At 39.3% G+C, this 61964-nt stretch overlaps 4 protein-coding genes and 1 long non-coding RNA gene across 5 annotated transcripts; 1 reads left to right on the top strand and 4 right to left on the bottom strand.

The window, feature by feature from the left end:
• Positions 1-11813: 11813 nt before the first annotated feature.
• Positions 11814-13982, bottom strand: LOC136665123 (GTPase IMAP family member 7-like). Its single transcript, XM_066642701.1, has 2 exons — positions 13874-13982; positions 11814-13282 (listed from the first exon to the last, which is right to left on the bottom strand). The coding sequence occupies exon 2, from the start codon at positions 13273-13275 to the stop codon at positions 12160-12162; it is 1116 nt and encodes a 371-aa protein (XP_066498798.1). The 5' UTR covers positions 13276-13282; positions 13874-13982; the 3' UTR covers positions 11814-12159.
• A 7403-nt stretch (positions 13983-21385) lies between these two features.
• Positions 21386-22199, bottom strand: LOC136664470 (GTPase IMAP family member 7-like). Its single transcript, XM_066641650.1, has 2 exons — positions 21571-22199; positions 21386-21392 (listed from the first exon to the last, which is right to left on the bottom strand). Exons 1-2 carry the CDS (start codon positions 22197-22199, stop codon positions 21386-21388), a joined length of 636 nt encoding a protein of 211 aa, XP_066497747.1.
• Positions 22200-30632: 8433 nt separating this feature from the next.
• Positions 30633-33096, bottom strand: LOC136664311 (GTPase IMAP family member 9-like). Its single transcript, XM_066641447.1, has 2 exons — positions 32994-33096; positions 30633-32125 (listed from the first exon to the last, which is right to left on the bottom strand). Exon 2 carries the CDS (start codon positions 32116-32118, stop codon positions 30844-30846), a length of 1275 nt encoding a protein of 424 aa, XP_066497544.1. The 5' UTR covers positions 32119-32125; positions 32994-33096; the 3' UTR covers positions 30633-30843.
• Positions 33097-33741: 645 nt separating this feature from the next.
• Positions 33742-37216, bottom strand: prl (prolactin). Its single transcript, XM_066641921.1, has 5 exons — positions 37095-37216; positions 36768-36889; positions 36174-36278; positions 35383-35565; positions 33742-34226 (listed from the first exon to the last, which is right to left on the bottom strand). The coding sequence occupies exons 1-5, from the start codon at positions 37132-37134 to the stop codon at positions 34038-34040; spliced, it is 639 nt and encodes a 212-aa protein (XP_066498018.1). The 5' UTR covers positions 37135-37216; the 3' UTR covers positions 33742-34037.
• Positions 37217-46006: 8790 nt separating this feature from the next.
• LOC136665324 (uncharacterized) lies at positions 46007-59053 on the top strand. The gene is made up of 3 exons (XR_010795226.1): positions 46007-46156; positions 57245-57350; positions 58607-59053. It is a non-coding gene; the product is annotated as an uncharacterized lncRNA (long non-coding RNA).
• The last annotated feature ends 2911 nt before the right edge of the window (positions 59054-61964 follow it).

The raw sequence follows: 61964 nt of genomic DNA on the forward strand, positions 1-61964 counted from the left end.
CCCTCCTCTCTCATGCCACAGACCTTCGTCCCAATCCCATAGCTTTGCGGCCATACTGCCCACCTCCAACTTCTCAGCTTGCACTCTCTCCTCAGAAACTGCTGTGGATGCTCATCCCTATGCCTTCCCCTCACAAAAAAATGGCACCCTGCGTCAACTGTACAAAGTTTGTTCACCTCCCCACAAGAGGCTGAAGTGTTCCTCAGTTAACTACTTGCAAAGAACTCTAAGGAAGATCCCTGAATTGTCACACTGTTACAGCTGGGCAGGACAGACAAGGGAGGTGGACGTACACACAAGGAATTTATTAACAAAATGAAAACAAAATAAACATGGGTAATACAGGGTGAATAGAGACAGGACTAACCTGAACAGAACGAATCAAAAACAGACAGCAAACAACCATGAACCAGGGTAGATACATGTAAACAGAAAGACACAGCAGCACAGAAACACACATCTACACACACACAACACCAGACAAAGGAGCACTCAAAACACAGGGGTATATAAGAACAGGACAAATGAGGAACACCTGGAGACAATGATTGGGCAGAGGCAGGACTAGGGCGGAGACAGGAACAACAACAAACAGAGCCATGTGTTACATAAGCACATGGTGGGGAAAACAGATAGGACAGGGCCAGGGTGTGACACACGCTGTAACTGTAAAATAATGGCCTTATATAGGTAGGGAATCACTATTTGTCCCTCCGATAATTTTTCTTTTTCTGATTACTCTATATTTCATCTTTGTGGTTCCCTAACCCCCTGATATTATTCCACCGCAGATTATTTAGATATTGACATTTCATTCTTTAATTTAATTTGGAGGGGTTGTTGAGTTGCTTCATTTAACCTTACTGCAGATAAGTTTGGTATTGTTTAGTATAGTCACTATTTTGGATACAGTTTCCCCAGAGTTTATGCAGGGAGAGTGGGTTTTTGGGAGGGGTAGGGGGAGTTTATTCTTGTTTGTAAACTTTATTTCTGTTTTATGTTGTGTTAATCTTTGGACACTCTATACAGGTCTCATTGTTTTTATATTTTTTAAAAGCGTCACTGGCACAAACAGCTAGGTTATCACTGTAGTGGATATGATGAATGTGTATTAATTTCTAATAAGAAATTGTGACTTTCCGAGAGTATTTGATATACCCAAACTTTAGTTCGCTTCGGAGACACACCAAACAAGATTGGAATTTGAAGATAAGCTTTTCAGAAAGAACTGACCCCAAATTGGTGCCTGGCTGTCTGTGTCAGATTCATAAAACTGACACTGTAGGTCCTTTCAAGGAAAGTTTATGACAGAGTCTTGGAAAGTTGAAGTTTAACAGATTTAAACAAAAAATTTAAAAAATGGTTAAAAAATTAGTTACATATGTGTACAACTGTTTGAAATTAATCCTGTTTTAACAATCAAAATAGGTGGAACTAATTTACATGTGTTTAAAGTCATTTTTGTTTTATATGAATTTATGCAGAACCAAGGTAGCCACATACTATGTGTTTAGTTGGTTAATAATTATACAGAACATGGTTGTCTTTTTCTTAATGATATTACTTTGTGTTAATATATAATCTTTTATATTGCAAAGTATGATTCAGAATCCTGGGATATTCACTCACCAGGGATGGTCAAGTCTTTGTCTTGTCAACTGTCATAAATTCTATGTGATGCCACTACCAAGGTACAGGAAACAGCCAATCAGGAGCAAGAAAAGCTCCAATTCTCCCTCATTGAGGACGAATCATGTATTCAGGGTGGGTTTTCTAAACTCTGGTTAAAAACCTGTGGCGCCAAATGACACAGGCTTCTTCCCCTTTTTCTCCGCTGTTCGACTCTTCACTTCAAGGCTCCAGACACTTGGGGCGTTATCTCTTTTAGCCTTTTTCAAGGCTAAAGAATAAAATGACCTGAGTTTTTGAAATGACTCTGCAGGCATCAGACTCATGGCTTTCTTAAACAGCTTGGGCCTCTAAAGCGTGGTCCAGATAGAAACTACAGATTAAGAAAAGCTATAGTTTAACCCTAACGAAATTTCAACGCCACACTCAGAGCCTGAAGAAAACCTTAGACCTCTGACCCTCAAAAGGATGACAACGCCACAAAGAGGACGGCCACAAGCCCCCTCAGAATGACCTTCTGAGATGAGGCCCCAGGGGAGACCTGCTTAGACTGTCTCTCACAAGGTGGCAGGTCAGAGACGAAGAATCCCCACAGAGACCTTCAGAACGCCACCAGCCCCGACGGCTGTGTCAACCTACAAGGCCCGCGTCTGCAATACTCCAGGAAGTTGTGCCGGAAGGCACCATCAGCGACATGCTCCCTGTCCATCTCCGGATATGTAAGGTCACATGTCATGTCTCTCATGGCTCATGGGTTGGTACTGAAAGTTTGCTGCAGGTGACTGTCTGTGAGGAGTTGGTGTGTTCTCCTCGTGTCCGTGTGGGTTTCCTCCAGGTGCTCCGGTTTCCTCCCACAGTCCAAAACCCACGTTGGTAGGTGGATTGGCAACTCAAAAGTGTCCGTAGGTGTGAGTGTGTGAGTCAATGTGTGTGAGTGTCTGTGTTGCCCTGTGAAGGACTGGCGCCCCCTCCAGGGTGTATTTCTGCCTTGTGCCCAATGATTCCAGGTAGGCTCTGGGCCCACCGCGACCCTGAATTGGATAAGCGGTTACAGATAATGAATGAACTGAATGCAATGATGTGGAGGTGCCAACATCTAATATTTTATTCAGAATAGAACACAAGTCACAGATCAAAAGTTTAAACTGAGAGAATGTATCATTTTAAAGGAAAATATGTTGTTTCAAAATTTCATGGCATCAACAAATCCCAAAAAAGTTGGGACAAAGCCATTTTTTACCACTGTGTGGCATCCCCCCTTCTTCTTACAACACTAAACAGACGTCTGGGGACAGAGGAGACCAGTTTCTCAAGTTTAGAAATAGGAATGCTCTCCCATTCATGTCTAATACAGGCTTCTAACTGTTCAAACTTCTAAATGTTCAACTGTCACCTTCCTCTTCCTTGTCCTCTCTGGTCTGATTTGTTGACACTGTGAAACATTTCCTTTAAAATGTTACATTTACTCAGATTAAACTTTTGATCTGTCATCTATGTTCTATTACGAATAAAATATTGACATTTGCCATCTCCACATCATTGCATTCAGTTTTTATTCACAATTTGTCTAGTGTCCCAACTTAACCCGACGCCCACGCTACATTCATCGCTCCTCCAGACCTCGACTTACGGCGTATCGTTCTTCGGACTCTGCTATTCCTGTCATATGGTCTAGTGGGCGGAATCAGCGCTTCGCATCTCTGTACAGCTCTCGAGGAATCAACGCTGACGTTCTCCGGTCTTTCCAACGAGCCACCCCACTGCCATCGTTGCACTGCTCCAACACGTCACACAGACTTAAACTTGGACTACTTAACTCCCGCTCTATCACAGATAAAGCTCCTTTACTTAATGATCTCATGGTTGTGAACCACATCAGTGTATTTTTCCTCACAGAGACATGGCAAAAACCTGGTGATCATTTCCATCTTAATTTGTTGACTCCTAGTGGTTTTAGGTATTTAGCCAAGCCCAGGCCACAGGGGAAGGGGGGTGGTCTCCCTGTAATTCTTGATGATTCACTTAATGTATGTCTCTGTGAGTTTCATGAGGTAAAATCATTTGAATACATAGCTCTGAAACTGGTCAGCTCAACCCCTGTGCTGTTTCTGTTAATCTATCGCCCACCAAAGACATCCTCTGACTTCTTCACAGAACTCTGTGAGATACTCACCTTGGCCAGTTCTGCATGTCCAGCTCATGCTAGGGGATTTTAACATCCATGTTGATACTATCTGTTCATTGACAACTGAATTTGAGTCTCTGTTGGACTGCTTTAGCTTGACACAACATGTTGATTTTCCCACACACTCACATGGCCATACATTGGATTTAATTTGTTCTTCTGGTCTACCTGTTACCTCTGTCTCTGGCTCTATTGTTGGTGTTTCTGACCACAAGCTTGTTGAAGCATCTGTTAACATCTCTGTTTCACGCCTGTGCAGTAAATATACCGTTTCCTTCCGTAATATCAAAGCTATCGAACCTCAATCTTTTTCCGCCCTTCTTCAGTCTTCTGCACTTTCTTCTATTTCCCGGCTGTCCTGTCCCGATGAAATTCTGACTCTCTTTAATGACACTGTTTCTGATGTACTAGACCAATTGGCTCCCTTAAAGACTAGACAGGTCCCTGCTGGTCGCTCCTCCCCTTGGTTCACTCCTGAACTCTGTGCTTTAAAAACCACTGGTAGGCGTCTGGAGCGCCGCTTCAAGAATTCTGGTCTTACTGTGCACTTAATGGCATATACTGACCACATGATTTCTTATAATACTGCTTTAAAATCTGCCCGTTCGGCACACATTCCATCTCTTATTAATAATTCTGGTAACAAGCCCAAAACACTTTTCGCTACTGTTAGTGAACTCATTCTGTCACGGATCACGGGGCGGACTGACAGAGGCGGATGCACTTGCTAGAACTCGGAGAGTTTTAATATAACAAAATATATAACAACACACAGACAAGCTATAAAGGAAACAACAAGACGGGGATTATAAACTACTTGAGACAGGTAATACACTAAAAGACAAAACTAGGGAACAGACAATACAAAACAAAGAAACAACATGACATGACTAGAAAGGACAACAAAACGACTTGACTGGGTAATAACACAATACAATATGAAATGAACGACAACAGGAAGTGATGGAAGGGGACTTAAATACACAACATAGACGAGACGCATCTGGACAGATAACGAGGAGGACGGGTTAACACATGACACAGACGAGAAGGTGGAACATAGGCGGGTCAAGGGCGGAGATAAGAACATAAACAAAACATAGCCATGTGCTAAAAGAGCACATGACCGGGGAAAACAGAGGTGACGAGACGAAGGCGTGACACATTCAGCCACAAACAATCAAGAACTTTAACACTGCTGACCAATGTGAAGTTTTCCATAGATTTTTTACTGACAAGATTGCTAAAATCTACCATCAGCTCCTCTCATCTCCTTCTTCACCTGAGCATTGTTTCCATTTGAGCCCAGCTCATAAACCCCTGGCTAATTTCTCTCCCATTGATCCAGAGCTTATATCAGAGCTTATAGTTAATTCCAACGCTTGTACCTGTCTCCTTGATGCTGCTCCTACCCCACTTCTTAAAAAATATTCCGCCATCATATACAGCCCCATTTCCCATCTCGTTAATATGTCTCTTGCCTCAGTTTATGTCCCCATAGGCCTTAAAACATCTGCCATCACACCCATTCTCAAAAAACCTGGTCTGAACACAGACAACCTTGATAATTTTCGACCTATTTCTAACCTCCCCTTTTTAGCTAAGCTGTTAGAAAGGGTGGTGGCCATTCAGTTAGAGTGATTCCTGATGGACAATAATCTTTTTGAGCCTTTTCAGTCTGGCTTCCGCACAAAACACAGTACTGAGACAGCCCTTTTGCGGGTTTTAAACGATATCCTACTCGCTACTGATTCTGGTGCACACAGTATCCTTCTTCTCTTAGATTTGAGTGCAGCATTCGACACTGTTAATCACAGCATACTCATCACTCGTCTCTCAGCTATTGGCATAACTGACACAGCACTTTCCTGGTTCATCTCTTACTTTACCAATAGATCTCACTTTGTTGCTCTTGGTACACACAGATCTTCCCCTAGTACTGTTACACAAGGTGTTCCCCAAGGTTCAGTCCTAGGCCCTATACTATTCATCATATACATGCTGCCACTTGGTCAGATCATCCACAGCCATGGTCTTAAATATCATTGTTATGCAGATGACGCTCAAATATATGTGAGCACCAAAAATACCTCCACTCTGCCCCCCTCTGCCATTATTTCCTGTGTTCAGGATCTGAGACACTGGTTGCACGCCAACTTTTTGAAACTCAACACAGAAAAAACTGAAGTCTTGCTCACTGGCCCCAAGTTCACTCTTTCAAAAATCTCTGATATCACACTTAACTTTGATGGTGAGGCTATAAAAACCTCTCCAGTTGTTCAAAATTTAGGTGTACTTCTTGACTCCCCCCTGTCCTTCAAACCTCATATTAAGGCCCTAACCAAAACATCCTTCTTCCATCTACGTAATATTGCTCGCCTTCGTCCCCTGCTTTCTGTTAAGGACGCTGAAATTCTGGTCCATGCTTTCATTTCCTGCCGTTTAGACTACTGTAATTCTCTCTTCATTGGCCTTCCTTCTACGACCATACACTCCCTTCAATGTGTTCAGAACTCTGCTGCTCGGGTCCTCTCTTATTCTAAAAAATCAGCTCATTTCACCCCTGTTCTTCATCAGCTCCACTGGTTACCTGTCTCACTCTGTATTCAGTTTAAAGTTCTTCTGCTCACATACAAAGCTCTGCACGGTCTGGTGCCAGCCTACCTTTCTGAACTTTTACACTCCTACTGTCCTACAAGATCACTGAGGTCCTCTGAGAGCAGTCTTTTGTCAGTACCAAAATTTAAATTGGTTACCGCTGGTGGTAGATCATTCAACGTGATGGCACCCAAGCTCTGGAATTCATTACCACAAAGTCTTCGTCTCTGCTCTTCATTTTCTGCCTTTAAAACCCAGCTAAAGACCTATCTCTTCTCTCAGTACTTCTGCACTCTGCAGGCATAAGTGTATTCCTCTATATTTTTATTTTTATTATTATAATTATTATTATCTTTTTTTTTTCCTCCCCCTCCTCTTTGTGTAAAGCGACATTGGGTATTAGAAAAGCGCTATATAAATCTAACTTATTATTATTTGGAATCCGGTTTGTACATATTCTAACAAAGCCTGGGGAGTTGCCATTATAATTAAAAAGTCTCTACAATTTGACCACATTTCTTCTATAACTGACCCTCACGGTTGATATATTATAGTAACTGGATATATTCATAAGAGGCATGTCACTCTGTTCAATTTCTATGGTCCTAACTTTGATAGTGTAGAATGTTTTTGGAAGGCTTTTGATGTTTTGCCAGATTTAACTGAGGCTTATTTGATTGTAGATTGGGACTTCAATACTGTGATGGATAAGCATTTAGATAGATCATCATCTAAATTGTGGAGCCTTTCCAATTTATCAATTGTTTTACATTTTAATTTGATAATTTCTAATAATTTAGTAGATATTTGGAGCAACCTCCATCCATCTGACAGATATTATTCTTTCTTTTCACAAATGCATAAAACGTATTCTCATATTGATTTTTTTTCTGCTGAATGCAAGATTATTATCGAATGTTATTCATTGTAAATATCATAGCATTTTGTTTTCAGATCATGATCCAGTGTCAATGACGCTTGATTTTGGAATGCCACAAAGGTAATATGTTTGCCGGCTTCATCAAAGCTTACTGTCAGATGATGCTTTCTGCCAGTTTATTTCCACTAAAATATCAGAATTTCTGGAACTCAATGATACGCCTAAAGTCTCAAATTCAATTTTATGGGAAATATTTATAGTACTTATACGAGAGCACATTGTCTCTTATGAGGTGTCTTTAAAAAAGTTCCAGCAATGTCATCTGAGAGAGATTGAATCTGAGATAACAAAATTGAAAATATCATATAGAAACTCAGAGAGCAAACAAACTTTAGAAAAAATACTTAATTAAATATATGAATATAATACAATTCTTTCAAGGCAGGAATGTGATCAGATCCTAAAAGTTAAACAGAACAACTTTGAATTGGTGGCCTCCTGGACGGCTTCCTGGTGAGGTGTTTCGGGCATGTCCAATGGGAGGAGGCCTCAGGGAAGACCCAGAACATGTTGGAGAGACTACATGTCTGGACCGGCCTGGGAACGCATAGGTATACCCCCGGAGGAGCTGGAAACAGTGGCTGGGGAGAGGGAGGTCTGGGTTTCTTTACTCTGACTGCTTCCTCCGTGACCCGAACTTGAATAAGCGGTGGATAATGGATGGATACTTTGAATTTGGAGATAAACCACAATGATTATTAGCTTGTCAGCTTAGAAATTCATTCAAACAAAGTCATTCATCATATTAAATCTTCTTCAGGAAGATAAATCTCAGATCCAACAGCAATAAATAATTGTTTTAGAGAATATTATGAGAAATTGTACCAATCAAAAGCAAAAAAAAAATTACTGGAACTAGATGAAGTAGCAAAAAAAAAAGCTTTGTATTCTGAGCTGACCCCTGAAGAAATCGTTGACTCAATTAAATCCTTTCCTAGTTCTAGGGCGTGTGGGCCAGACAGGTTTGGAATTGAGCTCTATAAGACGTTTGCTAATCAGATTACCCTGTGTTTACTAAGAATGTATATCCATTCTACAGAAATTGGAACACTTCCCCAAACTCTATATGAAGCGCATATTTCACTCTTGTTAAAATCTGGAAGAGGTAAAGTAGAACTTTCCTCACACAGGCCAATCATATTATTCAACACTGATATGAAGATTAAAGTAAAGTATTAGCAAATAGATGGAATCGATATATTACTTCTATTAGTCATCCTGATCAGACTGGCTTTGTCCCTAATAGGTTTTACTTTTTTAATGTTAGGCGACTTATGAATTTCATATACCATAATTTTCATAAAATCTCCTCACAGGCTGTTATGAAAGGCAAATGCTGAAAAGGCAGTTGACCAAGTTGAATGGAACTATATCATTACACTACAGCTATCAGCCCATTTTCCTCTTTATAGAGGAAAACGTCAAGAGTGCCCTCTTTCACCCCTCTGTCGCCATAGAACCTTTAGCGATTAGCATTAGAGAAAATAAGAATATTAAGCCTATAACTTTAGGGGATGTTGAACATAAAATTTCCCTATACGCAGATGATATAGTTTACGCTCGATTCCTCCTCTGCTCAGCCTCATTAACACTTTTAGTGAAATATCTGGTATTCCATCAATTAGGGAAAGAGTGAATTCATGGCTCTCTCAGCTACTTTAAACCCCAGGATTTTAAATTACCTCCAATTTAAGATTTCCACTGTTAAAATAAAATATCTTGGTATTGAAGTTACAAAGGACCCCAAAGTTCTATTTAAGCATAATTTTTTGGAAATAATTAATAAACTTAAGCAGGACATTGATAGATGGAGAATACTGTATCTTTCAATTATTGGACGTGTGAATGCAATCTAAATGGTTTCTCTTTTGTTTCATAATGTTCCTATTTTTATCCCCAAATATTTTTTTCAGATCATTGGACTCAATCATTATGCCTTTTATATGGGGGGTTAAGATTTCAAAAACCCATTTACAGAAACCTAGGACATTGGGTGGACTAGGGCTGCCCTGTTTTTTACATTATTACTGGGCAGCTAATGTCAGGGCTCTGACTTATTGACAGTTTGGTTATAAGGAAGGATCTTCTTTAAATAAACCTTCTTGGGTGGTCATTGAAAAGGATTTGGTCAAAGATTCCTCTCTCCCTGTTCTTCTTTTTTACACACCTAGGGCTTCTTTGACAATGAAGAAAGATAATTGTATAATTCATACAGTTCATTTCATTCAGTTATGCAAATCTTGGCTGGTCCCCCAGAGGCTAGAAAATTAGTTTCATGCCTGGTTAATATTTTCTCAAAACAACTAAATCACACTACAGATTACCTGAGGGCTTCATGGGAGAAAGAATTGCTTATTTAAATAGATTGTACTGTAATAGATTGTAGATAGTACTGACTGGGAAGAAAGTCTTCTTCAATTAATGCAAGGCATCAACTTCTTCAATTTAATGTTGTACATAGACTGTATTATTCTAAAACAAAATTAATCCGCATATTCCCATCCATATCACCATTATGTGATAGATGTAAGGGTGCTGAAGGTTCCCTGGCTCACCATTTTTGGATATGTCCTAAACTTGATAGCTATTGGCAAGATATATTTGGTTGATATTCAAAGATATATCATCTAATATTATCTCCTGATCCTGAAATATCTTTGTTTGGTTTTTCAAAAGCATTTGAAGATCTTGATAACAGTACACAAACTGCTGTTAAATTTGGTATAATTGCTAAGAAGATTATTTTAAAATTGTGGAAACAGTATACCATACTCATTTAAAATGTGGCTTACAAAAGTTACAAAAATGTTACATATAGAGAGACTTAGATTTATGCTGTCTGGTAGTCTGGAAAATATTTTGAAATTTGGAAGCCATTTTAGAATATCTAGCCAATATTCAGGACCATTAGTTACGACTCTGTAGCTGTTTATTTTCCCTTTTTTAAATTATTGGTTTATTATGTATTTATTTTATTCATTGTTAGAATTATTGTTATGTGAATGTGTAATCTGAAAATTCTATAAATAAACGCATTAAAAAGAATTGCTGGATTTTTTTTAAATAGTAGTAAATGTATAAGTATAAGCATAAGCCTATAGGCTATATATTTATTTGTAATTATTTAATAATAAAATAATGTCCACTTGCAGTGATATAGCCCCAACAGGTCCAAGCCCCTACAGAATTCACAAATTCAGAATTCAGGCTGTGCAATTGCATTACATTGTGTGTCTAATTCATTTCTTCAAGTTTACACAGGTTTACATTTGAAGAGTTTTGGTAGTGTAAAGATCTGTATGTTTTCCACCAAAATTGACAATTATTATTGTATAAAATGCTTTTCTTTTTCAAAAAAATAAAAAATGATTTTCTCTGACACTTATAACACTTAATGTTATATTTGTGCAGATCTGTGCCACATTTCACAGAACTACAAACATCAACTTGAAGAACCAATTCTTTGCTGTGTTGGACTGATATGCCTACAGCCCACCTACTGTGTATTTGCCAGTGTTGTTTAACACCGCAGGAGATAAACAAGAGATAAAAGGGTACATTTACAGATAAACAATACATTTTCCTGCAGTTTATTAAACTGCCCCTTACTCCTTAAACAAAGGTAAATGTTATAATATTTATATCATTAATAATTTGATATTAAGGACAGTAAGTTTAAAACCCTGTTCACTCCTCTACTGAGGCTACAACATCATGAAATCCTCACGGCACACAATGAACCATGGGAACCATCTCGGCTGGTGAAGGATAGTCCTGTTGCATCCTTTGTTTCTCGGGAAAAGAAGGACACATTTGTTGGCCGCGTATGAAGGAACCTCAGAAATGGAACAGCCTAGTCGTGCCGCCATGACATAATCGGCCTACAAAAGCATCCTTCGAAGGATGCAGCCCCTGAATTGAGACACACCCAATATTGTGTTCCTGTTTTAGTCAAGTGATGGTGTGTTTGCACTGAATGGATATGTTTTAACAAATTACAGACATGATGCCATTCTGTGTACATTACTGAACATTCACAAACATCACACTCATCCATCTATTCATTCATTATTTGTAACCGCTTATTCAGTTCATGGTGGCAGTGAGTCAAGACCCTATCTGGAATCATTGGGTGCAAGGCAGGAATACACCCTGAAGGGGGCACCCGGAGGAAACCCATGCGGACACGGGGAGAACACACCAAACTCCTCACAGACAGTCACCCGGAGCAAGACTCAAACCCACAACCTCCAGGTCCCTTAATTCATTAAGTAATTTATTGTTTTATACCTTATGACTGTAATACAACACATTTAAAAAATCTTTAAACAGACATTTCTTTTTCTCAAGCGTGCAATTATACCACCAATATAATCAAAGAAGCTATTAAGTACAGAAATACACATGCAGGTGCTGGTCATAAAATTAGAATATCATGAAAAAGTTGATTTATTTCAGTAATTCCATTCAAAAAGTGAAACTTGCATATTATACTAGATTGATATATTTCAGGTGTTTATTTCTTTTAATTTGATGATTATAACTGACAACTAATGAAAACCCCAAATTCAATATCTCTGAAATAAATCAACTTTTTCATGATATTGTAATTTCTAATTTTATGACCTGCACCTGTGTATATATATAAAAAACATTCCCTACACCAGAATTGAACTAATGCTTCTTAGTTTTTTTCTTTAGTTCACATCAGTTGATTCTCCAGACTCGTATTTTCCTGTAATATAAAATTTGCCTCTTTAATTCATGACTTATAATCTTGATTCTGTCTCTCCTGCTTCCCCCTTTATCACTGAGCTTCTTGCATCTGCTTCTCAGAAGTTTCTACTTTAAGCTTTAAATATTCAATTTCTATTTTCTGTTCTAGGTCTGCTTTTTCCAGCTTGTAGATTTTTATATTCATTTCATGTTTTTGTTTTAAAACAATCTTCCTAGATCCCTGCAGCTCTCTCACAGTCTCGTGCAATTTAAGCTCCATCCTTTGCAGCTCCTTGCGAAGGTTTTCTAATTTTTCCGTTTGACTTGTGGATTGTTCTCCATGTTCTAAGTATGTGTGTTCTTGTTTTGAATTGTTTATGGCCTGATTCAGATACACTGCTGATGTCCCCTCACCATCTCCATCTAGATAAGGTCTGTGCTCAATCTCTTCCTCACTCTCTGACTCTATTCTAAGTATATCTTCATGATATTTTCCTTCCTCTCTCTCTCTGCATTTACTTCGTCCTTTAACACAAACGTCTGTATCTCTCATTTCAATATTCCATTCCTCATTTATAATTGTTGTGGGAATGTTTAGTTGTGTTTGTTTTTCTACCATCTCCTGAGTTTTTGTGAAAAATATTCCTTTATTTCTTTCCACCATGTCTTTGATCTTCTTCAGCAAAATGGAGACTTGCTCATGATTGTCTTTGTCTCTGTTATTAAAGACATGGTATCTTCCTCCACACATTCTAATGATATTCTTCAATCCTAGATGGGCATCTTCCAAGTATTCCTCAATTGTCTTTCCCTCCAGATCGTCTCCTTTGGTAAATAACACCATTGTGTGCTTGATAGCTTCTTCTCCAAAGACCTCCAAGATCTGCTTGGCTGTATCATCCTCTTCTTTGGTGAAGCGACCAATGGGCAGTACAAAGAGGAGCACATGGGGCCCGGGGTCTGAGATTTCAATGCATTTGTAAATCTTCTGTATGGTTTCACTGTCAGTCTGACTGAAATCTGTCCACCCTGGAGTGTCCACAACAAAGATTCTGTGTCCATCTATAGTGCTGGAGCTCATGGAACAAGCCTGGGTCACTCCCTCTGAGCCGGGCTCTGTGTGGAAAGGTTTCCCGCCCAGGAGAGTGTTCCCTGAGGAACTCTTTCCAGCACCCCTCTTCCCCAGCAGAACTATTCCGATCTCCATAACTTATCTAATAGAGAGAGGAGAAAAGTAGAGGGAACCTAATGAGAGGACAAAATAAGAAAGCAAACACACGAAAAAACAAAACTAACACAAAATTACAAGCTAAAATGTGAAATGACAGCTAACACAAATTGCAAGCAATAAACTGAACAACAATAAAGCACAAATTATACTGACAAAATAAAAAAAGCTAGGAATTAACAATGTGTTTGGACTAGATCAACTACACTCACTCATCCATTCTAAATAGGTTCATCCATTTTGTAAAATATTCATCAATATTTATGTACAACGGAGTAAAACAAATTAGTTATTACCATCTGTGGACCACTACTAGATTTGGAGTAAAGACGGGCTGACAAAGAGTGCTGCAGCCTTGAGCCATGTGCACACGATAAGCATCCCTAACAAATGGCAGCCAAGGGTTAATTGAAAAAAATTAATTAATCAATGTAACCCAATGAAATGGTTAAATTAAATAAAGGCTTAATTTATGTAGTAATGTAGGGCAAGTTAATATAAAAGTCCATAAAGTAAAACGTAGCTCATTATATCTGTCAGTTTCTAAAAATCTCACAACTGAATTGTGTTCCAGTACCTGATGTTTTTCTGGGTCGATCCTCTGCTTCTCTTTAGACGTTGTGAGCTGGTAAATGTGTGTGTTATTAATGAATCCTGAGGATTTGTTACTGCCTTTCACAGCCCTAAAGACAGGCTCTACCTCCTCTGTGACGTCACATGGAGAGCAGTGTTAGTTTATAGCTCCACACTCTGGCGATCATCAGAAGGAGACACTAGACACTCTTAGAGTTACATCAACAGACATGAGAAGTCTTGATCTGAATTATAATAGCAGACGGGATCATAGCAATATACAATCATGGCCACCCCTGAAGCATATCTCCCAGAAAATTATTGCAATTACACATGTTTATTTCCTTTGTGTGTATTGGGAAAAAGTTCATATAATTTCATTCAAAACTCCAAAAGTGGGCTGGACAAAATTATTGGCACCCTCATCTTAATATAGTGTTGCACACACTTTGGAAAAAAAAACTGAAGTCAGTTGTTTCCTATAACAATCAGCAAGCTTCTTACACCTCTCAACTGGAATTTTGGACCACTCTTAATTTTCAAACTGCTCCAGGTCTCTCATATTTGAAGGTGCCTTTTCCCGACAGCAATTTTAAGATTTTTCCACAGGTGTTCAATGGGATTTAGATTTGGTCATTGCTAGCCACTTCAGAACTCTCCAGTTCTTTGTTTCTATGCATTTCTGGGTGCTTTCTAAGGCAGGTTTGGGGTCATTGTCCTGCAGGAAGACCCATGACCCAGCTTTCTGACAATGGGCCCTACATTTTGACTCAAAATCCTTTGGCAATCTTCAGATTACATCTGGCACCCAATGCCAGAGACAGTAGAACAACCTCAAAACCTCAACAATATTTGACTGTAGGTACTGTGTTTTTTTCTTTGTAGGCCTCATTCCATTTTCAGTAAACAGTAGAATGGTGTGCTTTACCAAAAAGCTCTTATCTGTTAAGTGATTTGCATCAGTGACACTGTTTGACCAGAAGTCCCTCTAGTTGTAGGCTGCACAAAACACTTATAAACAAGAAGCATTTATGTGTTTTCAGAAGCATGATCAATATTTATTAAGATTCTTGTTGTGACAGCTGTTTGAAAGTTACATTCATGATGAGCATAAAAGGTGTACACCAGAAAGTGGGAGGTTATGGTTAGGGTAGTGTTACACAGAGTATAGAAAAGAGTTGTGTCAATGTAAGTTGAAAATACTTGGTGGTCATGTGATTCATGCAGGCTTCAGGCTCTAGGTGGCCAGTTTAAATCAACTCCCCAGGACTTGCCTTTAAATGTGTGCCGCAGAAAGTAAGCGGAAACGCTATCTCAAATTATACCACGTTTATTTGTAAAAGCCCCCAAAAAACCCCATAAGAAACATGCTAAATGCATTGAGAATGAAGAAAATGCCATTGCTGGTATAACCCAGAAATATGAAGAGAGTTATTATTTATGATTTTAATTGAAGTTATTTAATAACATAATTTTGGGAGTAAGACCATGCCCAAACTCCTCGTCAGCCCTATATATACCCCGCAAATTCACGTCATTTCCGCTTAATTTAGTTCAGGAGACGGATCTCGACTGGACTGCTTCACTACGTCAGCTCACTCCCCCGCGCTGGGTTATTCCTGCTGATCCCCATATTCTGAGCCGTGTTTGGCCATTATCAAGTCCAACGGCTTTATACGCATTCATAAGCCACCCTGAACTCTCCCCCAAAGATTTCTGAGTTCCCCTCTCCATTTCAGCCTCTACGGGCATGGTCCGTACTAGCAAATTATAACTTACATTATCACACATTTTAGAATATATATTTTAATATTGTGGGATTTAACAGCACAGCTCCTACAGAGCTTGTGCTGCCTTTCAGTTTCCCAGTATTGACTGCAAGAGAAGCAGATAAGGAAGTGACAGGATTGGCCTCGGGTTTCCCCACTGAATATGGCAGGAGAGAAAAGGGAATTCCCAGTGGCCTGACCTGTCATCTAGTTACAAATATGATGAGCAATACAGAAATATCAGCAGAAAAAAAGAGAAATGAATTGTGTTTCCATCCACTTCACTTTGTGAATAAACATCAGATGGGAGATGAGGAGACTTGAGTTAGGTTTTCCTTTGATCAGAATTTTTACAGAAGTCTATATCAAAAACAAACTTTTTATCAAAAAGTCTGATTTATTGTTTATATTTTGGGCGTTTTTTTTGTCCTTTACAATTTGTTCTTAATGTTTTGCCAGGAAATAAATGTTGTGTAGTCTCTGACCTTTGCACAGTGTTGTTCATATGCACTAAAATATGAATCTCAGGTGGTGTTGGTATGAAAACAATGATTCTAAAGTGTGAAGAGAAGAGAAAGGGTAGGAGAGTCTGGGAGTCTATTTAAAGTCTATTTAAATCTGCAGTCCCAGGGACAGTGGCTCATTCCAGTCATGTCCAACCAGTTGATATGTTATTGTTAATTTAGAACCCACACCCCCATTTCCATCACTCTTTCACATTTCGTCATTTTGATAATCTAACTTTTCCACTTGTCTGATGGTAAAAATTGTGATTTTTTTTTTCCATTTCCATTCAGGTTTTTTGCCCATTTTCATAATTTGAAAAAACTCAGTGAATGGAAAACACATAGTGCCTTTCTGTAGTGACATAGCACGTAATACATCAATAACCTACATAAAAATATTCCACTGTCACACACTCAATAAAGCTGGCGAGTTTCTGTTTAAATAGGCTTAAATAGACAGAGGAAAGATGGTCCCTGGAGCTGTGTGTCAGTGACACTACCTGTTGCACCACCATGCCACCCGTATATAAATATACGCCGGAATGTGCGAGTGTGTGTCACCCTGTGAAGGACTGACGCCCCTCCAGGGTGTGTTCCCGCATTGCGCCCAGTGATTCCGGGTAGGCTCCAGACCCACCACCACCCTGAACTGGGTAAGTGCTTGCAAACAATGAATGAATGAACGATCTTTGTTTAATTCATTTTGGAGTTGTTGAATGTGACTGAATATTAAAAACAAAGTACATTTCCTGTGGTTTTGTATGTCTTGTGAGGCTTATTTCTGTGGTGCTTATTTTACTTATGGAAATCTTGTTTCTCCACTGATAATTACTTGAGAAGTTGATTGTGTTGGAAATCAGGACATACTTTAAAACTTTCCTACACATGATTTGACATAAGATCGTGGAACAAGAGCTCTGTACATGCGGGTGAAGTGTGACTAGAAATAATCAGGCTTATACAACTAGGCCTGATATTAACTTTGGTTAAGATGATGTTATGTATGTTTAAATGTATATGTATTACTCTTTCTAAATTTCTTCATCTATGTTTGTTACTTTTGGCTAATACCTAATCTTTCCAGATCCACTTGTGATTTTATTTCCAATTTTATTCCTTAGACTTACACTAAGTTACCAAAACCTTCTGGACTCTTCAATATTTCTAGACTCTCAAATTGGGGGATGAAAATGCCACCTGAAATGCTTGTTAAAACAATATATTCTGTAATGGATCTGCAAGTGACAGTGTTTATGCTTATTCATCAACCAGAGAACAAAATGTTAATCAGTTCATTTATAAAGCCCATTTAAACAAAGTGTTCACAAGTGTCCAAAGTGCTGTCCAACAAAATACCATAAAAGCAAAAGAAGATATAGATAACAACAACAAAAAAAACAGTATGAATAACATGACAAAGACATTAGTAACTCTCATACAGAATCAAAAGCCAAAGAATAAAAAAAATAAGATTTAAGGTAAAATTTAAAAACAGACTGAGGACAGGCTAAAATGCAGCAAGAAACCATTTCACAGTTTGAGGGGTTTAACTGCAAATACCCTCTCTCCAATGCCTTAACTTAGATTTAGGGACAATCAGAAGAAGCTGATCAGCAAATCTGAGAGACCTTGATGGAACATAAGGTTGTAACAGGTTAGAGAGGTAGATAGGAGCTTGCCCATTCAAAAACTTAGAAAGAAACATAAGATCTTAAAATCAATCCTAAAGTCTACAGAAAGTTAATGAAGGGAAACCAATATGGAAAAAGTATGTTTTCTATTATGTGTTCTTGTTAAGAGACGAGCTGCAGCATTTGGGACAAGCTGTATTTAGATGGAGGCTTGAATGACATCAGAAAAAAAATAATTATTATATATATATATATATATATATATATATGTCCAACAAATAAGGTCAGAGGTGAAAGTCTGAGGTTGTGCCCCACCAAAAAAAAAAGCAAGTGAAGCAAATAAAAACACATACCGAAATGGGCCTCATCATTGTCTCTCCGCTTTACACTAAATTATGCTATATCAAATAAATTGTTTTAGCTATGCCTTTCTAAACAAAAACAGACCAATTAAATGAAGAAATATAAGATTAGATGCCTTTTGTCACGACCGGACAGAAGGCAGACACTTGCGGTTAACAGTATAAAGAGTTTATTGACAACAATCCACAAGGGGTTAACAAAAACAAGCACGGGTCGAATACCAGAAACAAACAGTACCTCAGAGATAATCCAACAGAATAATCGAAAAGCCAGGCAGAGTTCATGAACCGGAAAGCAAACAAATCCAAAGGGGCAGGACAAGGACGAAAACCGAAAGACAAGCATAAGGTGTGTAACTGGAATTCAAGACAGACAGGTAAGTAGAGACCGCTTTGTATTAGAAAATAAATCACGCAATACTCGGCAATGACTGGTGAGTGAGTGAAGCTTAAATAGAGAGAGAAACAGGTGTTCCTGAACAGAATTCTGGTGAGAACGGTGCGGTGTCATGTGATTGTCTGATGAATTCTGGGATCTGGAGTTCAGAGAGGCCTGCGTGACACCTTTGTTGTCAATGCAACGAACATGTCCAATGAAATTGAGCAGCAAACCAAATGGCACTTACACAAACAATAAGTAAATACACACAGTAAATAAACATAGCTAAATGTAAAATAAAGACCTTAAATATAGACAGTACACAAACACACACACACACACACACACACACATATATATATATATATATATATATATATATATATATATGTGTGTGTGTGTGTGTGTGTGTGTGTTTGTGTACTGTCTATATTTAAGGTCTTTATTTTACATTTAGCTACTGATATATATATCAGTGGCGGATGCTTGTCTTTCAAGGAGGGGAAGCTTAATTTCGGCCTACATCATAAAATGTGTCGGTTTATTTATACGTAAATTCTACCCTCTGTTCCTTTTCAAGAAAATGATCTGTGACCCTGTCGTACCAACAAGGTGTCTTTTCCAACTTGACTAGTGTCCTCTCAATGGCCAGCAGAGCTAGGCTGCTTAAACGGCCTTGGCCCATGTGAAGTGTGTCCGCCTGTGAGTGCTTTGTGACGGTGGAGGGGCTCAGCAGCACCCGCTGGACAGAAACTGCGATAGAAGTCAGAAAGAGTGATAGAAGTCAGTCTCCAGACACAAGCAGCTACAAAAAAACCCACCAGAAATAGAAGCTAGATTTGTCGCTACTCGTTTTTAACAAAGAAAATGCCGCTAAAAGGATTAAGAAATTCTCCGGTTCAACTCAGAACAGAATGAAAATGTAATGCTCCCACGGATCTTTACACCAAAGGATCACTGATTCGCTCATTTCACTGTTAATCAAAAAGGGATTCAGCCTCAGACAGATCATCCAATCATCATGCAGAAGCTGAGCGTCCAGGCCAGCCGAGGCCCGCCCACTGCCCCATAGACCCCCAGAGACGCTGAGCATCCGATGGGCGGGACAAAGCCCAGCATTTATCCAATGACTCGTCTCGTTTCGCTGCGCTTCGCTTTTGAACTCTGTGGACGCTCAGCGCATAGTGCATATTTATTCAATGACATGTACACGAAACAGTATATATTTGATCACAAAATGTTTTGACATTTTAGGGGAACCTGAGCTTCCCTTATATATATATATATATACTGCTACCTGCTGCGCCACCGTGCCGGACCTGGAGGTTGTGGGTTCGAATCCTGCTCCCACAACCTGTGGGAGTGACTGTCTGTGAGTTTGGTGTGTTCTCCCCGTGTACACGTGGGTTTCCTTCGGGTGCTCTGGTTTCCTCCCACTGTCCAAAAACACACGTTGGTAGGTGGATGGCGACTCAAAAGTGTCCATAGGTGTGAGTGTGTGTGTGAATGTATGCGTGTGTGTGTTGCCTTGTGAAGGACTGGCACCCCTTCCAGGGTGTATTCCCGCCTTGCGCCCAATGATTCCGTGTAGGCTCTGGACCCACCATGACCCTGAACTGGATAAGGGTAACAGATAATGAATGAAAAAAAAAATTAAAAATAAATAAATAAATATATTCTGTGTGTGTGTCTATGACTGATGTTTGTTCTAAGTGTTTGTGGCAGATTATAATGCCTTTATGACCGATATTGGGGTCTCCCATTTAAAGCATGGGTTATGTTTGCTGCGCACGTGTACTTGTAGCTGACACCTATTTCAGACCTCACCCGGCAAAAACAAATCCTGTTTTCTGATTGGCCAATATGTCGCTACTTCATGAAAGCCGTAGGAGTGCAACGTAATCTGCTTTTGACTCGTTTGTAGGATTAATTTCTGTGAAGTGAAGTTAATAATTTCTCAGCATGAGAAATGTCATGTGTGGCATTTTAACTTGTTAAAACGCGTGTGTCTCATGCTCAACACGTGAGATTTCAGAGCCCTGGCATTGACTCATTGCAGAAGTATAAATTGGCCTTTAACCTGATCTTACCTTCCAGACAATGTAATTTCTACATCTATGGAGGACAGGAATTCCAAATTGGAATATTCATTTCTATCTAAAATATTGCAGTTGTATCAATATAACTTTCTCCAAAAAGTTTTGAAAGAAATGGAAACAGAAAATGGTCTACAATTTGACAGTACTGAGGGTTCTAAATTAGGTCAATAAAAGGTTGCCCTACTGAATGCTTAAATTTAGAGGGTAAGATTGCTGAGACAAGACAAGACAAGACATGCTTGGCCCAATAGACTCCAGGATATCTTTAAGAAAACAGGGCAGGGGATGACATTTTTAGGACAAGCTGAAGGTTTCAATTCACCTTTTTTTTTTTAAAACAGAACGAGACACAGTCTCAAACTGGTTAAAAACAGCAGGTGACTGATATGGATGGGTTGTAAGGATGTGGTGCAATGGAAGATCTTGCACAACCAAATCTGTCTACAAAAAAGTGTAAAAACATTTCAGAAGTGTCAGAGGCCACATCAGAACAGATACATTTGGAAGTGCACATTATTTATGATAAGCAAGAGCAAGTTGCTTGAAGCCCCCAGAAGTATCCATAGTTCATATTACATAATTGAAGTCTAAATACCTTCCATTTTAATTGGATATTCACAATCATCCAATCTGTAATTAAACATTTCAGTTTAAGATGCATTTCTGTGTTTCTAACCTTTATTAATGTACAGGTATTATTTAAGAGTAACTTAATTGTATAAAGCTTTTTTAATTTGTTAAAGCTGTGACCAAATATGATAAATAATGTTTTATGGACTTCACACAACACAAAATATACAATTGATTAGAGTTGTTGAAGTAAGGTATAGAGTAAAGAGAAAGAATTTGAACTGTAATTAAATACTTTGTTCTATTAATGTTTGTGTTTTTTCTCCTTTTCCGTTTTCTCATTATGCAACAACTGAAAATCCTGCTTGCATGTTTCTTTTCATACATATCAGCTGCTTTTTCAGACTCTCCCTGTTTTTCCTGGGGTTCATTACTTGACACTTTGTCTTTGCCTTTATTTGTTTCCACCATGTCTTTGATCTTCTTCAGCAAAATGGAGACTTGCTCATGATTGACTCTGGCTTTGTTATTAAAGACATGGTGTCTTCCTCCACACATTCTAATGATATTCTTCAATCCTAGATGGGCATCTTCTAAGTATTCCTCAATTGTCTTTCCCTCCAGATCGTCTCCTTTGGTAAATAACACCATTGTGTGCTTGATAGCTTCTTTTCCAAAGACCTCCAGGATCTGCTTGGCTGTATCATCCTCTTCTTTGGTGAAGCGACCAATGGGCAGTACAAAGAGGGGCACATGGGGCCCGGGGTCTGAGATTTCAATGCATTTGTAAATCTTCTGTATGGTTTCATTCTCAGTCTGACTGAAATCTGTCCACCCTGGAGTGTCCACAACAAAGATTTTGTGTCCATCTACAGTGCTGGAGCTCATGGAACAAGCCTGGGTCACACCTTGTGAGGTGGGCGCTGTGTGGAAAGGTTTTCTGCCCAGGAGAGTGTTCCCTGAGGAACTCATTCCAGCACCCCTCTTCCCCAGCAGAACTATTCGGATTCCCATCACTGATCTAATGGAGAGAGGAGAAAAGTAAAGGGAACCTAATGAGAGGACAAAATAAGAAAGCAAAAAAAAAAAAAAAAAAAAAAGCCAATAAAACTAGCACAAAATTACTGCTAACACAACCCCCCTAAAGCTTATGTTACACAAAGCTAGCCCACAAAATAACAGTAGCCCAAAATAGCTAAGCTAACAAAATAAAGCTAACGTAAAATTAAAAAACTAAATGTAACAAAGCTAGCACAAAAAAATCTAACACAGAAAATAACAAAACTAATAAACAACAAAGCTAATACAGAAATTTACAAATCTAGCACTCACAGATCATTTGTTTACACTCAATTAACTACATTTGCTTATCCATTCTAAAGAGGTGCATGTAAAAATTCATCAATTTTTGTACAATTTTCATCAATATTCAAGTAAAACAGGGTAAATCTAATCAGTTAATTTCCTCTGCTAGATTTCAAGTAAACATGGGCTGACAGAGACAAAGCTGAATTTGACTTCTTATTCACCAGCTTATTCGGATTCTCTGTTTCACCTTAAATTGTGCAGAAATTGCATTTAGTTGTCACTATGTGGCATATGAACATAACTTTCATACTATTTATATATTTAACATAACTGCAAATTTCTGTGCATTTGTGAATAATGAAAGTAACCCAACAACAGTTAAAGTAAATAAATTTTTTTTAAGTAATGAAGAGTGGAGGTTAAAAAAACTTAACTAACACTAATTACTATTATTTATGTCAGTTTCTAAAAATCCCAAAAGTGAAGTGTGTTCAAGTACCTGCTGTTGGTCTGGGTCTGATGCTCTGCTTCTCTTCAGACGTTGTGAGCCCAAGCTAAAGGAGTGACCCGAAGTGTTTCTTTGCCTTGTTTTAGATTACATGACAAAACCAAAAAATCTGAGCCAATTTGAGGCCAATGGTGGAACATCAGTGGCCTACCATCAGTTGGTTACCAACATTTTCAAGCCATTGGACAGATATATGCTTGCCGTCTGGGAAGGTTAAGAATACAAAACACACTGAATAAATTGCTGTAAATTTACAGTGAGTTTGCTATGGTAATGTACTGTATTTTTAAATACAGTATTTTACTGTGTATTGCAATGCATCCTGGGTAACGGACTGGAAGCAGCAATGAAGCAACTAGCTTTACAGTATTTCACTGTATTGTGAGCTTGGGAGGACTGCACATGGCATCTAAATGTGAGCAACTTATTTACACCATTTATTTCTCTTATTTTGTTATTTTTGCAATGAAAATATAGCTTAGATGGTTCCAAAATTATATTCATGTTTTTCGTTTTTTCCCCCTCCTTTAAGTAATGGTACATTTAATCTTTTTAAAGTCAGTTGTAGGCCTCACTACAAAACAAAACCAGAACAGGTCAAGAGAATACTTTTTGTCTAAATTTAAAAAAAAAAGAGAGAAAGAATTGTTTTTTTTTCTTTTTGCGTTACACCGTGACACTGAAATGGACAAGTAGAAAAGATGATGATGTTTTGCGTTAATATTAGTTTATTAATTGATATATTTTGTTGCGAGTGGGGCGGTTAACGAGAACGGGGCTAACAGTTCTCTGGGGTGAGGTGGCGAGAACGGAGATGGAGTGAGAGAGACGAAAAGGAAGAGACAAAACGTATACAGAGGCTGCAAGCGTCGTCATACTTTAAGGATTTTGGAACAACAGTAATGAGTATGTTTTAATCATACAGCTCTAAACGTTTCCAACCACAATGGCTTGGTACTGCTTTTTAGCAAGATAGCTGGTGCTAGTTATGATAGCCGCTAACATTTAACCAGCTAACTCCTGTGGATTTTGCACACTTGTTTGCTCCCCAAAAATGTTAATGTTTTATTGTCGTAGATAGAGTCAACTGGCGTTTGCCCCCTCTAATTAGTCCGTTGGAGGGGATTGGAGCCTGAGATATCACCAGTTTTGTGACGGGTTACAAGCAGGAGGCTGAAGGAAAGGTAGGAGAGAAGAGGTGGGTAAAAAACAAAGAGGGGGTTCTGCTCCATTGAAACAGGCTGACGGTGATAGGACAGGTCAGTCGTAGCATTCATTCTCTGTAACTGCTTATCCAGTTCAGGGTCCAGAGCCTACCTGGAATCATTGGGTGCAAGGTGGGAATACACCCTGGAGGGGGGCCCAGTCCTTCACAGGGCAACACACGCATTCACACACATGGACACTAGAGTCACCAATCTACCTACCAACGTGTGTTTTTGTACTGTGGGAGGAAGCTGGAGCGACTTAGGCTATATCATGTAATTTTAATTTGACATGTCATTGAAAACTGCAATGGTAAATGTGAAGACTTAAAATAATTTATATTCTCATCATTTAGGCAAGTGGTGGTACAGCTGCTGATTTTGAAACCCTTAACCTGCCTGTGAGTCCTCAGATGTTTATTCTGGGTATGTATATATAATTGCAAGATTTGTCAAAATACTCCAGAATGACAAAAGTTTAAGACACATTTGAATTATAATTACAGTGGAATTTTTGACCAATGCAAGATGGTTGCTGTCAGTGGGCAAATGGCCTATGTTTGCTCTGCCTCCATTAATCTCAGAAAAAGGCAGCCCTATTCTCCTTGTACAAAATTACAATCTCCAATATCGACAGGAAATTTCATGTATAATTGATCAGATCCAGAGGTAAAAAAATTCATTCTTTGTATTTTTTTCTTTCTCTCTCTACTAGTTTACTCCCTTCTTTGCATTACACTAGTCTCTATTTCATGTTATCTTACCTGTAGTTAAAAGTATTCATAAATATAAAAGCTTTGAATTAAGATCATTTTACTGATGCAGAAACCCCATTTAGGAAAATGGATTAAAATTTCTAAAATTAACTTAAGGTAACTGTTGTTGTATTGTTTTTTCCTTGATCTGAATTGTACCATTTCTCCTATAACATTTGGACTGTTTTAGAGATCACACATTCCCTGTCTTAAACACCTCTGATAAGAACAGCTGTTAACTTTACGACAGTGCACCAGGAACTCAGATGATGTTTACGACAGTTTCTGGTGCTTCCAGATTCTGTTTAGGTAAAGATCAATCCTTGTATGAAGTTGTAAAATGGGTATAAAGATGTGTGCCCCTTACAAACCTTTAGATCAGTCTGAGATTCAGCCTGTGACCAGATCATTAAGATCAGTCTGAGGATCAACCAGAACTTTTTATGCTTTTTATGAATAGCAGTTACTGTTCATAGGGGCGGCACGGTGGCGCAGCAGGTAGTGTCACAGTCACGCAGCTCCAGGGACCTGGAGGTTGGGGGTTCAGTTCCCGCTCCGGGTGACTATCTGTGAGGAGTTTGGTGTGTTCTCCCCGTGTCCACGTGGGTTTCCTCCAAGTGCTCCAGTTTCTTCCCACAGTCCAAAAACACACGTTGGTAGGTGGATTGGTGACTCAAAAGTGTCCGTAGGTGTGAATGAGTGTGTGTGTGTTGCCCTGTGAAGGACTGGCGCCCCCCCCAGGGTGTATTCCTGCCTTGCGCCCAGTGACTCCAGGTAGGCTCTGGACCCACCGCGACCCTGAACTGGATAATTGATATGATATTGATATTGATATCAAAACTGGATTTTGATATGTGAAATTAAATGTCAAATACAGGATTTTCTGTTTGATATGATACATTGACATTGCATAGCATATCAGTCTACATGGATTTTACATCAGGTATCAAATTGAAATCGCAGTACTTTTGGGGAAAAAAATGATATTATGAAAGCCACAACAAAATACAATGTCAAAGTATTAGTGTTTATTTTTAGCACCAAATAGGACATGCTGCATTATCTAACTATAATTATCAATGTAATTCACCCTTTATCTTACTCATTTCCTCTGATTACTTGCAGACAAATAAACATAGCACAAAAAGTAAGGAAATTTGTGTTTGGTAGATTATTTATTTGTTGTAACAGTGCTTCTTGCCAATAAACCTTATACCATTACTGTTAATTTCCATTTTAAATGGTACCACATTTGTAGGATGGGATGAGCAATCGAGCTGAAATTCTGCAACCAGTGGCAATCCCATATCTCCACAGTCTGGGACCAAACTCTATCCTCCATAATGACAACGCTTGCCCCCACAGAGCGGTGTTTATCAGAGACTACCTCCAGAGTTTGGTAGTGGAGAGGATGGAATGTCCTGCCAACAGTTCTGACCTCAACGTCATTGAACACTTGTGGGATCAGCATCGGCAGAGAGGATTGGGCAAATTTTTCATGGGCACATCCCACATACTCATCTCTACTGCTCATCCCACAAATGAATGTTCCTTACAAATGTGGCACCATTTAAAAGGGAAATTAACAGGCATCCAACAATATAAGATTTATTGCCAAGAAGCGTTGTTACAAGATATAATCTACCAAACAAATATTTCCTTTTTGTGCTATGTTTAGTTTTAAAAATTATCCTGTACATGATGCCATCTGATCTTCCCCTTACAGTATCCTCTAAGCTTTGTGTACACAATTTTTATTGCAACTTTTTTGTTCCTTTATTTCCACATACTATGTTACTAATTATGGATTTTACAGATGCCTCATTGGTACAAATCCCCAGGGGTGGTCAACGTCAAGAGCAACCAAGAAGTCCTGAACCATGCAGTAAATGGCTGGGAACTCTGCTGCCAGGTATTTACTGTAAATCACAATATTTACTGTAAAGTATTGTGTTATTCAATTACAGTAGTGTTCTGTAAAGCTGAAATATATTAGTGTTCCTGTAAAAATAGAGTAATTGTCTGGGAACCCTGCTACCAGTTGTGATTTACAGTAAAGTATTGTATTATTCAATGACAGTAGTATGCTGTAAATTTGAAATACAGTAGTTTTCGTGGAAAAATACGGTAAATGGCTGGGAATTCTGCTGCCAGTATTTTATCGTAAAATTTACAAGATTATTTTTACAGTGTAATGTCAGAGCTTGATGCCATCATGTTCAATTTTAATTGATGTCTGACTTTGATTTCCTACCATAATTTAGTGTCTACCTAAAGATTGATTTTGACATCAGCCAAGTATTCATTTTCAAAAACAAATCATCATCTCTACAACATTGGAGCTTTATGTAATCATGATATTAATTTTGAGTTAAATCTGATTTTAATGATTAACCATAATTCAGCATCTGACCAATGTTGGGTTTTGATGTCAACCCAACTTTTATTTCCACCATCATATCAACGTGTTTAAAACATTGGAGCTTGATGTCATCCTAACGTTAATTTTTGCATAATATCTGATTACTAACCATATTTCAACGTCTAACCAAACATTGAGTCTCGATGTCACACCAGTGTTGGGTTTTGACGTCAACCCAACTTTTATTTCCAACATAAAATCAATGTCTATACAACATTGGAGCTTGATGTCATCCTGATGTTTTTATTAATATGTCTTAGATTACCAACCAAAATTCAATGTCTAACCAACATTGAGTCTTGATGTCACACCAATGTTGGGTGTAGACATCAACCTGATTTTCATTTCCAACTAAAAATCAACATCTACACAACATTGGAGCTTGACGTCATCCTGACGTTAATTTTTGTGTAATATCTGACTTTGATTACTAACCATATTTCAACATCTAACCAACATTGAGTCTTGATGTCGCATAAATTTTGGGTTAAGACGTCGACACGATTTTCATTTCCAACTAAAAATCAACATCTACACAACATTGGAGCTTGACGTCATCCTGGCGTTAATTTTTGTGTAATATCTGACTTTGATTACTAACCATAATTCAACGTCTAACCTACATTGAGTCTTGATGTCACATCATTGTTGGGTTTAGACATCAACACGATTTTCATTTCCAACTAAAAATCAACATCTATACAACATTGGAGCTTGACGTCATCCTAATGTTAATTTTTGAGTAATATCTGACTTTGATTTCTAGCCATAAATAAATTTCTAACCTACGTTGAGTCTTAATGTCACACCAATATTGGGTTTAGACGTCAACCCGATTTTAATTTCCAACTAAAAATGAACATCTATACAACATTGGAGCTTGAGGTCATCCTAATGTTAATTTTTAACTAATATCTTACTTTGATTATCTACTATAAATCAACATCTAACCTATGTTGAGTCTTGATGTCACACCAGTGTTGGGTTTTGGTGTCAACGTGATTTTCATTTCCATCTAAAATTCAATGTCTGTCCCACCTTGAAGGTTCTTGTCAAGGCAACGTCGGGCTATGATGTCAACCCGATTTCATTTCCAACAAAAATTCAATGTCTACCCAACGTTGAAGCTTGTTGTCAAGGCAATGTTGGGTTTAGACGTCAACCCGATTTTCATTTCCAACTAAAACTCAACGTCTGTCCAACGTTAGAGACCAACGCCTTTCTAATGTCTAATTGACATCCTGTGCATGCTGGGTAAATTTTAGCCATTGAAAGTGCTCTATGTCATTAATGCCCAATTGCTGGTGTGCATAAGTGAGAACTGAGAATACAAAATTTAATAACTCATTGACAGAGTTATGCTTTGAATTGTTTAAAGGAACCTTAGAATTCCAGCTTCTAAATGATTGTAATGTTCCATTGAGCTGTAACAGAGAGAATAGGGCCTCTGAGGCTGCAACTCTAGGTCTTCTGCTGGCTTACTGCACTAAGCAACTTCTGAATCATGGGGTTCATTGTACAAATCTCACAGGTTTTTACCTTGCTACAAGAAGAGTCTAGCTCAATATTTCCAATATGAATATTATGGCAGAGAGAGCAAGAAGAAGATAGGGAGCAAGTGAGAAAGTGGCCGTACAAGACTGGACTGAATTTACATAGCAGAGTAAGCTGAAACAGACATGAGGACACAAGTGTGAGTAGTAAGTAGCTTGCACTGTAACTTTTTCCATGTGTTGTGGTGTTAGTTAGTGGAAAAAAAAATAGTTTACAAAAGTGTTAGAATCAAGTTTTTGAGAGTTACTGTGAAATGAGCCAGGGTTTGTGGCTGCTAACTTTAGCCGGATTAGTTCATTTTTAGAGTTTGACATCGATTCTGGCCAAAAATGCTTTTCTGTCAGACTCTTTGGTTATAATGTCTAGTGCACCACCAAAGTTACACTATATGATTGTAATAACAAGGTCAAGTGTGTATTATAAGTTATATATGGGTTTTATCATGTATCAGAATATCAGGTGAGAGAGAGAGAGAGAGCGAGAGGGGTGTGTGTGTGTGTGTGTTTAGGACAGTGTGTGTGTTGTAGAAAACAATTTTATTACTTTGTGTTTGTTGACAAATATCCTTAAATGATGATTAGTTAAATTAGCATACTCATGGTGTGAAATCCTGTACCCTATATGCATTTATATGAATGACTAACCAGTATTTACATTATGAATTACTTACACATGTAGTTAAACATTTTTACTTGATTCTGCACTACTAACTCATATGATAATTACTCTTAAAGACATATTATAAGCTAACTTCACTATATGGCATGATAACTTGATATTGACACAGTTTTAATTCTTAACGTCTAACCTTGAACAGATGTGCACTCCAGGATTGTAACACACTGACATCATAGTGTTGGGCATGGAGGCGCTGATCTGTAGCTTCTTCTTGTGGCCTTGAAGTGTATTTCTAACTCCCTAAATTTTAGTCTCTAGGGAAAAAGTGCTGAGAAGAGAGGCCCATGTTCAGCCTGACCTGATAATGAATGTCTTCAGGGTCACAACAGGCACCTGAATATTGCACGTGAAGAGCTGAGTACTAACACGTGAAATTATGCATATTAATATACGCTAATCAGCCAGAAACGCCTCACCACCAGGCTATACGTCATCATGGGTATAACGTTTTGAGTCAGATAATGGGAGGTCAGAATTTTCACTTGGGAGGGGTATTAGACTGTTCTCAATGTGTGAATTCTCCTGGATCCAGTATTTTGGTAAATAAATACTTTGATTTGCTTTGAACTTCACTCGACTGGTGTCTGCGACTCTCTCGTAACGGACATGCCTCCCCTGAAGAGGGAGAGTGTATTTTGGACCTTTTAGTTATTTTCTCATGAGTTGGTAAATTTTAAATACTTTGAGAACGGTCCAATGAAACATTTTTATCTTCATGTGTTAATAAAATCCCAGAGAGTCCGTCGTGTTTATGAGACAGCGAGAGATATGTTTAACACTTTATTTCATGCCAGCACTGTAAACATGAATTACATTCAGCAGCAGGTAGGAGGGCCACAGGACACAAAACAATTCTAACATTGTGCTCCTTAAAGGAGCAGCAGGTTACAACATGGACAGAGAAAATGAGATAATTAGAGATATTTTGAAAAAGCCTTTAAGGAACATGAAATCCCAAACATTAGACAGGATATTCTGAATGAACACTCCACATGTTTGCAATGAGTTTCAGTCGAATTAAATAGGTTTTCCCTGTTGTCAGTTTTTTTTACAATAAGAAAGGTATGTCCTATACAGAAATATGTTTTAAAAAAAATTATTTATTCATTTTCTGTAAATGCTTCATCATCCACAGAATATACAATCATTAAGAGTTGTTGAGAGTTGGTATGTACTGAGCAAAAAATACATCCTGTCTATTACTAAATTGTTTGTGTTGTTGACATTTCTATTTTTTCCCTTTTTCTTTTCCCCTGTTGCAGCAACATAAAATATTTAATGAATGTTTCTTTTCATACACATCGTCTTTCTCATCGGACTCTCTCAGTATTTCCTGGTGTTTATTATGTGGAACTTTTTCTTTGTCCCTATCTTTTTCATGTCTCATTCTGTTCTGCTGATCCATTTGACCTTCTTGTTCTTCATAAGCTTCTAACTTCACCTTATGCAGCTCAGTTATCTGTTCCCTCAGTTCCATTGTTATCTGTTCCCTCAGTTCCATTTTTAGCGTGCATATTCCTTCCTGTAGTTCATTTTTTACTTTAATTAATGTCTCATTCAGCTTTTGATATATATGCAGCTCAGCTTCCTCCTGCCATTTGAGCTTCATCCGGAGCAGCTCCTTGCTGTGGTTTTCTAATTTTTCCATTTGACTTGGGGATTGTTCTCCATGTTCTAAGTATGTGTGCTCTTGTTTTGAATTGTTTATGGCCTGATTCAGATACACTGCTGATGTCCCTTCAACTATTCTGTCACTCTCTTGTAAATGTCTTTGCTTTTCTTCCCCCTTCTTTGAGCCTCTCCAATATATATCTTGTTTTTCTTTCTGTCTGCCTTTACTTCCATCAATACCCCCCACATCTGGTATTTCTATGATTATTTTTGTTGTAGAGGTTTGTACGTTTTGCTTTTCGAACAACAGAGTTTTTGTGAAATATTTGCCTTTGTTTGTTTCCACCATGTCTTTGATCTTCTTCAGCAAAGTGGAGACTTGCTCATGATTGTCTTTGTCTCTGTTATTAAAGCTGTGGTATCTTCCTCCACACATTCTAATGATATTCTTCAGTCCTGGATGGGCATCTTCCAAATATTCCTCAATTGTCTTTTCCTCCAGATCGTCTCCTTTGGTAAATAACACCATTGTGTGCTTGATAGCTTCTTCTCCAAAGACCTCCAGGATCTGCTTGGCTGTATCAATCTCTTCTTTGGTGAAGCGACCAATGGCCAGTACAAAGAGGAGCACATGGGGCCCGGGGTCTGAGATTTCAATGCACGAGACAATCTTCTGTATGGTTTCATTCTCAGTCTGACTGAAATCTGTCCACCCTGGAGTGTCCACAACAAAGATTTTGTGTCCATCTACAGTGCCGGAGCTCATGGAACAAGCCTGGGTCACTCCTTGTGAGCTGGGTGCTGTGTGGAAAGATTTCCGGCCCAGGAGAGTGTTCCCTGAGGAACTCTTTCCAGCACCCCCCTTCCCCAGCAGAACTATTCTGATCTCCATCACTGATCTAATGGAAAGAGGAAGCAGAGGGAGTCTAATGAGAGGCCAAAATAAAGCAAAAGCACAAGCTAAAAAAAGCAAGCACAAATTATAAAAGCTAACATGCAAAATAGCAAAGATAACAAAACTGAACACAACATAATAACAAAGCTTACACACACACACACAAATTATTTCATTGTCTGTAACCCTTATCCAGCCCAGGTGGGTCCAGAGCCTATCCAGAATCACTGGGCACTAGGCAGGAACACATTCTGGAGGGCCCGCCACAGAGTGCCACACACACACACACTCCTATAGACACTTTTGAGTCACCAATCCACCAACGTGTGTTTTTGGACTGTGGGAGGAAATCCGGAGCACCCGGAGGAAACCCATGCAGACACAGGGAGAACACACCTCACAGACAGTCACCTGGAACGGGACTTGAACCCACAACCCCAGGTCCCTGCAGCTGTGTGACTACTACCTGCTGCACCACCGTGCCACGCACACATGCACGCACACACAAAATAACACATAACAAACTTGCACCCACTCATTCATTCTGAAGAGCTGCATGTACAAATATATCAGTGCTGTACAATATTCATCCATATTTAAGTACAACTGTAAACTAAAATAACTTACAACCAACCCCTACTACATATGTGGTAGATGTGGGTCTTCTACAAACCGGCAACGTATTTAATTTAAAAAACGGATATGTCAAGTTAACCTAGTAAAGTAAGTAAATGTTTCTTTTATGTTGTAATCAAAGGTGAGTTCATATGAAAGTAAAAGCCCAGCTCTTAATCAAAAGCAAATTTACACAACCACAGATTACTTTTACATCCAGTTTCTAAAAATCTCACAACTGAAGTGAGTATCAGTACCTGCTGTTGGTCTGGGTCTGATCCTCTGCTTCTCTTCAGAAGTTGTGAGCAGGTGAATGTGTGTGTTATTAAAGAATCCTGAGGATTTGTTACTGCCTTTCACAGCCCTAAAGACAGGTTCTACCTCTTCTGTGGCGTCACACTGGAGATCTGTGTTAGTTTATAGCTCCACACACTGGCGATCATCAGAAGGAGAAACTGGAGATTCTTAGAGTTACAGCCACAGTTTGGAGAAATCATGATCTGAATTATAATAGCAGAGGGGATCATAGCAATCTTCTTCAAACAGTCTTTAGTTTTTTTGTGTTATTTAAGTCTTCTTTTTTCATATATTTCATAAACAACACCTCATGGAGCTGGCTGGTAACTCACTCACCGTTAACAAAATGTTTCTCAAACACCCTATTCAGTGATTTGCATGACTAATGCTGTATGACATTGTCTCAAGTCTCCCTCCAGTTTAAGGCAGCACAGAACACTAATAAACAGGATGCATTTATTTGTTTTCAGATGCAGTATCAATGTTTATTGAGATTTTGGTGTGACAGCTGTTTGAAAGTTACATTCATGAAGGAAAACTAGCTAAGAATTCTGCTTCAGTTGGAGCCTAAAGTGCAAATATCTCTGAAAGCCATTTTGTAAACCTACCTCACTAGAACCCAAGCTAAAGGAGTGACCCGAAGTGTTTCTTTGCCTTGCTTTAGATTATACGACAAAACCAAAAAATCCAGTAGAGCAGTGTCCTCATCAGTAGATGGCTTTTTACTTTTGTTAACGAAAGAAGGAAGTGTGTCTCTGCCCTGAGCTTTGGTTTATGAATGATTATAAATTCGAGTATTAAAGGTCAATTAATCACATGATGTGTACACACATCAGACTTCAGGAATATTCCCCATCAATAGATTGGACAGAATGGACAGAAACATTCCGAGCCACTCGTGAATTGTGAGAGAATTTGGACCCGTCCCACCACCCTGTCACTGCAGTTCAGTACCACTGCAGACAGACAGAAGGCAGTAATGATCCAGAAAGGCCTCTGACGCTCTAGCACATCTCAGGCCTCATCTTGGCTGCCCGGCATCTCAGGACTTTGAGGAAACTGTCGATCTTGTGGGAGTCCCTGCGGAAGCAGGACAGAAGGAAGTGGAAATTGACCAGGCGGGAGATTCTGTCCTGGCCAACTTCGTTGTTGTAGAAAGGGAGTGAGGAGAGAGCCTCCGAGGAGGGGCCCAGCTGTGGGGAAACAACAGGGAAAGAAGAAGTAAGCAGTCATCATTAGGGCTGTGCACGTGTGCAATAATATCACAATTATTTTTAAACAATAAAATAATCATGATATTCTGACTTGTTTACGTAATGACGTCATGAGGTTACATGTAATGTGGCATACATTTATTATCTCATTAAGGCACAGAGACAGGTACGGTGGAAATTTACTCTGTGTTCCAATATATAAATAAATATTTTTTTATACAATGTCAGAATCTTGGTATGTTACTGTTGTTTACAAAATAAGCAAATATTTTCACATTTATTTGTTTCTTCTGAATGTGTGAAATTGTTAGATTTGTACTAACAATTAAGAAATTAAATATATTATTACTTTAATATAATTCATTCTAATATAACATTTATTTTGTTTTAATAGTGTTCTTTCATTCATTATCTGTAACCGCTTTTCCAATTCAGGGTTGCAGTGGGTCCAGAGCCTACCTGGAATCATTTGGCACAAGGCAGGAATACACCCTGGAGGGGGTGCCAGTCCTTCACAGGGCAATACACACACACTCACACATTCACTCACACCTACAGACACTTTTTGAGTCGCCAATCAACCTAACAGCCTGTGTTTTTGGACTGTGGGAGGAAACCGGAGCACCCGGAGGAAACCCACGTGGACACAGGGAGAACACACCAAACTCCTCACAGACAGTCATCCGGAGCGGGAATCGAACCCACAACCTCCACGTCCCTGGAGCTGTGTGACACTACCTGCAGCGCCACCGTGCCACCCGTAATAGTGTTCTTGAAATTAATAAAATATTTTTCAGTGTTTTTTCATATCGCCTAGGATATCGTTATCACCAAAATACACTGAAATATCGTGATATTATTTTAGAGCCATATCGCCCACCCCTAGTGATCATGTGGCATGAATTCATTTTCAGATATCTACACTCCCGCAAAGTGACTACTCGATGGAATTCAGCCATGTGGATATTTGAAAACTCGGTTGCTGATGTTGGATAATCAGTTGTGGATCTATCCCCCAACTTCACATAAACTAACTTCACCTAACTCTTAAAGGTACTGAGTTCTGGAGAAAATACAGTTTCACTGCTCCACTGCACAGAGTGAACCATATTTACAAATGCAGTAGTACAAGTACCTTTTGGACGAGGCGCTCCAGGCCAGCCCCCAGGCTGGTGGAGTGGTCCTGCAGCTCTCTGGTCTTGGTGTTGATGGTATTGCGCTCAGGGTGGGGCAGGGTGGGAGCCTCTGATAACAGAACAGCCAGTGGGTCTGACCAGGCCAGTAGCAGAGAACGAGCCAGAGACAAAAGCTCACTCTCCTAAACAAGACGGAAAAATGGGAATCAGACCCAGAACTGTGCAGCGGTCATCATCAGAACAATCAGTAGACAATCAACAGAAAAGCAGACATAGATAAAAATAGATAAAAGTGAGTGTTTCCTGAATTTACAAGCTGTAATGTATCAACAAGTTATCAGGATAAAAAAAACAGGCCAAAGTGGCTTGGGTTCCTAAGGAATTAAGATATTGTAATATTAACACACATATTTTCCTTCTGACTAATGAGCCCTGCTTTCTCCGCCTATGTTGACATTGGTGACCACAAGATGGAGACATATTATGGAAAGAGAAGGCAAACGAAGAGAGGAAGAGGGCACATGATAAAACAAAGAAATATAAACCACAGGAGTGGCCGTAGATGTCACTAATTAATACTGTAATTAGCAAAATACTCTGGTTGTAAGCTACATGTGTAATAGTTCCCTGTCCTGAACCAAATGGTCCATTAGAACAAGAAATAGTCATCTGGCTTACTGATTTTTATGGGGTTTTTTACAGCACATTCACATTATGTAACTACCAAGCTTGGCTCTGAATAATAGCAATTGTTGCTAGCTCAACACGCTTGACAGAGGTCTGTTCTTACCGGTACTTTGAGGGCCTGATCTTTATCGTTGGGGATCTGGAGTGACGAAGTATGGCACATGGATGGTCTCATGAGCTTTCCTCCTATTGGTGGGAAATGAGAGTCCTGCAAGGGAAAATAAATGGAAACATAAGTGAGAAACCAGGGAATACCCAATTACACAGAAACCCGATCCCATAAAAAAATAGTACCATTACATTAAACCCTGCTCACTCTTCCAGACAAAAAACAACCCGTCCCTGCCCTCCACCTTCCCTGCTCACTCCAATCGCCACCTTCATCTCAGGCACGCTCACAACATAGCACTGGGCCACACACTACCTCCTCAGTGGCAGTTTTGTCAAATCAAGCAGGTCATTTTGAGATGCACCTACCATCAACTTTAAACCCACCAGCTGTGGTTCTTTCCCAAGTTTACACTTCTCTCTGTTGTAAGAGCAATACCCGCTGAGAGAAAAAATGCCAGGAGGTGGATTTTTCAAAACATACCACAAGAAAATAATGAATAAGGGCTACACTATGATAAATACTGACTTAGTGACGCCTTAGAAAGTCTTTTCAACTGAGTTCCCACTTGCAGGGTTAGATACTGACCAGGTCGTTGGTGAGGGAAGTGCTGAGGGAGTGGAGTTTGTCTGAGAGTTGGGAGGCTCTCTCCAGCAGGTCGTTCAGGTTGACTCCATCAATTGAGACAAAGACACACATCAGGACTGTCACTGGGGCAGAAAGACAAGTGGAAGCATAGGTTAAAACAGCATAGGGGTAAGGAAAGTAAACTGGAAACCTACTGGGAAAGTGACAAACAGGAGAGGCTAAAAAGTAGAATGAGAAGATGGTGGGAACAATTGCTGACTGTAGGTAGAGGGGAGTTAACTAAGATGGGAATGACCAAGAAATAAAGAAAGAACATAGTACTCTTACCTGCCAAGTGCAGTCGGGTACTTTGGAATCGTCTAGCCATTTCTTCTTTTGGTCCTTCTTTTTCTTCCTTACACTTTATGATCAATTGATTCCTCTAGTTTTCTGTCACATCCTCTTTCTCGTCCTCATTATATACTCTCCTTGTCCTTTCTAATTTGTGTATGCAGACGTCCATTGACTAATTCCGTCCAGAATCGTCCAAATGAGAAACATTGTCTTGGACTCTGGACTGATGAATAGCCACAGTCTGACTGACCAAACGCAGGATGCATAGGTGTAGCTGGGTAAAACCCTGCATTACCCGGCCAGAAGACAAAAATGAATATCCATTAGTCTAAGTTTAATTAAGAGCAGCAGGATCTAAAAGACCAAGCTTAACGTGTGTAAACCCAGTTCAAATGAACACTTTCCACAGGAAGTGACTGTTAATGTGGGTCAACTGTATTGGTCAACACAGGGGAACACCCTTTCAAGTGTTTTTACCTACAAGCCTATGTAACTCATGATTAAGTCAGTTGTCACATGTCCCCAACACTATGTGATGATTGGCCACTGCTGGTTTTTGTGTTTTGTGTTGTATCATGTAGGTGTTTATAGGAGTGCAGCTGTTTGTGAAGGTGTGTGTTATTAGTTGCTGCAGTGCCTTAAGGATATGGGTACTTTTACCCAACAATGCTTCCAGCCAACCAGGACCAGGTCGTTTAGTTTGCGAGAACACATTTGGGAAGTTGTTCTGAGGTTCTGATTGGCTGTAAGGATTTTTATTGTTCCAGTTCAGACTGGACACTAACAGCTCCAAACAACAAACAAAGCCTCCTGCTGGTTGGGGATGGGTGCCCTCATCTCCACCCCACTATTGACGCAAATGTACCAGCCTAAATGGCTTAGGCGTTGATGTTTAAATAAACACCCCTACTGTTACCTTGTTGATATGTTGTTTCAATGCCAAATATAGGACACAGGAAAGTGTACAGAAAAATATGTACAAATTAACAGTATATTGAAAACATTAAGATCAACAGTATCTTCTGTGTATTTACATAAGAATCATGATTCATGACAGAATTAAACAAATGTCTGTCACTTTAGTTAGCCACTTTTGTGAATTGTGTCTTTAATTTCATGTGCAGGATGGTCAGTCTTCTAATCCTGCCCCATGGCCCTGCAGACACTTACGGCTCTGTTATGGCACTTGCAAATGTGTTGCCTTAAACTTATTGGTAATGGGTGGACACAAGTTATAGAAACCTGCTAAACTCCCCTTTCACTGCACAACACACACACACACATGCACACTGACCTCAAACTATGACTCCAAACTGTCCACCATTTTTTTCCAGAACAAGCCTCAGTATTTTCAGTTAAGATCACGCTTGTTAACCCAGAGAAGTATTCACATTCTCTCTCTCTCTCTCTCTGTCACGCGCACACATGCACTTTGTAGCTCTAAAATTACACACTATTGTCTATGTTACTTTGCGTACTCAGTATCCGTTTACCTGTGATAGCCAATACAGTGGTGGTGGATCATTCTCAGTGCTGTAGTGACACAGACGTGGTGGTGGTGTGTTAGTGTGTGTTTTGTAGTGTAGTGGTGGTGGTGTGTTAGTGTGTGTTGTGTAGTGTAGTGTAGTGGTGGTGGTGTGTTAGTGTGTGTTGTGTAGTGTAGTGGTGGTGGTGTGTTAGTGTGTGTTGTGTAGTGTAGTGGTGGTGGTGTGTTAGTGTGTGTTTTGTAGTGTAGTGGTGGTGGTGTGTTAGTGTGTGTTTTGTAGTGTAGTGGTGGTGGTGTGTTAGTGTGTGTTGTGTAGTGTAGTGGTGGTGGTGTGTTAGTGTGTGTTGTGTAGTGTAGTGTAGTGGTGGAGGTGTGTTAGTGTGTGTTGTGTAGTGTAGTGTGGTGGTGGTGTGTTAGTGTGTGTTGTGTAGTGTAGTGGTGGTGGTGTGTTAGTGTGTGTTTTGTAGTGTAGTGGTGGTGATGTGTTAGTGTGTGTTGTGTAGTGTAGTGTGGTGGTGGTGTGTTAGTGTGTGTTGTGTAGTTTAGTGGTGGTGGTGTGTTAGTGTGTGTTGTGTAGTGTAGTGTGGTGGTGTGTTAGTGTGTGTTGTGTAGTGTGGTGGTGGTGTGTTAGTGTGTGTTGTGTAGTGTAGTGGTGGTGGTGTGTTAGTGTGTGTTGTGTAGTGTAGTGTGGTGGTGGTGTGTTAGTGTGTGTTGTGTAGTGTAGTGTGGTGGTGGTGTGTTAGTGTGTTGTGTAGTGTAGTGTGGTGGTGGTGTGTTAGTGTGTGTTGTGTAGTGTAGTGTGGTGGTGGTGTGTTAGTGTGTGTTGTGTAGTGTGGTGTGGTGGTGGTGTGTTAGTGTGTGTTGTGTAGTATAGTGTGGTGGTGGTGTGTTAGTGTGTGTTGTGTAGTGTAGTGTGGTGGTGGTGTGTTAGTGTGTTGTGTAGTGTAGTGTGGTGGTGGTGTGTTAGTGTGTGTTGTGTAGTGTAGTGTGGTGGTGGTGTGTTAGTGTGTGTTGTGTAGTGTAGTGTGGTGGTGGTGTGTTAGTGTGTTGTGTAGTTTAGTGGTGGTGGTGTGTTAGTGTGTGTTGTGTAGTGTAGTGGTGGTGGTGTGTTAGTGTGTGTTGTGTAGTGTAGTGTGGTGGTGGTGTGTTAGTGTGTTGTGTAGTGTAGTGGTGGTGGTGTGTTAGTGTGTGTTGTGTAGTGTAGTGTGGTGGTGGTGTGTTAGTGTGTGTTGTGTAGTGTAGTGTGGTGGTGGTGTGTTAGTGTGTGTTGTGTAGTGTAGTGTGGTGGTGGTGTGTTAGTGTGTTGTGTAGTGTAGTGTGGTGGTGGTGTGTTAGTGTGTGTTGTGTAGTGTAGTGTGGTGGTGGTGTGTTAGTGTGTGTTGTGTAGTGTAGTGTGGTGGTGGTGTGTTAGTGTGTGTTGTGTAGTGTAGTGTGGTGGTGGTGTGTTAGTGTGTGTTGTGTAGTGTAGTGTGGTGGTGGTGTGTTAGTGTGTTGTGTAGTGTAGTGTGGTGGTGGTGTGTTAGTGTGTTGTGTAGTGTAGTGTGGTGGTGGTGTGTTAGTGTGTGTTGTGTAGTGTAGTGTGGTGGTGGTGTGTTAGTGTGTTGTGTAGTGTAGTGTGGTGGTGGTGTGTTAGTGTGTTGTGTAGTGTAGTGTAGTGGTGGTGGTCACTGCTATAATACTAGTGGTTTTCTCAGGGTAAAAATAATCAGTATTTTTACCAACAGGTGCATTATGTTCTGCAATTTTAGAAAGGAGAAGTTTATGGCAAAATGGAACTGATAAAATGGAGAATGAGTGTAATGATCAGTGTTTCACTGATCAGTGTTTGTGTGTTTTCTGTCACTCTGAATTGAAAAAAAAACATTTGACTGCGAAAGACATCAGAAAGCAGTATACGTGTTTCGGCAATGAAAACAGTGAGAGATAGGCACAGAGAGAGATAGATAGATAGAAAGAGAGAGAGAGGGAGAGAGAGAGAGAGAGAGAGAGAGAGAGAGATGAGAGTAAAGGGATGGATCTTGTCCCTTCCCCCCTCCACATGTTTCCCTCAGGCTGTGAGGAAATACTTTTGTTTTCCTCTTACAGATGGAGTCTATCACTGAGAAGAGAAATTGCTTTAGACAGTCTCTCTCTCTCTCTCTAACCCTCTCTCTCTCTCTCTAATTTCCTGCTGTTTGACCTTTCCTTCATTCTCTGAATGTCTTTTTCCTCTGCAGTGAAGTGTGCAGAGTAATGGCTGACAATGCATTTTCCTCACATTGTGACAGAAATTCTTCAGCAGCTCTCTTTGATCCTGTGTTTTGTTTTTAAGAGAGGGCAGACACAGAGAGTCCTGCACTCTACACATTCACTGACCTCCATCCTGACGGCTCGCTTATACACGCTGTAGATCAGATGTTATGGGGGTGATATCAGGAAGTAATGACAGATGTGATTATCACAAAAGCATTAGAACATACCGAAGTTGTTAATGAGCACTAATACACAATCAAGTCATGCCTGGCATAGGGTCAATTTAGAGGGGCAATTCACCACCAACCAATCGTCATATTCTTTTAATATTATTGCTAAGAATGGCAGTTTCTTTTAGGAATATGCTTCCAAGTTAATTACAGCAAGGCAAGGCAAGTTTATTTATAGAGCACCTTTCGTACACAATGGCAATTCAAAGTGCTTTACGGAGCGATACAGAAAAATTACAGTAGAATTAAAAAAGTAAAAGAAAATAAAAACAGTTTGAAAGTATAAAATAGGATTAAAACTGAATATATAATAAATACAATAAAAATGTTTAAAAACTATTCAGTAAAATTTAAAACAATAAAAACAGAGTAATAAAAAAGGATAGTTATTAAAATGGTACTAGAAATAAAATAAGTAAATGTACATTTTTAATTAAATCTAAGTGCAGAGCTACTCAAATGCACAGGAGAACAGAAAGGTCTTTAGTCTAGATTTGAAGATAATATCTGGGGCAAATCTAATGTCTTCCGGGAGTCTGTTTCAGGTGCATAGTGACTGAAAGCTGCCTCCTCCTGTGTGGTTCTGACCCGGGGCACCACTAGCTGACCAGTCCCGAGTGATCTGAGGGGCCTGCTGGGTTCACTTCTAGTAGATCTGAAATATATTTTGGTCAGAGGCAGTTTATTGATTTATAAACAATTAATAACACTTTAAAATCAATTCTGTGTTTAATTGGCAGCCAGTGCAGCGACCTGAGGACAGGAGTGATGTGCTCGGTTGTCTTGGTTCTGGTTGACCTGTTTTGGGGCGGCACGGTGCAGCAGGTAGTGTTGCAGTCAACCACCTCCAGGAACCTGGAGATTGTGGGTTTGAGTCCTTTTCGGGTGACTGTCTGTGAGGAGTTGGTGTGTTCTCCCCGTGTCCATGTGGGTTTCCTCCGGGTGCTCTGTTTCCTCCTACAGTCCAAAAACACACGTTGGTAGGTGGATTGACGACTCAAAAGTGTCCATAGTTGTGAATGTGTGTGTTGCCCTGTGAAGGACTTGCGCCCCCTCCAGGGTGTGTTCCTGCCTTGCACCCAATAATTCCAGGTAGGCTCTGGATCCATCGCGACCCTGAACTGGATAAGTGCTTACAGATAATGAATGAATGATCTGCTTTGGTCAAAATACCACAAGGACCAACCCTCACAGCAGCATTCTCCCCGTCTACACAGCCCTGTTCAGAACGGCTGCTTTCAGCGTCTGTTCCTTTAAGTGGTAATGAGTACGTTTAGCTTTGTTAATCATCCTCTTTGCGCTCTCACATAAATACGGTCCAGCGCTCTGATTGGAGAGACTAGGATGAGGGTGCGGCAAATGTGAAGTGTCTGCATTTCATGTCAGAAGCAGCACACAATCAGAGTGTCTTGTTTAACCCATGTTTTCTGACTTGGGCAGCCCACAAAATACTGACTGGGTGGTCTTTCTTTCACAGTGTTTGGGTTTCCCCATCAAATGTGCGAGTCGGATGAGACTGGACATTTTATGGTCACATGACCGTTCACAAAATCAGAATACAATCATTCATTTGTTAATTAACTTTAAGCACTTATCCAGTGGTGGGTCCCGAGCATACACGGAATCATTGGCCACAAGGCAGGAATACACAGGGCAACACACATTTACTCTCACACTCACTGAAACTTTTGAGTCGCCAATCCACCTACCAACGCAGAGGTAAAGGTTTTTGAAGAGACAAACAATGATTCTTCTCAAAGTGCTTCGGAAAGACTCTTAGCTTGAAAGTGTGGTTAAATTAAATACCTTTTAATTCAGAGATTTTTCCCTGGATTTCCCTGGAAACTTTTCAGTGGAAAAGCCTGTTATTTGTGCAGAATTGTTATTTCTTTCACACTTTCAGACCTGTAGTTCTTATTGCTCATAACAAACTTAAACTGAGAAGCTTGAGGGACCAAGAATGTGTCTTCTCCAGGTGGAGCAGGCTTACAGCTGAGTTTAAAATATTCTGCACTTTTCTGTAACATTGTTTTATTTCTTTTATTTCTGTTCTTTTATTGTATCGTTTTAAATTGTTTTAATCATTTTTAATCATTTTAATCTTTTTATGTAATTGTTTTATTGGACATTTATGATTTTATTCTGGCTTTTAATTTAATTTATTCTTTTTTCTGTAAAGCACTTTGAACTGCTTCTGTGTGAAAGGTGCTCTATAAATAAACTTGCCTTGCCTTGCCTGTAAGAACCAATGTTTAAAATATTTTTTACCAAAAATACCCCAAAACAAACAGCAGGTAGAAGGTGAAGGTAACCTAATCAACTTGTGCTTGTAAACGTGTTCCACCTTTGAGCTTCTCTTCCCTCCTTACAAGCCCCCACCACACACCCACACACCCCAGGCTGAAAGGGGCAGTTCCACACACACCATAAGCGTGTGCACTGTGGTCAGGAATTATTCATTTGCTTTTCCCGCCTCCTCTCCTCGGGGCCAGAGTCCAGTCGTACGCAGGTACAGTAATTAGTGTTTTATGCTAATTTAATTTAAGGAAGGACTTATGAAAACACTTGTTGAGTGTTGTTTTAAATGAATAAGTGAGTGAGCTGCTGGTTGGGGAACACTGTGTGCCTGCAGAAAGGAGACAGCAACGGGGGGAGGGCCCTTGCTTTATTGCATTTTCTGTTTCTGCCACATTAAAGGTACTTTAATATCTTTACAAGCAGTTGTGTCTGTAGCTGCAAATTGTTCGGTAACTGAAGTTAGTGAATGCTCTTTTGTTCAAGGTCAGTGTTCGGTGCCCTGAAGGTGAGCAGGGGTCAAGCTCTTTCGTGCTCTCAAGCTTTTGTTCTCCTGTGTTAAATATAACGAGATCAGGTTTGATGTGGATTAGAGAAGACATGCTCAGTTCTGCCTTTGAATTAAATTATAACCTTTTATTCTGTGATTAAGAGAAATAGTTGTGTTAATAGCCTGTGTGACATCTAATGTTTTTTTAAACAGTCTGTTTGGTTTAAAAACCCATAAACTACAAGGTGTACAGGTTTTAACATTTTTTTAATGGTAAATAATAAACATGCTGACAATAATTAACATTTTAATACTGCAGGACCATAAGCTCTATGTATTCCATGATAAAGAAAAAGTGGAAAGATCCATTAAAACTTTATTTGTTTTTTCAATTTGATCAATTTTATGATTTTAAACATTTTATTTATTTAAACATTTATTTAATAAATCTATACAATATTTTCATTTAGTGCAGTTATTTTTACCTTGTTTTTGAATACCACTTTTCAAAGGTAATATTTAAATTATGAACATGAACACAACAGGAAATAAAACACAAGGAAATAACCATTAAAGACTGCAATTAGGGTCAAATAAATTTAATATATAAGTGTAATAAAATAAGCATAAAATTATTTTTTTAATGTTAGGCATTTAGAGATATAATTAGATCAAAGCAGTCTTTATTATTTTATTTATTTACTTTTTTATTTTTTATAAACAGTGAGCAGGTTATGGGTTTGACGTGTCGTTCCCTAAAAAGTGCACTTCATTTCACCAAACAAAGGCATACCCTTAGGGCACTGAAGTTTAGAGATGGAGTCCTCCATAAAATAAATAAATAAATAAAATGGGGGGAACAGCACAAAAAAGAAACAGAACAGCGCCGTCTGCCGGACATTCATTCATTCAGCCTTTCACTCTTTCACCCAATCGCCTCCTTTCATTACATTTTGATATTTTGGAGTATAAAAGAGCCATTCTTTGTTTATTATTTGTCTGTTTACTTTAATGATGAAAAATGAAATGAGAAGTGATTCCAGGGGAACAAAATAAAGCCTATAGAACATCACTGGAAAAGGCATCGTTATTATTTGAAGACATTGGACTGATTAGGGGCCTGACCACAAACACAGTTAAAGACTATGGGAACAAAAACTGGAGAATGATTCGTTTGTTATTTTTGCCTAATTTAATTATACTCCACCGTGGACTCCAACCTGCTACTGACCTTCTATCGCTCGTCCATTGAGAGCCTGCACGGTATCACAGTACGGTACGGGAGCTGGGAGAGGCTTCAGAGAGTGGTAAAGGCAGCTCAGAAGATCATCGGCTGCCCTCTCCCTTCCCTAATGGACATTTACAGCTCCCGCTGCCTCAGCAGGGTAAAGAGCATAAGCAAGGACAACTCCCACCATGGCTTTGAACTGTTTAACCTGTTGCCCTCAGGGAGGCGCTACAGATGAACCATAACAATGACAAACAGACTCAAGAACAGTTTTTTCATAGATAGAAGACTTACGGTGAAATAGCTGTATGCGGGAACTCTGCACTTTACTTCTCTTGCATATGGAAGGATTTGCTTTAATCTCATTGTACATGTGTAGAGTGACATTCATTCATTCATTATATTTGTATTCCGTATAAAATTAGTTCAAGGCAAATGTGAGAAAATATCAATTAAAAATATATAGTGAATGCTGGAATAAAAAGTATTGGGTTAAAAATGTATATATTTAGTTTATTTGGTTTCATGAAAGATAAGGGACCTCAGGTTTAAAGTGTATTACATGTGTTGAGTGGTTTCTGCAGGTGGCGCTCACGTTCAGCTTAAACAATCTCTCTCTCTCTCTCTCTCACACACACACACACACACACACACACACACACGGTGAGTTCAGGAATTCAGCAGTGTTGTTAAAGTTTGTGTGTTGTGTAGTTTTGTCTTGTTTTAGCTTAAACCAAAATGTATTTTTTTACACTGAGCTACTTTGTGCTTGAGCCTGGTCTCTCTTCTTTTTCTTTCTCTCTCTCTATCTCTTTCTCTCTCTCCTTATGTTTTTCTGTCTTTTTTTGCTGTTCACCATCTCTCCCTTCTTTTTCTCTCCCTTGTTCTCTTTCATACCCTACCTCGGTCTCTGTACACTCCCCCTTTTCTTGCTTGCACTCATCTCTCTCTCTCTCTCTCTCTCTCTCTCTCTCAGGAGTGCACAGAGGACACACACAGAGTGCAGTAGAACATGTCAGACTCAGAGACCACCGCTCCGGCCGAGACCCCCGTCCCAATCGCCTGCAAGGCCATCAAGGCTGATCTGGACAAATGGTGAGTTCTCAGTGTGTGTCTGTGTCCACCTTCGTCCACTGTCTCTCTCAGCAAATGGAACAGGAGACATTTAGGAGTGAAATAATTTAATTTACTATTAGTTCCATATTTATCATAAGAACACAGATGTGAGTAAGAGTGTTTGGGTTATTTCCAGTCATTTGTACTAGTAAACACCTCGAGTTTTACAGGATTTAAGACGCTTAATGCAGTTTAAAGCTTGAGAACTAAGAGGGAAATCATGTTTTAAGTTTTAAAAATTGATTCTAAATAAGCACAAACATCTAGACATGAGCTCGGGGGTCGTCTAATATTCTGACCTCAATCTAATCATGAGAAATATTCAGTAAATATATTTCTGATGACTTTTTCTGTGCATCTGGTTTGGTCCGGTTTTGTGGGCTGACCCACTCCAGTTAAATTATGTAACACTGCATTTAAAATCCATAATTCTGTTGGTGTGGGATGAAGACAGTGTGTTTATATAGGACTCCAGTGTTTGGAGCTCAGTGTTAATGTTGTATTATGTATGTAGTGTGTTATGTAATGCATATGTGAAGAGTTGAAATTCACATTGTCAACCACTTTATTTTCAGTATCTACATTGTTTCAATTGGCCTTTACTCCTACAATATAATATAAGTGCTTTATTATTATTATTAATAGCACATTTATTAGAGCAATCAGAATGCTTTCCACTAGGCATCAGTTGTTGTTCAAAATGGCTACGAACAGATATGATGCACTTTGAGACGACACTTCATTTAATCAGTGTCAGAGCAAAATCTTGTATCTCCTTTATTTTTAAATGTATCATTTTTTCCACATCATCATTTCAAGAACTGACCGACTGACGCAGTCCAGTACTGTGCAAAATACCTTTTTACATTTACATCTGATGCTTATGCCTCCTTCTGGACAACAACCGTGTTTCGTTCTTGATGGTGACGAGATGTCGTGATGTAAGTCACGTCTGGTACAAAATATGCACTAAATAAATTGACCTAGAAAGGTACGATTAAGATTTGCCACTAATCCCCAGCACAGTATGGGTCAGAAGTAGCTGGACAGTCCTTTGGTCACGACGACCAGTGCTTGCTTTAGCTTTATGTAACCGAACGTGGAGATGTCCAGAGGGATGAGCAGGAAAAACGACGGCGCGTGAGGATGGGGGGATTTAAAATGGGGCATGGCATATGGACCAGTGGTCAGTTTTGGATTTGATTAACCCTTTAAACCCCAGGCGGGGTTTTATCAGTTATTAATCTAGTGTGTTATATTCAGTATCTTATGACAGGTGATATAATTATGCAAATGAAGAACTGAAAGAAAAACCCTTGAAATTGTCTTAAAGGGGTTAATTGTAATGCTGGTTTAGTGAGTGTATGTTTATGTGATTTGACAGTTAGAGGGGTGGGGTTATAATTAAGGGGTTCTGGAGTTCTATGGAAAATGCAGTGCAACATCACGCCTGATTGGCTGAAGAGAATGTGCCTACGTCATGCTCATTCACCCTTTCGCAATATCTCTCTGTCTGTCGCTTTCTTTTAACAAATTTATTAATATTAAACGTATCATGCATCATTTGTTTGACATGTAGCCAAGTTTCTGTCTCCCTCACTTTTTTTATTTCTCTTTTTTCTCTCTATCTCACTCATGATTTGTTTCCCTGTGTCTTTCGCTCTCTATGACACACACCTCTCAGTAATTTTCATCTTTGCTGTGTCAGTCACCTCCCCCATCAGGATTAGTGGGGTTTTATTTTCTGAAAATGCATGATTGTGTGTGTGTGTGTGTGTGTGTGTGTGTGTGTTTGTGTGTTTTCCATCAGTGACATCTGACATTTGATAACACTGTCCTTTGGTTACATATTTTTCTGCCATAATTCACAGGAGTCCATCAGCATCATCATTGACCATCAACGACTTTAGTTATGTGTTAGGTTTGCGTGTGTGTGTGTGTGTATTAGAAATGGCAGGGTAGACCTGATAAGACTCCCACAGTCTGAATCTGAGGAATGCAGAGTTCAGATAAAGTGGGCATGTCCTGTGGTGTGTGTGTGTGTCTGAGGGGTGGGCCAGTTTGTATTTATGTTGGTGATTAAATTACAGGCAATAAATAATGACCCACACAAATGAAAATAACAGAACAAAAACCTGAAAGAACCGCGACTCTGAAATGGATTAAGTGGAAAAGAAGAAGGATATGATGATGATGAAATCTGAAAGAAATAAAAGTCAAAACAGTGAACATGTTTTAAACTTTTAATGCTAATAACCAGTGTGTAAGCACACATCAAAATGTACAGCATGCCTGAAAAGTCTTATATCCTGAACGCTAGAGATGAGTGGGTCATCCAGCTGTGAGTCCCCTCTTCCAGTTAAGTTTAAAACGTTTTCAACTTCAGGAATAAAATAATAGCTCCACTCTCTTCCTGACGATCAATTCTGAATTACACACTCACCAGTAACACCTTCTAACCTTGTTACTGTGTTCCCGTGTTCTCACTGCAGGTTTATGAGCAGATTTATCTGATGTTTCACAGATAAACTCCAGACAGTGTCTGTAGTATCAGGCCTAGACATGATCAGGAGTTATCCTTTCACATATGTAGCGCACAGCAGGAGACTGTCTGTGTCAGATGTTTTCTCACTTACTGAAAAATAGTTTGGTTTAGACCAGGGGTGGCACCTGGGTGGAGTGTACAGGAGGTTCATTATAGAAACACTATCAACATCCACTATCCACTCGCTAGCGGAGAATGCTTCAGCCCAGTGAATATAGGCTGTTTTCAACAGTCAATGCTTCAGAGAATGACCTGCTTGTTTGTCTGAATGGGCCTTGGGTTTGCCCTCTTGATGGGAAGCAGTGCATGGCTGAGAGTTGTCAGTCTGTAATTTGCAGATGCTCAGTTCTGTGGAAAATGCAGATGAGGAGACATCAAATTAGGAATAACTTTTTTTTGAGTGTTTAATTGGTGTTTTTGCCTTGTTTTGTGGAAAGAAAAAAAATCCTGTTTTGGTCATTTCTTGCTGCAAAAATATAAGACATTAGGTACAGAATGTAAATCATCACTTCAGTATGTAAATACAAATTACATCAACTATAACCCTGGAAGCTGTGTATGTACTGGCACTAACTAATGCAATGATGCTAACCGGCTTAATCTTTCAAAAAGATTGACACGTTAGTATACAGTAGCACCCCAATATTTATAGCCTCCACATAAACTACCAGTCTGAAGTGTGGTGTTCTGGATGCTGGATCATGTTGCGTCTAAACTGGACACTCAGCCCAGCCCTTCTCACAGCAGACACTTTAAGGGGTGTCCACTGACAACAGCTGTAGTGTGGCTTGGAAGTGTCACATTTCCTAAAGGAAGAGATGCATCACAGGATTTATTGGCAGCCAACAGTCACATACTGCCCCTAAACACAGTTCCCTTCATTGGAGCATCGCTAAGAACTATATAAAGGAATGCTAATGCTAGAGGGGTATAAAGCCCCTAGCTTTGTGCTGTGGAGCAGTGGAACTGTTCTCTGAAGTGATGGGCTGAGTGCAAAACCTTTAGGTAGGAGTGAGATTTGTTATCAAGGACTATTAGTTCTGACCTCACTGATGATTGTGGTGGAATACCATCAAACACTTACAGCAATGTGACAAAGATCTGTAAAAACATTTCCAGAAGAATATAGTTTGTTTCTGCAGCAAATGGGGAAGAAATCACCTGCTGACCCCCTGGATTTCAGCAGAAATAGGATAAAGAGTTGTCTGCAATCTTTTGGCCATTTAATACTCCTAGTGCAGTTGTGTTTGCATGCATACATGTGTTTGCATGTCAGATTTCAAAGAAGCCCATATTCATGTACGGGTTATGTTTTGCTGTAGAAGCATGTGCTTCGACATGGATATGGCAGAGTCATGTAACCTGCACATGCTTGAGTTGGTCATCCAAGTAGAAAGGAGTTTAAACATTCCTGTCCCACTGTGTGGAATTAACCACACATGAGATTCTTGAGTTGTTCTGACCTTGTGTTCTCCTTGACTGTGTTTAATGGTCTCAGCTATTGGCCTAAAGGTCAAGGTCCATGTCAGTAAGTGTTATTTAGAAGACTAAAACCTAAGCTGTATCTGAAACTGTGCCCTATTCACTATATAGTGCACAATTTTGGGGTTCCGCCATTTTTGTAGTAGTGTCTGAAAAGTAGTGGACAATTTCAAACTATCCCACAATACACTGCAAAGAGAAGTGTACAACCCATGTACACTAACAGATATCAGATTACCCATAATCCTCTGCATTGTTTGGTAAAAACCCACATGAGGTAGGGTCCAAAATTATTCACTACCCTCCTGAATTCAGTTCCCTATAATAATGCACTATAGTGAATAATACAGTGAATAGGGAGCCATTTCGGACACTGAGTAAGCAAACACTCAGGTCCAGTCACACATTAACACAGAAAACCTTATAATTAACCTTATAATTCTTAACTGAGAAAGCATGTGCTCTGTATAAATTCATGTGTATAGAATATGCTTGAAGGTTTGCACCTGGGATTCATGCCCAAATGGAAAATTAACATACAAATCCATGTCAATCATCCATAGCAATTCCTATTAGATGTCCTACATTACCAGCAAGAAAATTATTTCCCTGTGACTTATAAGCATTCTGATCCGTACGTTAAATCAAGAGAGAGTTAACAGAAACTTACATTTCTTTAAATATTATTAGCTTTGTTAATTTTGCATATAATAAATGAGTTAGGCAGTTGAAATATACAAAGGTATGTAAAGACATCACAAAATGAATGATATGTCACAAATAGGATTGAGTCTGAGACATGTACTAACTTTTCCCCAGTAGCCGTGGGGTGGATGTGTGGAATATTTGTTGTTGACTGTACCCCCTCAGGCTCAGATGTGTTAACGCTATCTAATTTTTAGCTACAGCTTTAATCTTGACTCATACAGCGCTCAAGTTACATTTAAATTATTCCTATGGCACAAAATCAAACTTGTTCAAACTTGCTCAACTTGAGAAGTCAATACACTGCAGCTATGAGGCTAATGTTGATATACAGAATGCTAATATTTCGCTGATTAATATGTATCACATGATGCTGAGGGGTAACATGGATTTAACAGTTGTAACAAAAATACAAAGCACAACAAACCGCAACGTAGATTAGGAGGAGAGCATACATAGGGGAAAAACAAAGGGCAACACCCGTGAACAATTACACTCAGGTGCAGAGTGTGGCTAAAGACACAAGAGAAGACAAGAATACACCACAAAACAACGACAGAACAGTTACAGTCCAACAGTATGGTGCTATCTGGATGCCTAAACCTTTACCTATTCATCTACAATTGTATAGGGTATTATTCATTTTTCATGTTAGCGACCGTTGTTAAAAAACAGTTTAGACTAGCATGAATTCCCTGTTGGTACAAGCTAGTTTGAGCTGGTTAATATTGGTCTACTGCTTCTGAAACACAACAAATGTTCATTTTTGCTTGTAAACATTTATGCAGGTCAGTGTGACATGTGCTGAACTGCTCCAGTGCTAACCTGCTTTCTGGCTAAACAGCTACACTGGAATTAAAGTGATTAAACTGGTTTGTTTAGAAAACTATGAGTTGCTATTTACTGGAGAAAGTTGCTGAGTTAATTGTTCATAGTGCTGGTGATAGGAATCAGAAATATGAAGGGTTTGACTCTAAAAGCTCCTCACAGAGATATCTATTTTTTTAACCGTTGTGAGTGGTACATTCTGTGGATAATTCTAGCCAGGATTTACAATTAATTTAGCATTTTTATCATTACATAGAATAACCTGAAGAACCTGTTTCCTATGAAAACCTGGGACTGACTCTGGGTTTTCTGCAATTAACCACAACCAATGAACCACATTCACATGCAATTAACACTATTTTTAGAGGATTTATGTCACAGTATTTAGAATTTGCCACATTTTAAGATAATGGTGGTGAATTTTCAGCTTCCTGAAAAGACCCCTGAAATCGCATAACCTCCCTGAATCTCCTTAAACACTGTTAGTCTCCCACCCCAGACCGTCTCTGGAGCTCAGAGCACATGTATGTGCTGCATTATAGATGTGGAGGAGTGGTCACATGAATAATTCAAACTTTGTTTAGTGATTGTTCTGTTATCCTTTGTCATGTTCCTCCAGTCGTCCAACAGCAGCTATACAACTAAAATGAAAGGTTCCAGAGAGTCAGGCCTATTTGGATCTATTCTAGACAAGAACTTTCTTTGGTTCCTTAAAGGACATTTCAATGTAGGACTCTATTCATGGAGTCATTTTTCTAAATAAACTGTGAGTGTGAAGAATCATTGAGGTTTAAACCTCCACATAATGTAACAGTTCTGTAGTAATTGAAGTTTTTCTAGACCCACAGGAGGTTTTCTGTCTTGGAACCATAAAAATAACCTGGAAACCATATAGCAACCTGTATTCCATCTAACCAAACATCTGACCCTATGCTCTCAGAAATAAAAAGGTACTGTAAATGTACAAGGCGTCATGGTGGTGCAGCAGGTAGTGCCGCAGTCACACAGCTCCAGGGACCTGGAGGTTGTGGGTTCAAGTCCTGCTCCAGGTGACTGTCTGTGAGGAGTTTGGTGTGTTCTTCCTGTGTCCGCATAGGTTTCCTCCGGGTGCTCCGATTTCCTCCCACTCTTCAAAAACCTGTTGGTAGGTGGATTGGCCACTCCGAAGTCCCCATAAGTGTGAGTGTGTGTGTCACCCAGTGAAGGCACCCTCTCCAGGGTGAGTTCCCTGCCTTGAGCCCAATGATTCCGGGTAGGCTCCGGACCCACCACAACACTGAACTGGATAAACGGTTACAGACAATGAATGAATGTACAGGTACATTATTGTTATTAAAGGTAAAAACATTGGAAATGTGCCTTGAAAGGTAAAACAGGTGTTTTAAAGTGAATATTTTTAAACTTTCATTATTAAACAACTGTGCAAAATAAACAACAGTCCTGGAGATGAAATCAACACATTTTAAAATCAACAATGATTATATATTATGGTAGAATTTTGTTCCCTAACTAAACAACCTGATCTCACGCCTATTCGTGATATAGTCACATATATAGAGGACTGCAATTCGTGACATAGTCGCATATTTTCGACATTTTATACAACAATATCACGATCATAAGTGTATGGGTAATTACCATACAAACCCCATGTGACAGTAACACGAAAACTCTTCTTCATTACAGGCGTCATTACTCATATAACATAGAAAAAGGCATAATGCGAATTACATAACATAGGTTCATATTCCAACAAAGGCATAAAATATTTTATTATAATATTTAAAATATTTCCCCTAAGCAATGCTTATTATTGGTGTCCTACTTTAGCTTTAACTCTAACGAGAACATTTCTTTCACTTAACATTATTTTGACTAATTTTCAAAAGGTTAATACTGAAAAGAACATTTCTTTAGCCATTATTTGCTTCGATATTTTAGCAAATAATAAATTAGCAACGATATATTTTCTGTAAATAAATATAAGACCGTGGTATTAACGGATGGTAATGAAGCCTTAATGAAGAGGAGTTTTCGTGTTACTGTCGCATAACGGCGCATGGATATGAAGGTTTGTATGGTAATTACCCATAAACTTATGATTGTGATATTGTCGCATAAAATGTCGAAAATATGTGACTACTTCACGAATTGCAGTCCCCTATATATGTGACTATATCACGAATAGGCATGAGACCGGGTTGTAGTACTGAAAATGTAACTTTTAGGGTACCACCACAGTGACGGCAAAACATACCACCAACATCTTTTTCTAAAACAATTTAGGAACATTTTATGCATGAGAACCACAGACCCAAATACTGTTTAGGAAGCTTTACTCAAGTCTACTCTTATAAAAATATGGTTTTTAAGGGTTCTTAGGCTAAGAAAATGGTTCTAAAAAAAAAACATGAGCACTCAGAAACTTTATGCATTGCTAAAACATTTCTTCAAATTAATTGAAAGTGTTTTGTAAATGGTAAATAGATTGACCAAAAGGGTTTTTCTGCTGTTACAAGCCTAACACTATAACTACAGCAGAATTAATTTTGGCGTTACATAAAAACCCTTGTCAAAAGGGTTCTGTATAGAAGCATATACAGTACATTTTCCATCAGTCTAAACAACACAGGTTACGTGCTAACTTTGAATGTTTGTGTTTTTAAATAGGACCATTGTCTTTACAGGAGACCCCTGGAAGAAGCTTTTTTTTATTAGGGGAACTGTAAACCCACAATAAAAATGTTTTAGAAACCTTGTGTTCTAGGTGAGGACCATTAATCTTAAGACTGTTGCTAAGCTAGCGGTTTGTACCAGTGAAGCACCCCTAGCCCGCAGTCTGGTTGTTATGGTAACAGTGTTAAGTGACTGGGACAGGAAGTGACATGCTGCTGACCAGAGAGACACTGTGTCAGGTTGCTGGAGGCTGCAACATGTGACCTCATGTTCGTGACGCATCACGTCTACACCATCCATCTGCTTTAGACTAGTGCAGACCTAGGTACGCGGCCCAGCAGCAAGAGAGGTTTAAATATTAGCTTCTGCGGCTTTAAGAAATATAATAAAATAACTGAATGGCTGAATTACATTGCTGTGATATAAAGTTACTCAGAGTGGTTTGATATTAAATGTTAATTACTTGAGAAATTTAAGCTGAATTCCATGGCACCGCTAACCCCTACCACTTATTCCTACACTTCCGCTTTTACTAGAGGGAAGGGGTCTCAGATCTTGATGGAATAGAGGGTTAGGGTGAAACGTTAGGGCGATAAGGACTGACAAATATGTTTCAGAGGCTCACTCCAGATGGAGTTTTATGAATGCCGTGTGAATCACTGGCAAGTAGGTGTGCAAGTGGCACAATAAACACATGTATGTCAGTATTTTCTCTTTAAAAAACTATGCTAATAACAAATGTATTATCTGAGTTTAATGTAGTTTCAGTGACCCTTTTGGCCATAATAAATATAAAACACCACTTGTAGTACGCTGATGTCTTAGTTCCACTTCCACATTAAATAGTGAAGCAATTACATTCTTAACTTTATAGAAATAAAAAAAAGAGTGGCATTTACCCTTTGAATCCCCTCTTGTGGAGACCACTTTCCTGGTGTTGACATTTCTTTCTGAACTGGTCTGGCCTGGTTTTGTCGTTAATTGCTGGTGCTACAGGATGAGGACATAATCTCTGTGTAATTGGTTTTGTCCAAACAAACCAGCACTGATGATTAGTGTTCGGCCCTGTGAGGAAGGACTGGTTTTACAATGTGTCTTTCATTCCCTCTTTCTCTTTCTCTTTGCCTCTTCTCTCACTTTCTGTCTCTCTCTCTTTCCTCCCTCTCTGTCTCTAGTTCATCTTCCTTTTGCTCTTATCTTTTTTGTCTGAATTCATTTTTCTCTGTATTGCTCTCTATCTCTCTCTCTACTCCCTATTTCTCCTCCTTTCTTTCCTTTCACTTTTGTCTCTTTCTATATCTCGGATTCTTTGTTTTTCTCTAAATTCCTCTGCTAGGTTTCTCTTCATTGATGTGTTTGTATGCAAGTTAAATGTAAGTATTTACTTACTCTATGATACGTTTTAATTTATAGATGTTAGAGCAGTGTTCGTTTCCTCCATCAGTGAAGCTGATATTTGACGATGATTTATTGTGTACTGAAGGTTTCTGTTCTGGTGCGTCCTGAATAATAACAAATACATTTACATTGGGATTACTAAGTAATAATGGGTATGAAAGTAATAAAATTTGATTTTCTGTGTGTGTGTGGTGCAGTGGTTGGAATCAGTGAGGTGGGAGTAAAAGGGTTTATTCTTGCTCTCACTTTGTATCTCTCTATAAAGCTCTTTTTAAATCAGTACCAGCTGTGTGTTACATCACTGCTGTGTGTGTGTGTTAGTGTATGTTGTGTGAAACTAAGGATGGCAGAGGTCATGTGACCACTTGCATCACTGAAGATGTCTTTCCGTACCATTTACACTGTCACGCAAACTCTCTCTCACACACACTTTTTCTTCCCTCTGTCTGTTTCTCTCTCTCTCTCCCCTCTGTCTGTTTCACTTTCTCTCTCTCACACATTTTCTTCTGTTTCTCTATCTCTCTCTTCCCTCTCTCTATTTCTCTCTATTCTCCCCTCTTTCTCTCTGTCTCTATCCCCCCCCCACTCTCTCTCTCTCTTTCTCTCCCCCCCCCCTCTCTCTAGTTGTTAGATGGGTTCACCCCTCCTGCCTTTTGGCTTCTTTCTTTTTTGTATTTGCAGACTCTGTCGTTCCAGCAGCTCTTTCGCTCCATCACTCTAATGCAGTGTGGCAGTGTGTGCCACTGGGTTTGGCTGCTGAGTGACTGAAATAATCTCTCAATTTGCACACACACACACACACACACACACACGCACGCACAACTAACATTTGTATTCGTACAGTCATTTCCGTATCAACTCGTCCTACTCTGGTTTTACGTCTGGAGTGAACAGGTTTGTGGACTTTCAGTTACCACTTTGACAGTCGTTTGCAGAGAGGGTCATTTTGTTGCCTCTAAACTCACTGGATGTTGGATGGGGTCCTAACTTTGGATCCACATCCAAGCCGATCATTATTTTGGGATATTCCAGATATATGACAAAGGCAGAAAAATCAGTGAGGAATCTGGCTAATCTTAACAGCTGCAAGCGGTGGGGTTTTTACACCAAAATAAAATCATGTGTCATTGGGTCACACTGGAGGAGGCCTTATAGTGAAAATAGTGAAAATGGTATCAGTGCCCTGAAACAATCTGGACATGAAACATATAAAAGCAAATTGCCATTGACAAAAAAAAACCCCATGTATCTGCATTTTTGTGTGAAAACATCATGGAAAATGGACCAATAGAAATGCTTGTAAATTACTTGGAATAAAATCTTTTTTACATTGACTTCCACTAAAAGTTAAGAAAGTTTTTCACTTCTCCTGAAATTTTACTCTGTTACACTGGATGTATGAATAAATGCAAGTCTTTTTTTGTGTGTTGCAGTATAAAGGAGAATGGAGAAGCGGCGTGTAAGGAGCTGATGGAGGCCTTTGCAGCTTGTGTAAAAAGTACTGCAGAGGGGTCATGAGGAGCTCCACACATATGACATGTAAAATACACACACGCACACATACACACCATTCATTTACATTATGGCTTTTATATTTATTTATTTAACATTACACTTATATAGCACCTTTCCAGAAACCCAAGGATGCTCTGCAATCACTACAACATTCAATCCACACACACACTGGGGGGAAACAGCACCCAAATGCGCACAGCGGACTCATGACCAGGAATGACCATTCACCTGGAATAGTGCATTCGGCACTTACAGTTCATATAGTTCAAGGATGAGCTGTAAAGTATATTCACACACATATTAGCTTACTTTTGTTGGTTAGTGAGCCTAAGATATGTATAATATATTTTATTCATGCAGAAATTATGTAGAGCAGGCTTTTTAACCTAGGTGTCCTACTTAGGGAACTCATCTTGGTCCTGAATGGGGGTTCAAGCATAGATACCCAAACAAATCATCATTCCTCACTAAGCTCATAATTTACTAATGTTTCTACAGCAGAAAGAGACAGAATTCACTGTATCCATGAGCACACACTGCTGCTGGTTCCTGTTTATACATTACACCTAAGAGAAGTCTTTGTGTATCACTCTGTATTGGCTGCATTTTAGCCGTTACTGTGGATTTTGGAAGGATTAACTAGCAGACATTTCCTAAAGAGGTTATGTTATATAGTAATATATGGACTTCTGTCCCTGTTTGCATTGTCTTATGCCCCTCAGTTGTTACATTGTGTTAAAACTAACTCCATTGTGGAGGGGCTGTACTCTCAGTGTGCTGTTTGTGTACATGGTTTTAAATGGTGCCGTGTTCTGGGTAAATAATGTAGGGTATCTAAAAACAATTAGTTTTCAGCTCATATCCAGGAGCACTTCAAATGAGTGCTTTATGATATTTAATGATTTATGAAAATGATTCTAGAGCAGTCAGAGTACTCTATACGATGTACACAGTCTTTCATCTCATTAAAGCAGCACTAGGTAGTATTTTTACCTTTAAATAACAGCTTCAAAATCATTGACAGCCCCTGTCATTGCTACTCTGGGATCAGCACCACAGAAACTGCACTATGTAACCTTTGGAGGAGGGTAGGAAATCATTTCCACTCACCCTCTCCACTTATTTCAGGCGAGTGCTGTAAATGTTTATTACACTCTGCAACTGTAGGAGAGCCCAGGGGCAAAAGTAATCCCAAATCTTACCTTATGTTCCTTTAATGCTGAATATCGCTGTGTTTTAGCACTGATGCTAATCCTCTGTATCTGTTCTTTCTCCTGCAGGTCCACTGCACTGAGTCCTCCATCTTCCCAGCATTCCCTTCAGCACTGGACTGAACAAATCTAGTGGGATTCCGTGGCAGACCCCATGTGCCCTCCTCCTTCACCTCCCTCCTCCCTCTCCCCACTTTTAGAGCTGAAATGGATTCTCCTGCTCCTCCTTTCCCTTACGCCAAACCCTTTGGATCAGATGCGTAGACAGTTTGGGATCCCGTTGGTATTATTTTAATTGTCTGTTTCAGATGCTTATGATGGTGAAATAAACTTTAAAGATTGTCATCATGTTTGTCTCTTTTTTATGGCTGATATCAATTAAACACCATTAATTTAACACATGCTCAACCAGCATTTCTTCTGAAATAATGGCTGTGTGTTCTTCTCTGTAGGATGATGCACATCAATCATTTGAGTAAATGTTATATATGATTGTGAAGTATATATATATATATATATATATATATATATATATATATATATATATATATACAGTAAATTAACATAAGTGTTCACCCAGACGCTAATAATTATCCGCAGTTCCAGGGTTGATGCATAACAAGATTCCTATACAAATAAAAGTGTAAATGTTTTAAAAGTGTTTTTTGGTGGTCCATAGGTATGAGTGTAACGACTGGGTGACTGTGTGAAATAGTCCATAGCAGTGTGTGTTTGTTGGTGTGTGTGTGTGTTTGTGAAACTGTTGACAGGGTGAGCATGTGAATAACGTGGTGAGTGTGTGAAATTGTCCACAGATGCTAATGTGAGTGACTGGATGAGTGTGTGAAAATGTACACAGTTGTGAGTGTGTGATGATGGGGTGAGTGTGTAATGCCCTGTGATGGACTGGTGCTCTGTCCAGGGTGTGTTCTTCCCTTATGCCCAATGATTCCTTTCATCTTCCAGACCCACTGTGACCCTAATCATTATGAAGTGGTTCCTGAATGTGTGTGTGTGTGTGTACTTTGTAAGGCGTGTCAAACTGAGCATGTAAAGCTGTCTGTAGGGGGTTGTGAATGGGATTAGTTCTTAATTCTATGTCCCTTTACGCTTACCTCTTCATTTCTCTCAGTCTTAATCCAGCTGCATTAGAATGGGGGAGTTATTATGGTGTCTGTAATGAGTTTACGTGGGACAGAGGAGCTCAGATTGTGGATTAAAGGCTTCCTAATATCACTAATACACCATAAACCTGAGTGGATCTCTGCTTCACGCACATGCACACACACTACCTCACACCGCATCTCTCAGTCCCTCTTGACCGTCCAGATTAAAGGACGCTGTAGAAAATATAACTGAGCAATAGCTGACTCTACGTGATGTTGTCTGTTGTAGCAATATAGTTTAACAGATCTGAATTCCTGATTAATCTGAAGATTAAAATTCATAATGGAAGTATTACAGGTAAATATATATTAATGTATAAAGGTTATGCTATACATACACCTCATTACAGAGACCTGTGTACAGTGGAGGGCGCAGAGGTGTCAAATCCACAGGGTCCGATCTACAGAGATATGGAAAATGTGACATAATCCCTTGTGTCCTTCACTATGTTCTTTACAAATGGGTGGAGATTTCTTGCTATTGGTGGTAGATTGAGTAGAAGAAATGTCAGCGTGTGAATTTGTGAGGGAAAGAAGTGTGTTTGTGTGTGTGTGTGTGAGAGAGAGACAAGTATGTATATAGTATGAATTCAGAGAACACACTCGTGAGTGATTGAGTGCATGAGCCCTTTCATGTGTGCTCATATATGAATGTCCTTGTGGGTGTGCAGCTGTGTATTTGTGTCTGTTTATGAATTCATGTTTGTGTGTGTGTGTGTGTGTGTGCGCGCACACATATACATGTCACTCACATTCACACTCATCAACAGGTCATAGATACTTTGGTGTGCTTTGTAAGTTATATACATTCCACAGCTGTGTGTGTGTGTGTGTGTATCAGTGTAGTTGAATATATAAACATTTTACTTCTTTCCAGTAAATCAGGGTCAGCATGATATCTTCAAAAGAGGAAATCTAAGGCGAAGGCAGGTCTGCACTTGCCCTCAGATTCTCCAACACTAAAATACAATTCAAATATGTCTGCAAGGTTTACACATTACACTTAGTCCCTACTCTGCTCACTTGGAACCACATGTAAACTGGTAATTAACAAGTACTGCTTCCAACTGAGCTCAGTAGATACAATGCTGTGTAAAAATGCTGTGCTTCTGGATGAAGCAGTATACAGAAAAGGATGAATGGATGGATATAAATTTTACCACACTTTAGTATGGTTTTCTGATGTGAAGTTCCTTTTTGTTTACGTGTGAAAACAACCAACCAAATGCCTATGTTCATTTTCCAGTCCCTCTCATTATCTTTGAATTGAACAGGCTGAGTCTTTAAGACTTATACATAAATGCAAACATGGATATATGTAAATGTGTTTTGTGACATCACAAAACAGAGAAAGTGAATGCTATGTTTTAAAACTGTAACAATGGGTTAACACCAGCTGAAACTTTTTGATTTCATATAAGAAAAGACAAGCTGATTTTCTTTGATATGGGCCCTTTAAACGCTCTGTCCAGAGTGAAGCAATTCTGCCCCCTGCTGTCTGAACCGAGACCTGCACCATTAGGGCACTATCTCAGCAAATAATACAAAACACGTATATTTTAATTTAAACTCTGTTCTTCTGCAATAAACGTTTTGTGTAGTCTGTGAAACCCTAAAGCCCTCTTTCTGTTTTTTTCCTCCTGAATGTAGCCATTACTGATTACCCCGTTAGCCAGGTCTCCCAAATCTCACGTGTGAGGAACACAAATATCCTTTGAGAAACGCGAAGTCAACTACAACTTCATTTCAAACCGCTTCTAAGAAACACAACAAAACTGGAGAGCTCAACACGGTTTGAGGAGAACACTAACAGTCCAGATATATGCCGTGCTAGCTAAAAGTGCATAATGCTAGGGTCATCACTACGACTGCTGCACCACTCGGGGGTAATTTTATCTCAACGCTCATTAAGAAATTATTAAAATATTCAATTTACACTGTTTTACCAGACTTACCTCAAGTTCAACTCAACGGACAAGGCTGCTGAATGAGTCAAAGTAAGAAAGAAGAGCTGAGTCCCCACCTGGCGGTCAGGCGAGGATCTGCAGGAAGAATTGCAGCGTCAGAGAGAGGCAGAATTGAACATTCTTTAAATATTCATTCAGTAACTAAGGAGAACTTCACAGATTTCCCAAAAATCTTTCATAGTTTGGTGTGTGAGATGTGAGGCCGCGGTTCAGTTTGGGAAATGGTTGTGAGACTGATACAGCAAGAGTCTTATTCTCATTGACCCGGGGTCACTAGCCACGCAGTTCTCCAAG

This window comes from Hoplias malabaricus, chromosome 13, assembly GCF_029633855.1.
Source record: "Hoplias malabaricus isolate fHopMal1 chromosome 13, fHopMal1.hap1, whole genome shotgun sequence".
Classification (NCBI taxonomy): domain Eukaryota; kingdom Metazoa; phylum Chordata; class Actinopteri; order Characiformes; family Erythrinidae; genus Hoplias; species Hoplias malabaricus.

Bases quoted from the DNA above. Each gene is read 5' to 3' on its own strand.
- LOC136665123 (XM_066642701.1), bottom strand. From the start codon at position 13,275: ATGGAGATCGGAATAGTTCTGCTGGGGAAGAGGGGTGCTGGAAAGAGT.
- LOC136664470 (XM_066641650.1), bottom strand. From the start codon at position 22,199: ATGGGAATCCGAATAGTTCTGCTGGGGAAGAGGGGTGCTGGAATGAGT.
- LOC136664311 (XM_066641447.1), bottom strand. From the start codon at position 32,118: ATGGAGATCAGAATAGTTCTGCTGGGGAAGGGGGGTGCTGGAAAGAGT.
- prl (XM_066641921.1), bottom strand. From the start codon at position 37,134: ATGGCTAGACGATTCCAAAGTACCCGACTGCACTTGGCAG. The intron at 36,890-37,094 runs GTAAGAGTACTA...TTTCTGCCCCAG, and splicing joins TACCCGACTGCACTTGGCAG to TGACAGTCCTGATGTGTGTC. The intron at 34,227-35,382 runs GTACTTGTACTA...GTTTCCCCACAG, and splicing joins TGGAGCGCCTCGTCCAAAAG to CTGGGCCCCTCCTCGGAGGC.